Source organism: Rutidosis leptorrhynchoides, chromosome 9, assembly GCF_046630445.1.
Source record: "Rutidosis leptorrhynchoides isolate AG116_Rl617_1_P2 chromosome 9, CSIRO_AGI_Rlap_v1, whole genome shotgun sequence".
Lineage (NCBI taxonomy): Eukaryota > Viridiplantae > Streptophyta > Magnoliopsida > Asterales > Asteraceae > Rutidosis > Rutidosis leptorrhynchoides.
In genome coordinates, this window is record NC_092341.1 from 24521071 (window position 1) to 24593159 (window position 72089).

The 72089-nt window shown below is 32.4% G+C and overlaps 2 protein-coding genes and 3 non-coding genes across 5 annotated transcripts; 1 reads left to right on the top strand and 4 right to left on the bottom strand.

Annotated features, from left to right (window-relative positions):
• The first annotated feature begins 12214 nt into the window (after window positions 1–12214).
• LOC139869762 (small nucleolar RNA R71) lies at window positions 12215–12321 on the top strand. The gene has a single exon (XR_011766343.1). It is a non-coding gene; the product is annotated as a small nucleolar RNA R71 (small nucleolar RNA).
• A 15087-nt stretch (window positions 12322–27408) lies between these two features.
• Window positions 27409–27600, bottom strand: LOC139869630 (U2 spliceosomal RNA). Its single transcript, XR_011766233.1, has one exon. It is a non-coding gene; the product is annotated as a U2 spliceosomal RNA (small nuclear RNA).
• A 1774-nt stretch (window positions 27601–29374) lies between these two features.
• Window positions 29375–29566, bottom strand: LOC139869628 (U2 spliceosomal RNA). The gene has a single exon (XR_011766231.1). It is a non-coding gene; the product is annotated as a U2 spliceosomal RNA (small nuclear RNA).
• A 1469-nt stretch (window positions 29567–31035) lies between these two features.
• On the bottom strand, window positions 31036–39125 carry LOC139865942 (topless-related protein 1-like). Its single transcript, XM_071854066.1, has 25 exons — window positions 38991–39125; window positions 38261–38356; window positions 37980–38159; window positions 37695–37808; window positions 37442–37600; window positions 37182–37359; window positions 36959–37082; window positions 36764–36870; window positions 36495–36663; window positions 36297–36406; window positions 36144–36213; window positions 35555–35628; window positions 35215–35310; window positions 34909–35132; window positions 34557–34791; window positions 34299–34463; window positions 34125–34214; window positions 33894–34040; window positions 33339–33449; window positions 33076–33255; window positions 32839–32967; window positions 32603–32698; window positions 32329–32517; window positions 32085–32242; window positions 31036–31530 (listed from the first exon to the last, which is right to left on the bottom strand). The coding sequence occupies exons 2-25, from the start codon at window positions 38338–38340 to the stop codon at window positions 31308–31310; spliced, it is 3408 nt and encodes a 1135-aa protein (XP_071710167.1). The 5' UTR covers window positions 38341–38356; window positions 38991–39125; the 3' UTR covers window positions 31036–31307.
• Window positions 39126–41495: 2370 nt separating this feature from the next.
• LOC139867848 (uncharacterized) lies at window positions 41496–42139 on the bottom strand. Its single transcript, XM_071856196.1, has 2 exons — window positions 41822–42139; window positions 41496–41759 (listed from the first exon to the last, which is right to left on the bottom strand). The coding sequence occupies exons 1-2, from the start codon at window positions 42137–42139 to the stop codon at window positions 41496–41498; spliced, it is 582 nt and encodes a 193-aa protein (XP_071712297.1).
• Between the last annotated feature and the right edge of the window lie 29950 nt (window positions 42140–72089).

The window sequence follows — 72089 nt, forward strand, 5'->3', positions numbered from 1 at the left end:
ATCGAAAGTTGACAGGCATGCATCACATTTCATAATATATCAGACTATCAATGACTTAATAATAATCTTGATGAATTCAACGACTCGAATGTAACGTCTTTTGAAATATGTCATGAATGACTCCAAGTAATATCTATAAAATGAGCAATTGTACAGCGGAAGACTTCTTTCATACCTGAGAATAAACATGCTTTAAAGTGTCAACCAAAAGGTTGGTGAGTTCATTAGTTTATCATAATAATCATTTCAATATTTTAATAGACCACAAGATTTCATATTTCCATTTCTCATAAACATACGTCCCATGCATAGAGACAAAATATCATTCATATGGATTGAACACCTGGTAACCGACATTCACAATATGCATGTTAGAATATCCCCATCATTCCGGGATCCTCCTTCGGACATGATATAAATTTCGAAGTACTAAAGCATCCGGTACTTTGGATGGGGCTTGTTGGGCCCGATAGATCTATCTTTAGAGTTCGCGTCAATTAGGGTGTCTGTTCCCTAATTCTTAGATTACCAGACTTAATAAAAAGGGGCATATTCGATTTCGATCATTCAACCATATAATGTAGTTTGATTACTTGTGTCTACTTCGTAAAAACATTTATAAAAATTGCTCATGTATTCTCAGTCCCAAAAATATATATATTGCAAAAGCATTTAAAAAGGGATTAATGAAACTCACCTAATGTATTTTGTAGTAAAAATACATATGACGATATTGAACGATGAAGGGTTGGCCTCGGATTCACGAACCTATATCATTTATATATTTATTAAAACATATACTCGTAATCGAACAATCTCATATGTTATAACTTTATATATTATATTATTTATTTAGTTTGTAAATATATTTGAAAATGATTATTATTTATATAATTTTATATAACTATTATTCATCATTAATAATAATAAAATTGTATATTAAGGTTTTTATATGATAAAATATATATTTATATTTTAAATTTGATATCTTTTACATATAGCTTAATTTATATCTTTTTAATATTAAAACTATAATGTTATATATCTTTATAAGAAATCTATTTGTAGTAGTTCTGAAAATGATAGATATGATAGTAATAATATTGGTAGTAATAATAGTGATAATAATGATAACGTTAACTTTTGAAAATGATATTTTGTAATAAGAATAATAACTTTACTACTAATGATAATTTACTAAAAATAATATTTTTTACTAATAAAGATAACCATAGTAATAATAATAATAAAGATAACTTTAACAATAAAACTTATGCTAATGATAACAATAATAATACAGATAATTACCAAATGATACAAATACTAATAATAATGATAATAATAATAGTCATAATCCTAATAATAATCATAATACATATACTAATTGTAAAAATGATAAAGTTAATGATAACAATATTAATAATACTAATAGTACTTAATGATAATATCATAACTAATATTCATAATAAAAATGATAGGTATAATACTTAATATTACTAATAATACAAACATTCCTACTTAATAATAATAACAAATAATAATAACAACAACAATAATAGTAATCATAATAATAATTAATAACAAATAATATTATTATTAATAACAACTAATAATAATAGAAATAATAATATTAATAGTATTAGGAAACTACCTCAAGTGAAATTTGTTCCAAAAAAAACATGACGGCCCCTGGGTTCGAACCCGTGACCACACGCTAACCCGACACCTTGCTAAACCGTTCAGCTGTGCTTGCTTTTCTGTTTTTAATCCCCCTCCATTTTCTTAAAACCCGTATCAAACTATTACCCTTCTTCAACTTCCCGAATAGAAAAAAATGGCAAAGAACCAACAAGACATCTTAACCACTGAATTTTCGTTTTCAGACTTCTTAATTAAACCAGAGGTGACTTGTGTGATTAACATAATAAAAGAACAACAAACAAAAATAATAATATGAAAAACAGTACCTGCGGCAGTCGCTGCATAAAAGAAAAAAAAAATTTGGTTTTCGATATTAAAAAAAATTCTAGCTAGTACCTGTAACATAAATTGTGTTTTAAATACTTCATAGAAACTTTATCAATCATTAATCGATCCAAAGACTTTAAAACAAATTCGAATTTGGCTCAAGAACATTTGTTGACTTTTAGAATCAAGAACTTTGACTCCAAAATTCGAGAGTGTTATGAGGAATTGGACTTTGATAATTTACAGGAAGTTTTAAGAAGGGATTCCTAACAACTCTACATTTACACATTTTCAAATTTGATATAAAATCGAGGTTTTAATTATTTGAGTCAAGAACAGGGAATATGGCGGTTTTAAAAAAAAAAAATAAGTTTGACAGGTTCATTGATGTTGGGCTGGGGTAATTGATATATAGGATGGTAGATATGCAGGATTTAATCAATTAAAATTTGAGAAATGTTTGCTGTAAAAATCTGAGTGTGTCAACACAATATTTCACTCAGGAAGATAAAGAGCAAATAAATAAATAAAAAATAAAAACAGAAAGCAGTATTCGTACACTTTAATAGTTGGCTGATTTGTTTTAAGAAGGTGACCCATAACAGAAATCAACATAAACCAAAAACAATTACAGTATTGATAGGTAAGTTTAACAACTCTTTGTACGATTTATGGGATTATATAATTAATAAATATATATTATTAATAATAATAATAATAAATAATAATAATGCTGATATATATATCATTAATATATATATAAATAATAATAATAATAACTATAAATATGTACTATTAATAATAATAGTTATATATTATTTATTATAACAAATAATAATACATAATGATAATAATAATAAAGATATATCATTATTTTATATATCTGCATATAATGCATATATATATATATATATATATATATATATATATATATATATATATATATATATATATATATATATATATATATATATATATATATATATATATATATATATATATATATGGATATATCTTTTTAACAATTTATATATGTTTATATATAAGATTCATAAATTAACGATTATCAATATATTACCACTATTAATAATACTAATAATAATATTATTAATAAAGACTAATAATAATATTATTAATAAAGACTAATAATAATAAATGGCAATTAATAATATGACAATATTAATACTAACAATAATAATAATTTTAATTACTAGTAATGATAATAATAATATAAATGATAATAATATTAATATAACAATTATATATTCAAACTTGTAATTAAATTTAGTATAATAATATTACATATTATTAATTATGTAATATTTACATTACAATATAACAATAGTGATTACCTATTATTTATATTACCACATACATATAAAATTAATTATGTACATAATTCATATATATACTTACATATATTTACTCTAATAACATCTTATTTATTTGGTACAATATACTATCTATTTAATTCAAGTGATTAATTGTATTATACTAGTTCAGATTATTATACATACTTTGGTTTATTTATATACATATACATATACATATACATATACATATACATATACATATACATATACATATACACCTTTATATACATTTAGTTGTTTACAATAATTTTTCGTGAATCGTCGGGAATAGTTAAAGGGTAATTGCATTAATGTAAACTGTTCCAAAATTTTTGAGACTCAGCTTTACAGACTTTGCTTATCGTATCGAAATCAAATAAAGCTTAAGTTTAAATTTAGTCGGAAATTCCCGGGTCATCACAGTACCTACCAGTTAAAGAAATTTCGTCCCGAAATTTGAGTGAGGTGGTCATGGTTAACAATAAAAATGTTTTCATGACAAATATGAGTTGATAAAATGGAGTTTTATCATTTTTGACTAATATAGATAAAACGATTCGATTAGGTGAAGCGTACGAATGAAGCTGTCACAACAAATTGAGATAAAGGTTTAACTTTTGACGTAGTCACGGTGGAATTTAGAAAATAAGGTGCGTCCTAACTTTTAACATGGTCACGTTTGAATTCCGGAATTCAAGAGATTTAAAGGAAATCTTCGAAATCTAAAAGATTTGATTTTTCGGCGAATAAGGAAATTAAGATCTCTAAAATTAAATACGGTGATCCGCCTCGATTACTCTGTCTGATATTTCCCTTATAAATTAAGCTCTTCTGTTCCCTTATTATCACCATTTCTATATAATCCACAAATTCAAAAGATTATACAAATGCTTAATCCAATTCTGATCCTTGTCCTTATCCTCACTATCGCAACAATCATTCTCCTTTTCCAATTACCATCGGAGGAATCTGTTTTCTTCTACTTCACCCTCGGGGTTATAATGTTTTTAATTTTCCCGTGTCTTTATGTTGCGTTAAACATTGATATACACGGTTTGTAATTTATGTGTTGTTATCGGGCTTTATATTCTCCCTTATATTTCAAAGCTCTATGCTTTTGTTTTCTCTTCCCGACCTCAAGTCAAGCGAATAATAGTCCAGAATTTGTAGATATAGAGTTTCGAATGATTATAATGTTCTAAGCAGGAAGGAACGTGATAGCACGGTTTGATTTGTCAAATTTCCAGAATCACTGAGAATAGAACTATCAAGAATATATTTTCTTGATATGTCCGAAGGTGAAGTAGAATGATCGAGTCATGTAACATGGCACATGATGACGTTATGATCTGTGAATCATCACGTTCCATTAGAAACTCAGCATGACTTACTGTAATATAATCACGTTGATCAAGTGTCATTATATTATACTAACTCATGCATCAGTTCTCAACATTACTTCAATAACATTCATATTTTTAAGCTCGAAAGTTTACAGAATATAGAAACTAATAGTTTCTATATGATGTAACACTGATAGCATGAAGAGATTAATGATTTCAGATAAGAACAGTTATGAAAATATCTTCAGAAATATGGAGGATATTTATAATGAAAGATACGATGATATCTTTGAATATCTAAGATCAGAGAATGATGGAGACTATTGTCTGCAATGGTTTAGAGTAACGAGCAAGATATTCGCTAAAGACTTCAGCAGTCATTGAATCATTTAGATTCTTTGAAGTCAAACTTATTCTTTGTGATTTGTCCATGGCTTTCTTCATAGTTTCGCATAACCTGCTTTTCGGTACTAAATTTTCTCTTGAATGTTTCCAATATAATGATACACAGGAAGTACGAAGAGGTATATAATTTCGGACGAGAATATTTTTGAAAATATCCTCAGAAATATCGAAGATATTGATGACGATATTTTGGAATTTCTAAGTTCGATGGTTGATGAAGAAGATTTTCCGCAAGATTTTAACATGAGTACGAAGCAAGATATTCATTGAAGGTTTCATCGGGTCCAGAATTACCTGGATTATTTGAATATATGGTATGGTCCTTGTATTTGTCCTTGGTCTCCTTCGTGGTTAGCTCAATCCGTTTTCTAGTTCCAACTTTTCTGAGCTTTTCCAACATACTATTCTTTATCATCAAACTTCCAATGATTAAGGTCGTTTACGGTTGTCTATGGTTTCTGCTGCTTCATTCAGCTTTTTCAACATTTAGAGTATAGGTTTGTGACCGAGTGCTTTTCAGAATTTCAGAATGAGAGATCATAATTCTTAGAGATAAATGTCATACATATAACTGTTGATGTAGATATGCTGTGAGTTTTCAAAGTACTGGTTGCTGATTCCTGGTAATTGTTATGGCAGTTCTCGTTACAAGATGCGGATGAGTATATGATAGGGTTTTAATGAATAAATATAATGATTTGTCAGAGAGATTTAAGCCAAGAAGCAATGAGGTTGCTAGTACGTTTATTGCTAATGTAGTGAGATATAAACGGTTTTCTGGTATTGATGACGAAAGGCAACTTTTATATCAGGGTTATAATAAGCTAAACCGAGTGAAAAGTCGAAGTTGGCTTGTTGGAGCTGTGACAAAATTTACTACCTTGAAAAGGGATTGTGAAGTTATTTTGGGTAATAATAATGCTAAAGGATCTAACACAGATACATGTTAAACGTTTACACAGGTTCCGAGTATTTTCAGGTCATAGCTATATGCATCACTCTTTCCTTCCGTAAATGATGTGCGATTGGTTCATCCTCTCGATTGAAATGTTTTCAAGAATCATGAAAGGTTTGAACGCAGATTGAAATCGTCAAGATACAAATGAGGTTTAAAATGAGATCAAGTGGCAAACTTGAAGAATTGTTTAGTTTCTTATGTTATAATTAATATTTTAATTCATTTTAATTGTCCAGTGTTGGTAGTCCACAGTTGATAATCCACATTAACAGTCCAATAATTCATATATAGTTTAATATATATTATTCGAATTAATTAATACGTATCGTGACCCGTATACGTCTCAGACTCGATCACAACTCAAAGTATATATATTATTATAGAATCAACCTCAACCCTGTATAGCTAACTCTCGCATTACTGCATATAGAGTGTCTATGGTTATTCCAAATAATATATATAGATGGGTCGATATGATATGTCAAAACGTTGTGTACGTGTCCCGATATTTAAAGTGCATAAAATAAATAACATAAATTAATTGACGATAAATAAAATTGCGAGAATATAAATTGCGATAAATAAACTGCGATAAATAAATTGCGATAATTAAATTGCTATAAATAAATTGCGATAAAATAAAATGTAATACGGAATTAACAGTTAGCTAGGAACAGTTAGCTAGGATTTTGTTAGCGTGGATTCTTAACAAAATTTCTCATAGTTAATTAGTCTGTTTCTAACAAATTTTATTTTATCAAATGTTTTCTTCATTATGCCACTTGTTGGATTCTGATAGGTCAAAATCTAAATTTAAAATTGAATGAAAATGGTTATTCTGCGGTGAACGGATATGGATACCGGTGGATGTAAGTAGGATAGTGAATAACTGTTGAATCAGATTCGAAGAATATACACTGTAACTTATTAATGTGAAACTTAAATATTCCTCGGGTATTACCTACCCGTTAAAATATTTTCACCATTAACAGTTTGTACAAAAGAATTTTTAATTACAATCTTTATGAAAACATATATACATATATATTTTCTTCAGATGTAATCATGGATTTAATGAGTCAATATGATATTAAACTCATTTGATTTATCGTTAGAACAAGAATATATAATCTCTAAAACATTAGAGATTACATAATCGCCATGTCGAACGAAGATAAATGATGTAGAACGATTCGTAGAACAATAATTATATTCGAGATACAGAATGAGATGTCGAGGCATGGATTGTTGATGGTACTGGTGCTGTTACTGATGGTACTGTCGGTGCCGGTGATGTTGCTGAAGCTGGTACATTTTGCACCATATTCTCCAAATTGATTACTCGATCGTGAAGTTCGTTGACTTCTTGTATTATTCCGGGATAATTGTCGGTCGGAACGAGCAGATGAATAAGGTTTCAAATTGTGGATAGAATATAATCATGTCGAGCTACTCTAGAAATGAGGGTAAAGATGGTGTTTCGGATTGATTCACCGATAAGTGCTACGGGTTATTCGTCAAGAGGTGAATTTGGTTGATGGAAAAGATCGTTTTCTTCGCGTCTCCATTGATTAAGTCGACTACGAACCCATCGGATGAATTGAGGATGGCTTGATTGGTTAATTCATTCTGGTGACGCTGCTTTCGGAGCTTAGGTGAACATCCATGTCGAAATAGCTGTCGGAATAACTATCGGAATAGCTGTCGGAATCTGAGGGACTCGAGCTAGTTGAGGGATTCATTTCGTACGATTAAACGAAGGATTTTTGATGAGAAGTAGATTATAGGATGTACATTAGTACCCTGCAGTATATAATTTACATATGCATATATAATACTAAAATCCCATAAGTTACGGTGGAATCTACGGAAGCTGTTAGGCAAAGGTAACAATAACAGATACGCTAAGATATGAATTAGCGCATACGCTAAGATATGAGTTTTGTCTATACACTATTTATGCAATCAATGCAGTAAGATGTGTCTAGACTAAGAATGATAAGCAGGTAATTTCCTAAGGAGGATAAGCAGATGATTTTCGACTAGAAATGATAAGCAAAACTTTTGACATGCAGACACGGTCGAAGTCCAGACTCACTAATGCATCCTAACGACTATCAGTTAGACTCACTAATGCAAGACCTGGTTCGCTAAGACCTCTGCTCTGATACCAACTGTCAAGACCCGTCCTAATCCATCTGGATAAAGTCCATATCAATTACAAACGTTTCACAAAAGTTGGTTACATCGCGAGGTACTTGACCTCTATATGATACATTTTACAAACATTGCATTCATTTTTGAAAGACAAACATCGAAAGTTGACATGCATGCATCACATTTCATAATATATCAGACTATCAATGACTTAATAATAATCTTGATGAATTCAACGACTCGAATGCAACGTCTTTTGAAATATGTCATGAATGACTCCAAGTAATATCTATAAAATGAGCAATTGTACAGCGGAAGACTTCTTTCATACCTGAGAATAAACATGCTTTAAAGTGTCAACCAAAAGGTTGGTGAGTTCATTAGTTTATCATAATAATCATTTCAATATTTTAATAGACCACAAGATTTCATATTTTCATTTCTCATAAACATACGTCCCATGCATAGAGACAAAATATCATTCATATGGATTGAACACCTGGTAACCGACATTCACAATATGCATATTAGAATATCCCCATCATTCCGGGATCCTCCTTCGGACATGATATAAATTTCGAAGTACTAAAGCATCCGGTACTTTGGATGGGGCTTGTTGGGCCCGATAGATCTATCTTTAGAGTTCGCGTCAATTAGGGTGTCTGTTCCCTAATTCTTAGATTACCAGACTTAATAAAAAGGGGCATATTCGATTTCGATCATTCAACCATATAATGTAGTTTGATTACTTGTGTCTATTTCGTAAAAACATTTATAAAAATTGCGCATGTATTCTCAGTCCCAAAAATATATATATTGCAAAAGCATTTAAAAAGGGATTAATGAAACTCACCTAATGTATTTTGTAGTAAAAATACATATGACGATATTGAACGATGAAGGGTTGGCCTCGGATTCACGAACCTATATCATTTATATATTTATTAAAACATATACTCGTAATCGAACAATTTCATATGTTATAACTTTATATATTATTTATTTAGTTTGTAAATATATTTGAAAATGATTATTATTTATATAATTTTATATAACTATTATTCATCATTAATAATAATAAAATTGTATATTAAGGTTTTTATATGATAAAATATATATTTATATTTTAAATTTGATATCTTTTACATATAGCTTAATTTATATCTTTTTAATATTAAAACTATAATTTTATATATCTTTATAAGAAATCTATTTGTAGTAGTTCTGAAAATGATAGATATGATAGTAATAATATTGGTAGTAATAATAGTGATAATAATGATAACGTTAACTTTTGAAAATGATATTTTGTAATAAGGATAATAACTTTACTACTAATGATAATTTACTAAAAATAATATTTTTTACTAATAAAGATAACCATAGTAATAATAATAATAAAGATAACTTTAACAATAAAACTTATGCTAATGATAACAATAATAATACAGATAATTACCAAATGATACAAATACTAATAATAATGATAATAATAATAGTCATAATCCTAATAATAATAATCATAATACATATACTAATTGTAAAAATGATAAAGTTAATGATAACAATATTAATAATACTAATAGTACTTAATGATAATATCATAACTAATATTCATAATAAAAATGATAGGTATAATACTTAATATTATTAATAATACAAACATTCATACTTAATAATAATAATAAATAATAATAACAACCACAATAATAGTAATCATAATAATAATTAATAATAAATAATATTATTATTAATAACAACTAATAATAATAGAAATAATAATATTAATAGTATTAGGAAACTACCTCAAGTGAAATTTGTTCCAAAAAAAACATGACGGCCCCTGGGTTCGAACCCGTGACCACACGCTAACCCGACACCTTGCTAAACCGTTCAGCTGTGCTTGCTTTTCTATTTTTAATCCTCCTCCATTTTCTTAAAACCCATATCAAACTATTACCCTTCTTCAACCTCCCGAATAGAAAAAAATGGCAAAGAACCAACAAGACATCTTAACCACTGAATTTTCGTTTTCAGACTTCTAAATTAAACCAGAGGTGACTTGTGTGATTAACAGAATAAAAGAACAACAAACAAAAAAAAATGAAAAACAGTACCTGCGGCAGTCGCTGCATAAAAGAAAAAAAATTTGGTTTTCGATATTAAAAGAAATTCTAGCTAGTACCTGTAACATAAATTGTGTTTTAAATACTTCATAGAAACTTTATCAATCATTAATCGATCCAAAGACTTTAAAAAGAATTCGAATTTGGCTCAAGAACATTTGTTGACTTTTAGAATCAAGAACTTTGACTCCAAAATTCGAGAGTGTTATGAGGAATTGGACTTTGATAATTTACAGGAAGTTTTAAGAAGGGATTCCTAACAACTCTACATTTACACATTTTCGAATTTGATATAAAATCGAGGTTTTAATTATTTGAGTCAAGAACAGGGAATATGGCAGTTTAAAAATAAAAATAAAATAAGTTTGACAGGTTCATTGATGTTGGGCTGGGGTAATTGATATATAGGATGGTAGATATGCAGGATTTAATCAATTAAAATTTGAGAAATGTTTGCTGTAAAAATCTGAGTGTGTCGACACAATATTTCACTCAGGAAGATAAAGAGCAAATAAATAAAAAAAATAAAAACAGAAAGCAGTATTCGTACACTTTAATAGCTGGCTGATTTGTTTTAAGAAGGTGACCCATAACAGAAATCAACATAAACCAAAAACAATTACAGTATTGATAGGTAAGTTTAACAACTCTTTGTACGATTTATGGGTTTATATAATTAATAAATATATATTATTAATAATAATAATAAATAATAATAATGCTGATATATATATCATTAATATATATATAAATAATAATAATAATAATAACTATAAATATGTACTATTAATAATAATAGTTATATATTATTTTTTATAATAAATAATAATACATAATGATAATAATAATAAAGATATATCATTATTTTATATATCTGCATATAATGCATATATATATATATATATATATATATATATATATATATATATATATATATATATATATATATATATATATATATATATATCTTTTTAACAATTTATATATGTTTATATATAAGATTCATAAATTAACGATTATCAATATATTACCACTGTTAATAATACTAATAATAATATTATTAATAAAGACTAATAATAATAAATGGCAATTAATAATATGACAATATTAATACTAACAATAATAATAATTTTAATTACTAGTAATGATAATAATAATATAAATGATAATAATATTAATATAACAATTATATATTCAAACTTGTAATTAAATTTAGTATAATAATATTACATATTATTAATTATGTAATATTTACATTACAATATAACAATAGTGATTACCTATTATTTATATTACCACATACATATAAAATTAATTGTGTACATAATTCATATATATACTTACATATATTTACTCTAATAACATATTATTTATTTGGTACAATACACTATCTATTTAATTCAAGTGATTAATTGTATTATACTAGTTCAGATTATTATACATACTTTGGTTTATTTATATACATATACATATACATATACACATACACCTTTATATACATTTAGTTGTTTACAACAATTTTTCGTGAATCGTCGGGAATAGTTAAAGGGTAATTTCATTAATGTAAACTGTTCCAAAAATTTTGAGACTCAGCTTTATAGACTTTGCTTATCGTATCGAAATCAAATAAATTTAGTCATCTTTTCCATTCGTCTCTCGACAGCATCTATCTTTGCAGAAATGGAATCAAAGTCATGGCTAGAATCGGCTCTAGCTGCTTTAGATGATCTAACGATATCTTTTTCTTGATGCCACTCATGTGAGTGGGAAGCAGTGTTATCAATAATTTTGTAAGCTTCAGTTGCGGTTTTCTTCATAATGGAACCACCAGCTGCTATATCGATGTTTTTTCTTGTAGTGATGTCGCATCCTTGGTAGAATATTTGTACTATTTGATAAGTGTCTAAACCATGTTGCGGACATCCTCTTAATAACTTTCTAAATCTTATCCACGCCTCATATAATGTTTCATTTGGCTTTTGTGTGAACGTAACAATTTCTCCTTGAAGTCTTACGGCTTTAGATGCCGGAAAGAATTGTTTAAGAAAATTTTCAACTAAGACATCCCATGTATCAATCGCCCCTTCAGGTAACGATTCTAACCAATCCTTGGCTTCTCCCTTTAAAGTCCAGGGAAATAACATGAGATAGATCTGTTCATCCTCCACTTCTCTTATTTTGAATAAAGTACAGATCCTATTAAAGGTTTGAAGATGTTCGTTTGGATCTTCCTTCGGCGCACCACTAAATTGGCATTGATTAGTTACCATGTGTAGGATTTGTCCTTTGATTTCATAATCTGGCGCATTAATGTCTGGTTGAGTAATTGCGTGACCTTGGCCAGTGCGTTTAGCTCTCTTTCGGTCTTCCATACTTAGAGGTTCCAGATTTTCCATGATTGAATTTGTTGAATCTGAATCACTAGAGGATTCTGATTTAATGGTTTGTTCCTCGACAATCTCTGTTTGAATGATTGGTGGTTCCGGAGGAAAGATTAATGGTTCAGGATCTCTGAATTGTCCCTGAATATCCTCCGGATTCTCAATTGTGAGGTTGGGTTCAAAAAATGGATTATCGGAAATTTGAATTGGAGTACTTGGTCGACTGGATGACGATTCTAAAGAAAAATCAACTGCGACAATATTGGCTAGATGTCTTGATCGAGTTACAGGTGGTGAACGTATAAAAGGTGGTGAACGTTTTGCTCGGTGCATTCACTGAATATCCTATTAGTTATAAAAGATAAAAATTATATAAGTTATCAAATGAATAAACTTTTCTGCTTTTGTCCACGTTTCGAATAGCCAAAAGATGTAGCAGGGAGCCAGAACCCTTTAAATCGGAAGCTCACAACTCAGCCACTAACAAATCCAACTATTACTACGAAGCAGAAAATTTTGGATGTCTATCAATTTAACCGCTTAAAATAATTTTTCGTCGAAATTTAAAGAAATTTTAGAGAAGAAATAGAAAATTCTATATCCTAAAAACTAAAGCATCGAGAAATAAGAAAGAAAAAGAGCGAGTCAAAAAACGTCGAAAAATAAAAGATCGAAAAATAATAAAAAGAACGTAGCGCGCCGAAACTTAAAAATCTAAAATCTAAGAATTAAAAGTTGCGTCTAAAAGTATTAAACTTTAAAGAAAATTCTATATCCAAAACGGCAATAACTTAAAAAGTACTAAAATTTATAAAACGGCGTCGCAAAATTCTAAAGCACCTAAATCTTAGTCTAAAGAAAAAGCACTTAAGGGATTTTACGGCAAAGCCTACAAATCTAGAAATAAAAATAACTACGGCAAAATACTAAGTTACGAACTAATTACGAGCGAAAAATATACAACTTATGTACTAAATAATAAAAATATACAATTTATAAAAAGAGACAAAAAATGATAAAATTACTAATTTTTATAAAAATATTATTTTTATATTATTTATTTTATAAAAGTATCAATTTATTATATTAATAAAACTAATTTAAAACTAAATATTACAAATTAATTAAATATAAAATTAATTAATATAATATACTAACCCTAATTAGGGTTTAATATTAATAATAATTAATAATAATCCGTAATTAATGCTGTTGGCAGGTTCAGTTGGGCGTATCAGTAACCCTCATGCGGTCGCATGAGTTTTAGCCTATGGATTCATGCGGTCGCAAGAATTAGAAAATCGGGCCAGATTATTTGGGCTGCTACAGTGTAGCCCGTTTACAATTTTAATTATATATATTTTTTAATATATATAAAATATAGATATAACTTATAAGTTTTTATAACTTTAAAAAAAAAAAAACTTTTTAATTTAACTAAACTTAAAAATATAGATATATTTTTCTTTTTCTTGTTTTTGGTATTTTTGTATTTTTGATATTTAAAACGTATATTTTTACAAAAATAGATTACAACTTAATAAAAATCTTTTTTTTATATATATAGCGTTTTGCTTCCGGCGTTTAAGCAGTTCCCCGGCAGCGGCGCCAAAAATACTTGATGTGCGTAGAGGTGTATACGAAATAACTTATATTTTACTAGGAAATACTATTAAAAACGATACAATTTTACACAATTTATTTATTTATTTATAAAGTGGATATACCTAAACCTTGCTACAACACTTATAGGCAGTGTACCTAATCGTACAGTAGTGTAGTTTTTAGTAAGTCCGGTTCGTTCCACAGGGATCTAGCCAAGTTTAACGCTATATTTTTAAAACTATATTTGTATAAATATAAATATAAATATAAGTAGTATTATTATTATAAAAGGGGTTTTTTACCGTTTAATGACCGGTTTGTCGATTTTAAAACTTTAGTCACAGTTAAAACCTAATGTAAAATATTAAAAATAAATATAACTTAATTTAAAGCGTAAGGTAAATAACAATAATTAAAGTGCGATAAATTAAATGAAAATAAATAAAATTGTGATAATTAAAAAGTACGATAATTAAAAGTGCAATTAAATAAAATGACAGTAAATAAAAGTGCGATGAAATATGAAATAAAGGAATTATGCTTATTTAAACTTCCGTAATCATGATGTTCGACGTGTTGATTTTAGTTTATTACCATGGGCTAATTATCCTTTGTCCTGGATTATTCGATATGTTCATCTGGTTTTTGTCCATAACAGTCCATCAGTCATAAATATAAAGTGCGAGTATCCTCGTCAAATTATCCTTATATCCGAAGTCAAATATTCCAACTAATTGGGGACTTAAACTATAATTACACCAATTTTCCTTGTATGTAATTCACCCCTGTTTTAATAAGTCCATTAACTATTAATCCATTCCCGTGTCCGGTTAAATGAACGATTATTAGTACTTATAAATATCCCGCCCATCGTGTCCGATCGAGTGTATGTGGTTATTTATAGGTACGTCCAATTGTAAATCTTTATATTAAATTAACGAACTATCATTCAATTAAACAAATATAAAGCCCATTAATAGCCCATAGTCTAATTTCCACAAGTGTCGTTCTTTTGTCCAAACCCCAATTATGGTACAAAGCCCAATTACCCCGTCTTTAATATTTTAGCCCAACATCACGATTACTTCAATTTAAATAAGCATAATAATAACTTAGCTACGAGACATTAATTTAAAAAGGTTGAACATAACTTACAATGATTAATAATAGCGTAGCGTTACACGGACATAATTTCTACTTACACCCTTACAACATTCGCTAACATACCCTTATTATTATTAAATTAAAATTATAAATTATATATATATATATATATATATATATATACCCTTATTATTATTAAATTAAAATTAAAATTAAAATTAAAATTATAATTATAAATTATATATATATATATATACATATATATATATATATATATATATATATATATATATATATATATATATATATATATATATATATATATATATATATATATATATATATATATCGTTGAGTGATAGAGAGAAAAAGGTATATACATTCGACTGAATTCGTTGCTTTTTATAGGATATGGCCTGATACTGTTCACCATGCGATCGCATGGCATTTGTGCCTTCTGGCCATGCGATCGCATGGCCTTCTTTTACAGCTCACATGCTTTTGTTTGTTTATTTTCCGACGGTTTATATAATATAATATAATATATATATATATATATAATTTTAAGAATTATTTATATATTATATTATATTTATGTGCATAGTTGACTTGTAATTTTTAGTCCGTTGCGTCGAGCGTTGAGAGTTGACTCTGGTCCCGGTTCTGGATTTTTGAACGTCCTTTCGTACTATTTAATATCTTGTACTTTGCTTTTTGTGTCTTGTACTCTTGTAATTTTGAGACGTTTCTCATCAATAATTTAAACCACTTTGATTGTACTTTGTACTTTTTAGCTTTTTGGTCGTTTGCGTCTTCAATTCGTCAAATCTGTCTTTTGTCTTCACCTTTTATTATTTAAACGAATATCACTTGTAAATAGAACAATTGCAACTAAAAGCTTGTCTTTCTTGGAGGATAATGCTATGAAATATATGTTCGTTTTTAGCATTATCAGCAGAGCAGAGGATACGGGTAAACTTGGATCCAAATGGAAAGGACCTTACAAGGTTATTGGCATAAGCAATACAGGGGCGTATCGGCTAGCAAGTTTAGATGGAAAAGCAATAAAACGCACATGACATGCGCAAATACTGAAACGGTGCTACATATGAAAAAACTGCAGAGGGATTGATCACCCCAAAAAACTGTTTTAAGTTTTTATTATGTAAAGTTTTAATTTCCAATGTAAACATGACAACTAAGTGTTGGTCAAGTGATATGTTTAAAATAAATTGAATCATGCAATTTAAGCCAATAACTTGTGCATTTGTTAAAAAATTTTGTTGATTGCATGCCCCTTAATCTGCACAGGGACATACTCCGAGTCTCAAGTGGCATAGTTTAGTTTGGTTACTAATACTATTTTTAATGGTGACAGTAGTAAAACATTGGTTTGTTTCAAACGCTCGTACACCGCGCAAGACAGAGACTTGCACAGTCTAGACTATAAAACACAAGTTTGGTTTACTTGTTTAAATAACCCGGACATTGGCGTGGCCGGAAGACTCTTGAGTATAGACATTGGTTTGTCTATAGTACGGGTAATTTACATTGGATTGTATACGCGTACGTACTTATAAAATTTTTTATAAAAGTCTTGAGTATAAACTTATAAGCATTGGTTTGCTTACTGGTGTGTACAACATTGGATTGTTGGCGCAAGAATAAAAAGATCATGAAATGATTGAAGGGTCGCTCCCGTCATGAAGTCATGGCATTTATTCTACATAAGAGTTATTGAATGCATAATATTGTAACAAATCATTATAATCGCCGTAGTGATTTCGTAAAAACAATTATGCACTTTAACCAAAAAAGGTGTCGAATTATATTCAATCACAAGCTAACAAATTACAGTTAGAAGATATAAAGTCAACCGCTTAGCATAAAAGCAGGACACGTACCAAAATTTGACCTAATACAAGCTAATATAAAAATAAAAAAAGGGGGTGGCATTGGCTGGAACGTTTGCCCTACACTAAGGAGAGTATGCCATCCTCGCACGCAGCGATCAGATGCATACTCCGCTGTCAACAGAAAAGAAAAATATAATATAGGGATGCGAAACCTCCAAGATTGCAAGGCCCATCCCTCATTGGCAAAAAAAGCCACCCATGGATAGCTTAACAAACTCAAATTGAGTTTGTCGATAATTATCTCCTGCGCGAAGATGGTAGGATCGTTAATGAGAAATTGAAGACGGGGGGATCGAGATTTGTTGAAGTTGGGAACAAGCTTCCTCACATTTTTCCTTGGCTCCATCAACGAGCAACTCAGCAATATTGGGGGGAATCACGGGGGCACATACAGTTCCTGGCGAATAACATTCCAGAACTGGGTTCGCTCATACGCACATGCTAGACAAGGTTCGGTAAACCCTTGCGGAGAATGTCATACTCCACCTTTACAGCGTCATGTTTCGCACCCCATGACTCCCGTGCCGCAATCCAGTCACTAAAGTTTTCGTTTAAAAATATGACATGGTTCTCTGACTCTTTAAGCTTTGCAGATAACGATGTAATCTCCGAGTCCATAAACCTTTTCTCAGCAACATGCCGATCCTCCTCCTGCTGCCTTTTAAACATCAGAGTATTAATTCGCTCTTCTGCATGCACGTGCGCGGTTACTGCAACCGCGTACTGGTCAGTTAGCTTTGCATTTTCCTGCTGCAAGGCATGTATCATGGAAGTCTCTGTCGATGACGGCGGTGGTGGATGAGCGAGCTCAGCAGATTTGAGTTGCAAACGATTGAGGTCCTTGGCAAAATTGAACAACGTCGATTGCGTGTCCATGTAAAGCTCTTCGAAAGGTGAAAGTGTGAAAAACTTTTGAATCAATTGCTGAGGGGCACAAGCTTGTAGAAAAGAAAATTGTTGGGCGAATACTGGAAGAGGAACCTTCATGAGTTCATTGGCATTTGGAATCAGTAGAGACAAATCTTCTGGATTCGGGCATACACGTTTGGAATGATGAACTACACCACTTGGACCTGCAACAACAATAAATATGGCGTATAAAAAACAAAACGTTGATATTCAACTAAAAGGCCATCGGATGAAATTAATACCTTCGTCATGTAACCTTTTATGGTTATCTAGCCCTCTAGTACTGGGAGTTTGATATAGTGAAGGTAGTGTGTCTGAATGACTGACTGGTGAACTGGAATGGTTACCGAAATCGGTGGCCGGATTGGGTGCATAAGATTCCAACTTCATCTATAATGTCAGATGCAGAACAACACATGAATGATACATAAAATAAAATAAAAAAGTAACTAGGGTTGCATAGCGTAATGCAAAATATGAGAGTATGAAATATACCTTTTTAGTCAAGAATAGGTCTTCGCAGAGAAGATGAGAAGGGTTGAATGATTTAAAAGGGAAAAGATTGTGAGATACGAAAAAACCCAAAAGGCTATTTATAGAGAAAATACGGGAGTCAAAAAGTAACAAGTGTATAATAGTAGCCATACACGTGTATCAATCTTAAGCTAAAACGCTTTGCTAAGATGCCCGGTGCACGTTAGCATCAACAGGCGGTTGCATAATTACAATCATTACCTTTTCAGAAAACAGTGACAGTTGTCACCTCGGGTGCAGGAAATGCAACCGAAAAGACAGGGTGGTGACTGCACGCATACATTGCATTTAATGCTTATACAGTATCCGGTTACGCATATATACTTAAATAATCTTATGCACTGTCCGGTTATATTTGGAATCCAACTAGGATTTTTTTAGCAAAGTCATTAAGCATGCTAATTTGAATCAAAGGTGTTGTTGTGGTTCATTAGGTGTACATTTTTCTTACTAGTTCGACGTCATACACTAATTTTCATTGTATATAACATCGAACTGGGGGACTTAATGATACGCATATCCGCAGGACAATGCGGATGCGCATCCAAAGCCCTAAACCGCACACAAAACTGTCATGTCAGAGATATGGCACGGGTATAGCCGCACTCTATGCACCTATACCATCTGATGCGAGTTTCGTATACTTGCATAAGGGTCCAGTACATTCTAGAAGAATGTACGGTATAATCAATTCGGATTCTTTTCCTTAAATAACGAAAGTTAGTTGGGATAAGATTGCATTTAATTAAGGAAGAGATTCTACCGAAACCCTAATTCGTGAGCCTATAAACACATAGCTCATAAACCCTAAAAATATATATACACATTCATTCATGTACTCATACGTAAACCACAACATGCAAATCTTCATCGTACGAACAAAGTGAAAGGACCCGTTCATATACATTATAAACGATTAACAATAGTTGATTTCATCGCGAGGTACTTGACCTCTATATGATACATTTTACAAACATTGCATTCGTTTTTTAAAAAAAACAAACTTTCATTTCATCGACAGTTGACGACATGCATACCATTTCATAATATATCCAACTATAATTGACTTAGTAATAATATTGATGAACTCGACGACTCAAATGCAACGTCTTTTGAAATATGTCATGCACAGCGGAATATTTTTTTAATACCTGAGAATAAACATGCTTTCAAGTGTCAACCAAAAAGGTTGGTGAGTTCATTAGTTTATCATAAATAATCATTTCATAATTTTAATAGACCACAAGATTTCATATATCCAATTCTCATAAACATACGTCCCGTACATAGAGACAAAAATCATTCATATGGATTGAACACTTGGTAACTGACCTTAACAAGATGCATATAGAATATCCCCATCATTCCGGGACTCCCTTCGGACATGATAAATTCGAAGTACTAAAGCATCCGGTACTTTGGATGGGGCTTGTTGGGCCCAATAGATCTATCTTTAGGATTCGCGTCAATTAGGGTGTCTGTTCCCTAATTCTTAGATTACCAGACTAAAAAGGGGCATATTCGGTTTAATAATTCAACCATAGAATGTAGTTTCACGTACTTGTGTCTATTTCGTAAAACATTTATAAAAGCAGCGCATGTATTCTCAGTCCCAAAAATGTAAAGAGTAAAAGGGAATCAAATGAAACTCACCATACTGTATTTTGTAGTAAAATACATATGACGACATTAAACAAATGAACAATGCAGGGTTGGCCTCGGATTCATGAACCTATATCAGGTATATATATTAACACACATAATCGAAATCGAATAGATATATATATTATTTTTAATAATATACTTGTTAATTTATTTGTTATATAGATATAGATATATTTAATTTATCTATTTTTTTAATTTAATTAGTGTTTATCTTTCATTATAACATATTAATAATAATAATTTATATTAGGGTTTATATATGATAAAATATATATGTATATATTAATTTGATATATTTTATACATAGCTTAGTTACTATCTTGTTAATAATAAATTTATAGTGATATGTGATATTAATATTCTTGCAATGTATTCTTATATAAAAATATCTATTTGTAGTAATACTAAAAATAATAACTATGAATATAAAAATTTTACTACTAATGATAATAATGATAATAATAATAATAATAATAATAATAATAATAATAATAATGATTATAATTATAATAACAATAATACATATGTTAATGTCAGTAATAATAATAATAATAATACTAATTAATGATAATAATATTAGTCATAATAACAATTTTAACAACAATAATTAACACTAGCAATAATAATAATAATAATAATAATAATAATAATAATAATAATAATAATAATAATAATAATAATAACCACCATAATTGTAACTAAAATCAAAATAATAATAATAATAATAATAATACCTACTACTTAAATTAGTAATTATGATAATTACAATATCAATAATAATTAATAATAATAATAATAATGGTGATAATTTAAGAAAAAATGAAATCTACCTTTAATAACCCTTTTAAAAAAAAACTGCTCCAAGTTGGGATCGAACCCGAGACCTCTTGATAACACACAAATACCCTAGACCATTACTCTGTACCAGCTTATCTGAATCTCTATGCACAGAAATATGTATAACCCGTATTTAGTTCTGTTTCTCTTCCTCTCCTTCTTACTCAAATCAACTGGCCAGAGACCTCAATAATCCTAATTGTGAAATACGTTTTTGGGTTTGGGTGTCTTAATATAAACAGATATGATCTGGTTGTGTGTTTTGAATAAACAAAAAAAAAATTATCGAAATAACAGTAACAGCAGAAGCTTACGAAGACTCAATGAACTCCAATCGTGATTTTAAAATTGAGACCGATTTAACTCACGATTCCTACATGACTTTGGTTCTAAATCATTCAAAGAAAGTTTCTGAATCGTTAATTTTAACAGAAACATTAAAACAAAAGCGAATTTTGTGAAGAACATATGGTTTGACTTTTTACAATTAAGATTTGACTCCAAAATTAAATCTCGATATAAAGAATTGAGATATGATCTTTTGCAGAAAGTTTACATAACTGAATCCTAACAAAACGGCATTAATACATTTTGAAGATTTACTCGAATTCGATTTTTGACAAAAATTATTGAAGAACAAGGCAGTTATCTGACTTCTTTATCAATTTACATTTAATTCAACAAATTAAAGCTAACAAAATCGATAATTGAGAGCGAGTATGTAAGGTTAATTGAATGTGATAACCTCTTAGCATAATCCTTTGTTTTGTAGTAATTTGATGGTCGACAGGAGGAACCTTCGTACAGCAAATAAATAAATAAAAAATATGTTGAACACGACTTTTATGTAGTGACCCGAACTTTTCCATGTTTATATATATTAATTGAGATTGATATTTACATGATTAAATGTTTCCAACATGTTAAGCAATCAAACTTGTTAAGACTTGATTAATTGAAATATGTTTCATATAGACAATTGACCACCCAAGTTGATCGGTGATTCACGAACGTTAAAACTTGTAAAAACTATATGATGACATATATATGGATATATATATATAGTTAACATGATACTATGATAAGAAAACATATCATAAAGTATATTAACAATGAACTACATATGTAAAAACAAGACTACTAACTTAATGATTTTTGAACGAGACATATATGTAACGATTATCGTTGTAAAGACATTTAATGTATATATATCATATTAAGAGATATTCATACATGATAATATCATGATAATATAATAATTTAAAATCTCATTTGATATTATAAACATTGGGTTAACAACATTTAACAAGATCGTTAACCTAAAGGTTTCAAAACAACACTTACATGTAACGACTAACGATGACTTAACGACTCAGTTAAAATGTATATACATGTAGTGTTTTAATATGTATTTATACACTTTTGAAAGACTTCAATACACTTATCAAAATACTTCTACTTAACAAAAATGCTTACAATTACATCCTCGTTCAGTTTCATCAACAATTCTACTCGTATGCACCCGTATTCGTACTCGTACAATACACAGCTTTTAGATGTATGTACTATTGGTATATACACTCCAATGATCAGCTCTTAGCAGCCCATGTGAGTCACCTAACACATGTGGGAACCATCATTTGGCAACTAGCATGAAATATCTCATAAAATTACAAAAATATGAGTAATCATTCATGACTTATTTACATGAAAACAAAATTACATATCCTTTATATCTAATCCATACACCAACGACCAAAAACACCTACAAACACTTTCATTCTTCAATTTTCTTCATCTAATTGATCTCTCTCAAGTTCTATCTTCAAGTTCTAAGTGTTCTTCATAAATTCCAAAAGTTCTAGTTTCATAAAATCAAGAATACTTTCAAGTTTGCTAGCTCACTTCCAACCTTGTAAGGTGATCATCCAACCTCAAGAAATCTTTGTTTCTTACAGTAGGTTATCATTCTAATACAAGGTAATAATCATATTCAAACTTTGGTTCAATTTCTATAACTATAACAATCTTATTTCAAGTGATGATCTTACTTGAACTTGTTTTCGTGTCATGATTCTGCTTCAAGAACTTCGAGCCATCCAAGGATCCATTGAAGCTAGATCCATTTTTCTCTTTTCCAGTAGGTTTATCCAAGGAAATTAAGGTAGTAATGATGTTCATAACATCATTCGATTCATACATATAAAGCTATCTTATTCGAAGGTTTAAACTTGTAATCATTAGAACATAGTTTAGTTAATTCTAAACTTGTTCGCAAACAAAAGTTAATCCTTCTAACTTGACTTTTAAAATCAACTAAACACATGTTCTATATCTATATGATATGCTAACTTAATGATTTAAAACCTGGAAACACGAAAAACACCGTAAAACCGGATTTACGCCGTCGTAGTAACACCGCGGGCTGTTTTGGGTTAGTTAATTAAAAACTATGATAAACTTTGATTTAAAAGTTTTTATTCTGAGAAAATGATTTTTATTATGAACATGAAACTATATCCAAAAATTATGGTTAAACTCAAAGTGGAAGTATGTTTTCTAAAATGGTCATCTAGACGTCGTTCTTTCGACTGAAATGACTACCTTTACAAAAACGACTTGTAACTTATTTTTCCGACTATAAACCTATACTTTTTCTGTTTAGATTCATAAAATAGAGTTCAATATGAAACCATAGCAATTTGATTCACTCAAAACGGATTTAAAATGAAGAAGTTATGGGTAAAACAAGATTGGATAATTTTTCTCATTTTAGCTACGTGAAAATTGGTAACAAATCTATTCCAACCATAACTTAATCAACTTGTATTGTATATTATGTAATCTTGAGATACCATAGACACGTATACAATGTTTCGACCTATCATGTCGACACATCTATATATATTTCGGAACAACCATAGACACTCTATATGTGAATGTTGGAGTTAGCTATACAGGGTTGAGGTTGATTCCAAAATATATATAGTTTGAGTTGTGATCAATACTGAGATACGTATACACTGGGTCGTGGATTGATTCAAGATAATATTTATCGATTTATTTCTGTACATCTAACTGTGGACAACTAGTTATAGGTTACTAACGAGGACAGCTGACTTAATAAACTTAAAACATCAAAATATATTAAAAGTGTTGTAAATATATTTTGAACATACTTTAATATATATGTATATATTGTTATAGGTTCGTGAATCAACAGTGGCCAAGTCTTACTTCCCGACGAAGTAAAAATCTGTGAAAGTGAGTTATAGTCCCACTTTTAAAATCTAATATTTTTGGGATGAGAATACATGCAGGTTTTATAAATGATTTACAAAATAGACACAAGTACGTGAAACTACATTCTATGGTTGAATTATCGAAATCGAATATGCCCCTTTTTATTAAGTCTGGTAATCTAAGAATTTGGGAACAGACACCCTAATTGACGCGAATCCTAAAGATAGATCTATTGGGCCTAACAAACCCCATCCAAAGTACCGGATGCTTTAGTACTTCGAAATTTATATCATATCCGAAGGGTGTCCCGGAATGATGGGGATATTCTTATATATGCATCTTGTTATTGTCGGTTACCAGGTGTTCACCATATGAATGATTTTTATCTCTATGTATGGGATGTGTATTGAAATATGAAATCTTGTGGTCTATTGTTACGATTTGATATATATAGGTTAAACCTATAACTCACCAACATTTTTGTTGACGTTTAAAGCATGTTTATTCTCAGGTGAATATTAAGAGCTTCCGCTGTTGCATACTAAAATAAGGACAAGATTTGGAGTCCATGTTTGTATGATATTGTGTAAAAACTGCATTCAAGAAACTGATTTCGATGTAACATATTTGTATTGTAAACCATTATGTAATGGTCGTGTGTAAACAGGAAAGCTTTTTAAACCTTTATTTATGAAATAAAGGTTATGGTTTGTTTTAAAAATGAATGCAGTCTTTGAAAAACGTCTCATATAGAGGTCAAAACCTCGCAACGAAATCAATTAATATGGAACGTTTTTAATCAATAAGAACGGGACATTTCATTTTAAACTGCCTGGTACGAATGTCTAATAATTTAGGAGACCAAAAACAAAAACTGGAATAGAATTGATAGGAATGGGCAACTGATTTTGATTCCTTCTGTTTGGATACGTATTCACCTATATCTGTATATGTATATACAGTATTTTTATAAATATATACCTGTATATGTATTTGATATATATACGTACTGTATTATGTATATATACATCTGATTATAATCTAATAAACATATACATGTATTATTAGTAACATTAATACTACTACTAATAATATTAATAATAATAATAATAATAATAAAATTAATACTAATTATTAATAATTATATTAATAATAAAGATTAATAAAATAGAAACACTAATAATAATAAAAGTACTAATTTTATAAATGATAAGAACAATAGTTTGTATTATTTTCTAATAATAACAAAAATAATGATAATGATAATAATTTATAATAATAATAATTCTTAATAATAATATCTAATAACAATCACAATAAAATGATAACAATAATATGTTTAGTAATATTAATAATAATACTACTTATCATAATATTGTTGATAATAATAATGTTAGTAATTTTGATAATATAATAACTTATATCAAATTTCATATATATCTATATATCTGTATATTAAATATATAAAGAATCATAATAACATTAATTATACGATTTTAATATCTAATATTAATGAAACAGATAATAATAATAACAATAGAATTAATAATGATAATGATACTAATATTAATACTAATATTTGTACATATCAAATTTCATATATGTACATTATATAATAATATTAATGATACTAATATTGAATAATAATAGTGAAATCAATGGTAATAATATTAATATTACAAATATAATACTATCAATTATATAACTTATTGACTCTTTAATATTTATAATGTACAATATATATAATACTACTTATTTATAGAATTTATTTATACATATATATTTACATATTTATTTACACACAATTGTTCGTGAATCGCCAAGAGTAGTCAAAGGGTAAATGAATATAGGAACACAGTTCAAAGATTTTGAGATTTCAACATTACAGACTTTGCTTATCGTGTCGGAAACATATAAAGATCAAGTTTAAATTTGGTCGAAAATTTCCGGGTCGTCACACAAAGCTTCATACGATCTTAAAGACTTTCAGGTATGTCTCAAACTATAAAACCTTCATGTCTTTTGGGCCACTCAACCTCGTATGCTAGGTTGTTGGTGGACTCTCAAAACCGGCCACCCTGTCGGAATCAAAACGATACCGATGTGGGTTATCCACGACTAAGTGTCGGAGGTCCGAATGTTGTTAGTCCTTAAACCCTACTATGCACTCAAGTGTAAGTTCACTTTGACCTCGTGAAAATATGCTTGATCATATTGGTTGTTCGGACATGAAAATTAAAGACTATTTTATAACTCTTTAGTGATCTTGCTTTTGATGCTGAAAAAGAAACTAAGTAACAGGACACATCTTATAACACAAAACAGAGGCATGAGATAAGAAGCATACCTTTATCTTCCTTTTGGTTAAGATTATTAAGTGTATTATTATTATTTCTTATTAGTTTAATATATCAAATGTGAACCACTGGACTGGTTCAGTAGAATATCTAAACCCAAATTGGCATAACCTTTTTTTTAACATTCTAAACCCAAATTGACCCTTTCATGGGGAAAGATACAATGGCTTGCTATTTGGTTCTTTTTGAGTCGCTTTGGTGTTGCACTGCTTGCTTTTACATGATTTTTATTCAAGCGTTGATATCCATCCAAAAACTTCAAATTTTAGTTCAGTATATGGTTGTGCATCTGTAGTGCAACACCAAAGCGATATTAAAACAATTCTTATGTTATTTGAAATAATTACTTTAAGATACAAGTTTGGTATTAGTAATTGGAGGGGTCAGCGTGAGCCAGGCCAAGGCTGGAAAAGGCCCCAGCCACAAACTTCAAATTTTGGTTCAGCATATGGTTTTGCAATTGTAGTGCAACACCAAAGCAATATTAAAACAATTGTTATGTTATTTGAAATAATTACTTTATGATACAAGTTTGGTACTAGTAATTGGAGGGGTGAGCCAAACCAAGGCGTGCAACGCCAAGGCGACTTGCAAAGACTCCAATAGCAAGCTATTGTGATGGGCCTTTCTCCATGAAAAATAAGATTAATATCAAGTGAGCCGATGGCTCACATATCAGATATTAAACTGATAAGAACAGATACTACACTCGATCTTAGCCAAAAGGCCGAAAAAGGTATGATTATGCTTAACCCGGGCCTCTGTTTTTATAGGCAGTATCTTCTAACTTTGTTTCTTTTGTTGGGCGATGTGGGATGCATCTCAAATGCTGACCTCACGCTTTTTTATAATAACAAAAATAATGATAATGATAATAATTTATAATAATAATAATTCTTAATAATAATATCTAATAACAATCACAATAAAATGATAACAATAATATGTTTAGTAATATTAATAATAATACTACTTATCATAATATTGTTGATAATAATAATGTTAGTAATTTTGATAATATAATAACTTATATCAAATTTCATATATATCTATATATCTGTATATTAAATATATAAAGAATCATAATAACATTAATTATACGATTTTAATATCTAATATTAATGAAACAGATAATAATAATAACAATAGAATTAATAATGATAATGATACTAATATTAATACTAATATTTGTACATATCAAATTTCATATATGTACATTATATAATAATATTAATGATACTAATATTGAATAATAATAGTGAAATCAATGGTAATAATATTAATATTACAAATATAATACTATCAATTATATAACTTATTGACTCTTTAATATTTATAATGTACAATATATATAATACTACTTATTTATAGAATTTATTTATACATATATATTTACATATTTATTTACACACAATTGTTCGTGAATCGCCAAGAGTAGTCAAAGGGTAAATGAATATAGGAACACAGTTCAAAGATTTTGAGATTTCAACATTACAGACTTTGCTTATCGTGTCGGAAACATATAAAGATCAAGTTTAAATTTGGTCGAAAATTTCCGGGTCGTCACACAAAGCTTCATACGATCTTAAAGACTTTCAGGTATGTCTCAAACTATAAAACCTTCATGTCTTTTGGGCCACTCAACCTCGTATGCTAGGTTGTTGGTGGACTCTCAAAACCGGCCACCCTGTCGGAATCAAAACGATACCGATGTGGGTTATCCACGACTAAGTGTCGGAGGTCCGAATGTTGTTAGTCCTTAAACCCTACTATGCACTCAAGTGTAAGTTCACTTTGACCTCGTGAAAATATGCTTGATCATATTGGTTGTTCGGACATGAAAATTAAAGACTATTTTATAACTCTTTAGTGATCTTGCTTTTGATGCTGAAAAAGAAACTAAGTAACAGGACACATCTTATAACACAAAACAGAGGCATGAGATAAGAAGCATACCTTTATCTTCCTTTTGGTTAAGATTATTAAGTGTATTATTATTATTTCTTATTAGTTTAATATATCAAATGTGAACCACTGGACTGGTTCAGTAGAATATCTAAACCCAAATTGGCATAACCTTTTTTTTAACATTCTAAACCCAAATTGACCCTTTCATGGGGAAAGATACAATGGCTTGCTATTTGGTTCTTTTTGAGTCGCTTTGGTGTTGCACTGCTTGCTTTTACATGATTTTTATTCAAGCGTTGATATCCATCCAAAAACTTCAAATTTTAGTTCAGTATATGGTTGTGCATCTGTAGTGCAACACCAAAGCGATATTAAAACAATTCTTATGTTATTTGAAATAATTACTTTAAGATACAAGTTTGGTATTAGTAATTGGAGGGGTCAGCGTGAGCCAGGCCAAGGCTGGAAAAGGCCCCAGCCACAAACTTCAAATTTTGGTTCAGCATATGGTTTTGCAATTGTAGTGCAACACCAAAGCAATATTAAAACAATTGTTATGTTATTTGAAATAATTACTTTATGATACAAGTTTGGTACTAGTAATTGGAGGGGTGAGCCAAACCAAGGCGTGCAACGCCAAGGCGACTTGCAAAGACTCCAATAGCAAGCTATTGTGATGGGTCTTTCTCCATGAAAAATAAGATTAATATCAAGTGAGCCGATGGCTCACATATCAGATATTAAACTGATAAGAACAGATACTACACTCGATCTTAGCCAAAAGGCTGAAAAAGGTATGATTATGCTTAACCCGGGCCTCTGTTTTTATAGGCAGTATCTTCTAACTTTGTTTCTTTTGTTGGGCGATGTGGGATGCATCTCAAATGCTGACCTCACGCTTTTTGCATTGTTCATCTATCAACCATATGGTGTTTAGGTGTTGTTTCAAGAACTTGATCTTCAACTTCATTTCATCAAAGCTCTAAATGATTTGTAAGTTGTAACAATGAAATTGTAAGTGGAAGTCACATGATACAACCAAGAAGTTACAATCTTGTACACCAATTATGTTTGATTTACATCTATACTTTAATCTTGATCTGTGTGAGAAGTCTGGGTTGTTACTTTGTTACATCAACATTTATAAGTTTGGGGTAGAGATTTCAAAACGAGTTGGTTATGGCTCTAAAATTAGTGTAATCGAAGTGTGAGAGCGTGTTTGACTTACCTACAAGCATTCAAAACAAAATTCTTCACCTCTTCGAGATTAAGGTCAAGCTCCCTTGAGTTTCATACATTTCGAAACATGTTTGTGAACTAATGATTTGGCGGGGGGGGGGGGGGGGGGGGGGGGGGGGGGGGCGAACGCATGTCTATGCTAATACAAATTGTGGCTCAGGTTCAATCACTTGGGCCAACCTTAAATTCCCAAACAGTTGCTATAAAGGGATCCAATGAATACATATTTCTTTCGGTTAGTGGTAGTAATAAACTCAAGATTATCATAGAGTTTGAATATCTCCCTGACAATATGCCATGGAAACGGGGCTTAAAAGCTCAAACTCTGCAAGATTAGTACGGAGTATTATCTTCAGAGTATGCTTTGCGATTAACTGATTAACCTATATCCGTTTACTAATTTACAATTTGATGTTTTTCTTCTTAATGAATCCAACACAACATCATCTGTAACTTATAGAATAGGACAATCAATTATAAGATTGTTTATGCAGTTAACGTTGTGCTCTAAAGAAAAGATTGTTTATAGCAATAATATTTCGTGCGCCCTTCGTCAAAATTTTTAAGTGAACTACTTTTCTTATAAGCAAATGGCCCAAAAAGGTAAAGTAAGTTATCAAATTTGTCAATAAAGTTAACATGATATTTCCGGGTGCTCCAAAAAAGTGTGTTTTCTAATTTGGAACCAGAAAAGAATAACAAATTCAAAAAGTGTTAAATCAAGGTAATATTGTCCACATGGCAGCCTTGTCATCGCCACCTAGTCCACGTCATCATCATCTTCAGTCAACTTTTGCGACCAAAAATGGGTCTCGACCAGATTCAACCTGTTTGGACCCGACTCGTTCGACATGTTTGAAAATTGAGACCCATTTTGACCCAAACCCGTTTGTGTCTCGATCCAACCCGACTATTGGCATTTATACTTCTATATGATTAATGAAACACCACTTCTAATTTTATAAACAGTAATATGTAAATGTAAAGTGTAAACAAAGACTGAAATTGTCACAACTAATTCTGTATGGCTGAATAGGAAATACACCAATTTTTGGCTTCATCCTAGAACTAGTTTAAGAAATAGATCAGACATTGGCATTTATACTTCACATCATCTTACATAAATAAAAGTTAGATCAAAAGTCAATCAACCAACTAAATTACAATTTTTTACCCTGCACTAACTACAACAATAATAAAAGACAAAAACAAATCAGAATATTCCACACTTGAAACAACAGCAGTAAATGCAGCAACATACCTACTAACTTGGACCTGCACAGTGAAAAAGTCAACCGGGTCACCTCTGGATCGGTTGTTCCGAACTTGAACCAGCGGCTGGCGGTGTATTCGCTGGTAAAGTGCTTGTTGAACCATTTTCAGCTGGCGGTGGGACCCCCCATTTACCATCTGATTCTAGAGGCTCCAACACATGAACGATTCCATCTGAAAGCCCTAACGCGAATTGATTCGGTTCTTGTGGATGTGCAGCGATCACCATCGGGTGGACATTATTCACATTACTACAAGAAATATACGAGTTTTTGTCATGATCAAAAACAAATTTTAATTTCGAAAGAACCAGATATTAAAGAAACATTTGTACTTGTTTTTCAAAGATTTCACAAGGTTTCAAGAGATAATGTTTTTTTATGAAATTTGAGACGAACAAAAGGAAAAAGTTTCCACAAACAAACGAGTCCTAAGTTATGGTTTTAATCAAAGTTGTAAAAGTCGTGAGTCAGTCGGGACCTTAGAGGGACGAGTCTGGCATTGACCAACGTTGACTTTTAGTAATAATTAAATCATACATATGTATATTACATATAGAATATAGATATAGCAAACATAAATATTTCAAACAGATATACAGTACACAGTCTAATTTCAAAATACTAAAATTTTGACCTAACTTTGACCAACTTTGAGTTTGACCGATTTTGACCCAAGTTTTTAGCGTTGACTGACATTTTAGGCGTTTTTAGGCGAAACGGGACGGGCTAGTCCCAAACCGACGCGTCAGCCGACTCAACCGACTTTTACAACAATGGTTCTAATGAGGCTAAGTGGATTTTACCTTGGAAGATATGCAGAAGGATTAATGCGACATCGAAGTCGTAAGTGGGATGCAGTGAACACACAAATGGTTGCATCCAAGAAACTTGCGTATATCAGCTGACTATCACATGAAAAAGTTGCATGTGATATTGGTGCTGACGATTCACGTTGAATCCACTGAAAAAAAGGGAACAATTATTGTATAATTACCAAAACGTTACAATTATCATAAAAAAAAGAACCTTGGAGAATCAAAGTATTACCTGCTTAACGCATTCAAGTTTTGTTGTTTCGTAAATAGCAAGTTGAGTCTCGTGAACAACAAGAAAATGTGTCTGATCGTGATGAAACTGCACACGAGTGTCCGATTGCGGCGACGGTGTTCTCCCTGGCGGAAGTTGGACGTATCTTGACTTTTGCTTTTCCCACCCATCAGAACTCCATACACAAATCTAAGTAATTAAAATAAAAATAAAAACAGTTAATAGAAAGAGTTGATTTTTCACAAAAATATAAAAAGCTTGAATCTTTACTAACCTGAGCATCGGCACCAGATGAGACCAAGACGTTTAGAACATGTGAAAATGCGAGACCCGTTATTCTTTTAGAGTGGCCTCTAAGCTTGCTTTTAACCTTTACAAGAAAAAAAAGATATTATTGCTATATGAACTGTATATTTGAGGGTCTAAAATTACAATAAACATGCTAAAGGAAGTTAATACAACAATTAACACAATAATAATTAACACAATAAAAATAAATGCTTTTCATACCTCATCAACACGAACGTTGTAGATTTGAATAGTTGAGTCATCCATTCCAATTGCTATAATATTGTTGTCTTGCGGATGGAACGCAAGAAACGTTGCCGCAGGTGGCGGAGGCATGAATGTTGTCATTGTCTGCAGTTCACGTCATTTTAACCAATTAGCCAAATCAGTAAAAAAAATGTTGACTTTGGGGTCAAAAAGTCAACAAAATCGTGTAACATACACAAAAGAGAATATCACCTTGAATGTCATCATATTGAACAAAGAGATTTTTCCTCCCGATGCGGACATAACATAAGAGTCGTTTTTAGACAAAGCAAAACAGGCAACGGATTCTTCGGGGTTAGTCTCTGCGGTGTCGTTAGTCATCAAAATCCCGCTTGAAGGTTGCCATAACTGCGGTGAAACACCAGCTGTCGCCTGCATAAAAAATTAGGCGTTTTAGATTGATTCACAACCACATTTCAGTTGCAAAGCTTTTTCTTGATCAGTAAGTTTACTACCTTGCCACTTGAGTTACGGTCGTTACGTTGCCATTTCCACAACAAATGAATAGCATTCGATGCTAACGCCAAAATAGCACTTCCTGAATTTGTATATATCAATCTTGATATCTGTGTTATCAAAAAATCACCGGTTAAGTATCATTACGACCTCCGATCCAAAATAAGTGTCCACCTTACAATATATATTTGTCTCCAAAATAACTGTCCAATTGCAAAAAATAACTATAACTATTATATATCATTAAACTCCCAAATTTACAATCATTTATTACTCTGAGTCACTTATATTAACAATAAATTTAAAGGCAAAACTGACATTTATCATACCCATCTAAATCCAACAAAAATTCCTACAGGACATTATTTTTGAGAAGGAGGGAGTACTATTTTAGGAACCGTACGGTACATGTTACAAATTTACCCTTAAATAGTTAAGTGGCCCCACATTTTATTATAATTATAAAATCTTATAACATAAGCCCTTAAACATTGAATCTAATGGTACAAACCCTCAAGTATAAATCGACGGAAACAACGATAGTATCGGTATACCTTTGTTACTCTCATGTTCTCCGGGAGTTTCAACGAGCGACACTGAGAAGCTTCACTTATCTCAGTGAGTTTCCAAATCTTCGATTTGTCGTTAGTTTCTTCCCCAATTCTCGGTTTCACATCTGCCATACTTCTAGCCTCTCCATTCTAGCATTTACAATTCACCATGCTATATAATCACAAAAACAATTCTACAAACATTTAGTCAAAAAGTCAAACACAAGAACTAACCGCTGCAGATATCGAACCACCGGACCCAACCCGTTCTGCTAGAGCAGCAACACTACTATTGGCTGCACCTGACATTGCGTTTATGGTAGGCTGCATTTGAAAATAACATCAATATCACATGAAACGAAACAGTTTAATTTGTACATAGTTGAAATTAATCTAAACAATGGCTACCTTTGCAGCTTCGGGTGTTCTAGAAATGGCGCCATCGAATGAAATATTTTCAAAAGTCCGGAGTAACCGAAGACCATCGGAATTTGCCAAAATTTTGATACCGTTGTCATTAGCAGAAACGGCCAATAGAGCGCCGTTTTTGCTAAATCTAATACGTGGGCTTGCCTTTTTAGATTATAAACAAGAACAATATTAGATTTATCGTTGTTTTCATCCTAAAAAATATATATTCCAATATATATGAAATGAAGGTATTACCGGAAGACCTCCATCAGCATCAACACTTGTTAAAAGCTGAACATTGTCCATATCCCAATATTTAATCGAAAAATCATCACCGGCTGCCAAAAATCGGTTTTTGGTTGTATCGAACTGCACAACACCTAAAGATCGTTTTCGGAAACCCAAATACGTTCTTTTCACAGCCCCTTCACTTTCGTTCCATTCTACAATGTGTGACTCCCCATCTTTACTAGTCCCACATGAAAAAAGCCTAAAAAAAATAAAAACAAAACTTTAAACCACAACTTATATAAAAGAGTATTAATTAATTTAATAATATTAATAATTAATAGTTAATAATATAACACAAGTCCAGGTGGCATCAAACCTCGTTCCATCGGCACTGTACGCCATTGTCGTGCACCAACGTCCCGGAGCTTCGTAATCAACTCGGGAGCCCATGTTATCATATAACCACGCTTTAATCTTACCATCAAGAGCCGTTGAAAATATGAACTGAATGTTTTCTTTATAGTGAGGGCATACAGAATATACTGGAGCTTCGTGACCTTCGAAAGTGTACTTTTTGACACCCGTTGTCGCATCCCATACCTTTCAATAGAAAAAACCCGAATTAGCAAATTAAAGACCACCAAGCGTACATTGGAAAAAAAAGTGTAACGCAAAAACATACCTTGATGGTTTTGTCGTCACCACATGTTATCACGCAGAGCTGCTTGTTGGGATGAGAGAACGCGAGATCGTTTACTCCACCAACATGAGCATCAATCTACATTTATAAAAAATAATAAATTGTCATTTACTCATTTTACACATGTATGCAAGGTTGCAAAATTCGCTACTCGGGAGTACTCAGATGTTGACCAAGTTTGACTTTGACCGATTTTGACCGAGTTTTTTGGGCACGCTTGATTGATTTTCCGAGTAATCCTAAATTTTGGCGCAGTTTGACCGAGTACTCCCCGAGTTTCAAAAACCGAGTCATTCCGCATGCAGAAAAAAAGTAAATATACCTCGACATTTTGTCTAACGTCATCACCTCCATGATACGAATAGATTTGTACAATGTGCCTCGAGTATGCAACTCCTATTCATTATAACAAGAAACCAAAAGATTGATTATTATCATGTTTGTGTAGGGACATATACAATGTTGTACACAAGGTTGGAGAATTCGGATCTAGGAGAGATCTCGTTTAGACTTTTTTAGGGAGATCTCGGCATCTCGGAATAATCTCGGGGAGATCTCGGACGTTGACTTACGTTGACTTTATAGTTTTTTTAATAAAAATAAAAATATACATAAAAACATAGATATATGTATATTTATATACGTTTTTTACGAGATTTTAGAAAAATATCCAAGAAATGAGCGAGAAAATCTTTAGAAATTACGAATTTTACAAGAAAAAATCTTACAGATTAGCAAAAAGAAATCGTGGCTTTGACTAAGTTTGACCTCGTTGACCAAGAAATCTCGGGAGATGAACATCTCGTCTCGGTTGCCTTCTAAAAACGAGATCTCGGGGGAGATGATCTCTGGGAGATCTCAGGAGATTTACAACACTGGTTGTACATAACATTAAGTACAGTAAAACTTACCGAACAATGAACCATCTGGACTCCAAATTACACGGTTGACAGAGACTCCGGGATCTTTCACTAAAGCAGCCTGCATTTTCATGTTAAAGATTCAAAAATTATGAAATTATAATAGTTGACTTTTATGTTGACTTATTATGAATCTTTATGTACCTGGAGAGGCACTGAACATGCGCTAAGATTCCAAACTTTGAAATTCTTAAGAACTAATCTTTCCCGCGAACCAATTTCCCATAATCCTATATCTCCCACATTCGTTCCGACTGATGCAATAATGTTTAAGTCAACCAAAGTCAATATCCAAACTTCGGTACACGACAGAAAGATGTAATATTTAAACCGCACGATTACCTAAAAGTAAAGTTTGTTGAATAGGATGAAAGTCCATGCTCATAGGAGATGAACCCTGGTTTAGAGTACGTGCAACGGTCTTCGGTAAGTCGTCGGGCGCATTAAACGCTTGACTATGGCCCACATGCCCCGGGAATGAAACGGGTAACACGTTAACCGGCAGGTTTACCTGTGTAATTCAAGAAAGTAATTAATACTTCACTAGGTAAAAAAGTTAGTTATAAAATGTAAAAATTAGATTAATATAAAACATGATGCCATAATAGTACCTCATCGGTTATACCCATGGGCCTCGTTCGTTTACTCATATGATCGACCTCTGCAGACGGGTAATCCAAAGAAGGATTTGTTGGAGTCCTCGGATGCTTTAAAGCAGCTACAAACGTCAATCGAACAAAAAGTGTTAACGAGCCAATGAGACATTGGTTTAGATAAAATTAACATTAATGTTAACGTTATGTTACCTGAAATAGAGGGACTACCGAGACCAATCGCACTACCAGAGACCGTTGGATGAGATACAGCTGGCGGATTCGACATCCAACCCGCTAGGGGAGTCGGTACCGGAGCTGGCGTCGGTTGGAACGGCTAAATACATAAAAACCAATTAATTACCTAATTAAATAATTTAATATAAAAAAGAAACCAAAATACGAATGGGTGAAAATGTAAACGAAAATTACGGACCCCGTGTGCACCGAGTGGTGGAAAGCCACCAGCTTTAGGTAATGAACCAAGCAGAGGATTGTTAGCCGGTGATGGGGCACGTGCACCGTTCGGTTGTCCACACGAATGGTCTACGAATAAAGTTTTGATATCGGGATTTGGCCTTGGGTTTTTGCAAAGTTGGTGTTGCCAGTTTAAGCTGCACAACGCATATCGTAAGCATACACATACAAACATGCAACAAATGATGCATATCAAATATCAATTGCTTGTCAGTTTACCTCTGGTTTATGAGAGTCCGTAATCTCGAATTCTTTAGGTTAGGAAATTGCAACTTGTCGCGAAACAAAGGATTTGCTTCGATAAGCTTCTTAAGCTCAACCAACATTATAGCTCGAGCCGACTTAGTATCTCCATATTTAGACAATTGCTCATTCTCCCTAAAATTGCAAATGAAAATAGATACAAACATATCTATAACTACTCCCAAAAGTGTATCTCAAATTACAAAAAGTTTATATATGTATATAGTACCTAAAATTCTCCAAAGTCAATAGTTGAGTTATCTCCTTAAAAAGGTCTTCATTAAATGAGGCAAACACTTTAAGATCTTTTACAAGTATCTCAACCCCCTTGGACCTGTCATGCCTATCAAACAAATTTCAACAAATTATTATTATTATTATTATTATTATTATTATTATTATTATTATTATTATTATTATTATTATTATTATTATTATTATTATTATTATTATTATTATTATTCAAGCAATAATAAGACTAATTTTAGTTAAACAAATTGGAATTAAGGCTTACTTATCCAATGCTTCAAGATACTTTTGCTTCCTAATTTCGAAAAATATCTTCATTGAATACCTATTATCATCCACTTTAGTAAAACCAGAGAGGTATTTTTCAACCTCATCCCAATTACCATTGTGCACCTCATCCTCAAAATACTTCATGTTAAAGAAGAACCCTGATTCTTGTTCAAGCCTATGACAAACCCTTAAAAGTTAATATCTTTTTTTCAAATAAAAGATTTCACACAAAAATAAAAATTGTTATCAAATGGAAATGTAAGGTAAAAGACTCACTTGTGAACAGTCTCTTTGAATTTTTCTTCATCAAGAAACTGTAAAATTAAGAACACTAATTCTCTACTTAGAGAAGACATTGCAACTCCTTTAGCCCTAAATCAGGATAATCATATTTTTAAGGTTATTAAAAAGCAGATCTGTATAAAACCCCTGAAGAAATAATAATATTTTAAATTTTAATAAAATTAAAAAGGTCAGCTTCAGCTACCACTAATTTCATCCAAATATGTTTTATCATTATTATTCAAAAAATAAATAATAAATAAATTCCAATATTAGTAAACTACGTACTTATTTCTTTCTTAGACACGATATTCAAGACTATAAAAATAGTACTGTACTGTATTTATTTTTTTATTATTATAATTTTAAGCAAGGTTTTCCCAAACCCCCAACCAAAAACCAGATCTTCAAAGTTCATAGTCTAAATAAAAAAACAATTTTTTTTCAAGATTATATAAGCATGCACCGACATATATCAATAGCTAAAGTTTTAATCTTTTTTATTTAACAAGTTAATAAAAGAATAAAAATATTCATAAACATTTAAATTCGTGTGACGAATCAGATAAAGAAGCAGCTTTAAGTCTTTAACCCACAGGGTATCTAAGATGCAAAGATAAAGAAAAAGGCTTCACAATTTAGAGAGAGAAAATATACTAAAAACATAAATAAATAAATAATAAATTACTAACAAATAAAAAAAACATATGTAAGGAAAACTCACCTTTGCAAGATTAATGGATGATGAAATAAAACACGGATGAAGAAACAAGTAGGTGAAGAAGATGAAACCAGTGATTTCTCTCTCTATATCTATCTATAGATATATAGAAATATAGATATAATCTATATTCTATATTCTATATATATATATATATATATCTATATCTATATATCTGTATGTATCTCTCTTTCTGGGTACTTTTCTTTTTCTCTCTCTACCACCTCTATTTTTGCGGAGAAAATTAAAATTAAAATTAAAATAAATTAAAATATGACATTACTTGCAGAAATGGTGGTTCTTATATAGAATAGAAATTGGAAAAGATAGAGCATATGATAAGCAAATCAACGTATCAAAGGTACAGCATCTTATCACTCATATAAGCAAAAGAGAGTCTGATAACTTGATTTGACTTATGATAACTATGGTTTATGTAGGTCCCACGAAAGCCGGCTTGGCTAATCGGCTTGATCGACATTGCCCTTCGGCTTAGCTTTGTGAAGGTAATGATAACGTACTTCACTACTTAAAGTAATGAGATATTTATAGCCGTTGATTTGATGTGGGACCCGGTAAGTCAGTGAGTAAAGATGATCGTGCGGTGTGGGATTTTTGAAAGGGAAATGTATTGAGTGGGTCCGATTTGTTTGTTTTTAAATGTGAAAGTTGTACAGATATATTGGTAGTGTGAGTTTATGACTATGACCGAGAATTTGATGAGATTTGAGAATATGAGATGAGAAATTGGGAAGCGAATAAAAGGTAACCGATATGAGTTTAATTAAGTAGCCCGCTCGTGATTTGTATTAGTAAAAGGTGCGTATTTAAATATACTCCAAGTGTCTAGAAGTATGTGTCCCTTGCTAAAGTTTTGTTATGTCACATGTACATGAAAAAGAACTTATTTTACATTTTTTATCATATCCTCTCCGGCTTATATTAGTGGTCCAGTATTTTTATATTTTGAAATTTTTTAAATTAATAATTTACTTTTATAAAAAAAAATATAAAATTAAGTTTATTATGCTCTTAATGTATGTTGATATGATTAAAGGAGAAAGAAAAATTAAGGGTAAAACTGAAAAGTAAACAGAGAGTACAATACTTTTATAAAATTTTCTTAAACTGTATGTTTTTGTCTGTGAACTATTAATATGGGACATGGAATATAAATTAAGAACTATTATTATATTTTTATTTTTCTTATTTATATAGGAGTATTTTTAAATACAAATCAAATAATAGAAACGAGATAATCAGAAGCAGAGTCAATAATTTTAATCACTGATGAGTGATGACACAAAATAAAAAAAAAAATTAAAAAAAAAAACACAATATCACGTTTACCATGTTATAGAATAACACTTGAAATATATGAAGAATAAAAATAGTAGATCTACGGCACATACTGCAATAATAATGAAACCTACTACGTATTATTTAAGATTGTAACTATCAAGTGGGTTTGTTTGTAAGGTTAAAGGTCAAATTTTGACCAACATATTATATGAACACTCTTGAATGGATAGAGAGTATTAGTTCAGTTTATTATGTCAAACGTAGGAAACTTAATAAGTTAAACTATCAAAGTTTAAATGACAGATGATAATGTATTATATCAAAGTTTATTATGTCATTATTAAACATAGTTTTTTTTTCCCCTCAAAAATAACGAATACTAATGATACGCATATCCGCAAGACTATGCAGATTACGCATCCAAAGCCCTAAACCGCACGCAAAACTATCATGTCAGAGATATGGCACGGGTATAGCCGCATTCTATGCGCCTATACTATCTGATGCGAGTTTCGTATACTTGCATAAGGGTCTAGTATATTCTAGAAAGATGTATGGTATAATCAATTCGGATTCTTTTCCTTAAATAACGAAAGTTAGTTGGGAAGAGATCACATTTAATTAGGGAAGAGATTCTATCAAAACCCTAATTCGTGAGCCTATAAATACATAGCTCATAAACCCTAAAAACATTAGTCGTTTACTCATACGTAACAACAGCATACATATCTTCATCGTACGAACAAAGCTTCATACGATCTTAAAGACTTTCAGGTATGTCTTGAACTATAAAACCTTCATGTCTTTGGGCCACTCAACCTCGTATGCTAGGTTGTTGGTGGACTCTCAAATCGGCCACCCTGTCGGAATCAAAACGATACCGGTGTGGGTTATCCACGACTAAGTGTCGGAGGTCCGAATGTTGTTAGTCCTTAAACCCCACTATGCACTCAACCATAGGTTCACCTTGACCACGTGAAAATATGCTTGATCATTTGGCGCCATCCGTGGAACTCGAACCCACGACCACGTGGTTAAGAGCCTTGCTTACCGGCGCGTGAAGCTGACACTGACATTTGCGTATCACTTCTGCAGCATCTCTGTACATTGACGGACAATAGTACCCGAGCCGCATTATTTTGAACGCAACTGTTTTGTGTCCCGAGTGCAAAGCGCACTTTCCTCGTGCACTTCCCGTATGATCGATTATGCTTGAATTGGATTAAGACACCGCAAATGAGGTCCCAGAAAAGACTTTCTGCATGGAATTCCTTTGTCTAACAAATACATTGGTGCTTTCATCTTAATCTTTATTGCTTCTATTGAATCTATCGGCAATGTTCCTTTGTTCAGAAATTCTACTATCGGTGTTATCCAACTCTGCTCCTCTTCTTCAACTGCGGCAGATACACCGTCTGTCTCGATGGATTTTACTTTCACTTCCTCAACCCAAATTTCTTTCTTAAATGACTGAATGTTAAGGCGGCTAACTTACTGAGCGTATCTGCCTTTTTATTTAATGTTCTTGAAACCTGAGTTATCTTAAATAAATCGAAGTCCACCGCGAGCTCTTGCACAAGTTTCAAGTACTTTTGCATCGATTCATCATGTGCTTCAAATATCCCGTTGAATTGGTTTGCAACTAACTGCGAATCGACATATACAGACAACTCTTTTACCTCCATATATTTTGCTACCCGCATTCCGGATAACAATGCTTCATACTCAGCTTCATTGTTTGTTACAGGGAAGCTAAAGTGCAGCGCGAATGTGTATTCTTCTCCTTCTGGACGTTTTAGGACTATTCCTGCCCCTGCGCCTTCTGGACCACAAGCCCCATCTGTGTGCATTTCTCACAGCTGCTCGGGCGGAGGTGGTATTTCTTTTGATTCATGCGAGACTTCGATATCTCCGGTTGTTTCAGCCAGATAATCTGCTAGGACTTGCCCTTTTACCACACTTCTTGGTGAGAAGCTTATCTCATGCTCACCCAATTCAATAGCTCATTTGGCCATGCGACCAGAATTTTCTGGTTTATATAGCACCTGCTCAACAAGTGTCAGCGAATGTAAACTTGCTAGAATTTATCAAACAATTTTAAGTTTTTTGACAATACGTTGTTTTTTTGTCATACCTGCTTTATTGGCTGGTCTGTTAGGACCATTATTGGATGCGCTTGGAAATATCTCCTTAAGCATCTAGCTGTATGCACGAGCGCATAAACCAGTTTTTCAATTGCAGGGTAGTTTAATTCGCTTTCTGTTAAAGCTTTGCTAACAAAATATACAGGCATTTATACCTGTCCGCACAACATAATATATATATATATATATATATATATATATATATATATATATATATATATATATATATATATATATATATATATATATATATATATATATATATATATATATATATATATATATATATGATAAATGACTATTGAATAAGAAACAACTAGATTTTGATTTGAAGCACGTACCTGTCCCCTGTTTGCTATCAATACTGAACTTATTGCTTCTTTTGATGCTGCTAAGTATAGTATCAATGTTTCTCCCGCAATCTGCGCAGTCATTGTCGGCAACTCTTTTAACAATTTTTTCATTTCCTGAAATGCCACTTCTGCTTCCTCTGTCCATTTGAAATCCGTTTTCTTTAAGCAATTTTTTAAATATCCCGAAAAAGAGGAACGATCGCTCTGCGGATTTTGATAAGAACCTTGTTAATGCCGCCAATTTACCCGTTAAAGTTTGCACTTCTTTTTTATTTCTGGGTGACGGCATATTTTCGATTGCCTCTATTTTCTTTGGATTTGCGTGTATTCCGCGCTCAGTTATTATATGACCAAGAAACTTTCCTTCCTCTTCTCCAAAACTGCACTTCGACGGGTTGAGCTTCATATTTATCTTTCTCAACGATGCAAACGTTTCTAATATATCTTTCAACGAACCTTGTTCTGTTGTGCATTTTATCACCAAATCATCAACATACGCTTCTAAATTTCTGCCAATCTGATCTTTGAAAGCCTTGTCTATTACGCGCTGGTATGTTGCTCCCGCATTCTTTAGACCAAATGGCATCTTGGTATAGCAGTATATTCCCTGGCTTATGTGAAAAGCAGTTTTATCCTCATCATCTGCTGCCATCTGTAGCTGATGGTATCCTTTGTACGCATCCAGAAAACATTTATATCGGAAGCCTGCCAGTGACTCGACTTTCCAGTCTATTTCGGGTAGAGGATAATTGTCTTTGGGGCAGGCTTTATTAATGTCCTTGAAGTCGACACACATACTCCACGACCCATCAGGCTTTTTTACCAGTACCGGGTTTGCTACCCACGTTTGGTATCTTACCTCTCGTAATATATTTGCTTTGATCAACTTGTCAACCTCCGCTTTCAACCATTCGCTTCTTTCTGGTGCCATACCGCGTTTCTTTTGTCGTACTGGCGTCAGACTTGGATTTGCATTAAGTTTATGCTCAGCAATTTCTCTTGGTACGCCAGTCATGTCTGCTTCTTTCCATGCAAAGACATCCGTATTAGAAGCTACTATATTACGAAGCTTAAACTTTGTCTCCTCAGATAATCCTTCGCCGATTTTTTTTTTTTTGCTCTGGATATCGCGGGTTTGCGATAATCATGCAGCTTCGAAGCTGTTCTGCCTCGCTTGGCTATTTTTCTGCTTATTCTACGACTGCAACATTTGCATCGTGTTTTTCTGACCTTATCGTTGCAATTCCTAATGGTGTTGGGAACTTGATAAGGCCATGCTGTGACGACCCGGAAATTTCTGACCAAATTTAAACCTAATCTTTATATGGTTTAGACACGATAAGCAAAGTCTGTAATATTGAGTCTCAAAATATTTGAACTGCTTTCATGAATTCATTTGACTTTCGACTAATTCTCACGATTCACGAACCTTTAATTATAAATTATAATGCATATATATATATATATATATATATATATATATATATATATATATATACATATATATATATATATATGTATACATATATATATATATATGTATATATATATATATATGTATATATATATATATATATGTATATATATATATATATATATGTATATATATATATATATATACTTACATATGCAAATAATTATATATTATAAATTAAATATATTAATGAATTATACATGTAATTTAATTATTATGAAAGATAACTTAAGATAATTAAAATATGTTATTTAAAACTGATTATTTAATTATAGAATGTATATTGAATGTAAATGATTTCGAGCATGAATTGTCAACGTTAACAAAGTATTAAATGTATACTTTGAGTTTATTTGTCTCAATATATTTATTTATGTAATAAGAGATGATAATTAAAACATAATTATTATTACATGTATATAGTAATATATATAAAATGTATAAATACTATATGTCGAAATTATAATAATTATTTCTATTATGAAATAACATAATATTTTAAATAAATAAATATATAATATTTATATATATAAAACACTACTAATATTTTCATATTTACATATATAGTGTAATCAATATGCAAATACATATTATATAATATTATATATTAAAATGTAGAAATAATAAATATTCAATACATGCTATATAATTATTAAATAGTACGTAGTTAATAATAATTAAAAGTTAAAAATATAGTAGTTGTATTAATATTATTACTACTTCCATTATTATTAAGTAATATTAATATCAATGATAGTAGTATTAATATTATTGTTATTACTACTACTATTATTATTATTATTATTATTATTATTATTATTATTATTATTATTATTATTATTATTATTATTATTATTATTATTAACAATAATATTATTAAGAATACAATTAATAATTATTAATTAATTAAAAAAATATTAAGGACAGATACCAATCTGTTTCCCATCTCCATCAGTTCATATTTTTCCTTCCCATCTATTTAACTCGTGATTACCTGTCTGTGATCAGTTACACGTCCGAATCAATTAGCATACAAACAAATCATTGTTATTAGCTTTATATACTCGATTGTATTATAATTATAAGGTTCTATCTTCTTTCTTTCTATTATTTTCTGTCAACCGAACCCCACTAACACCCATTTTTCTTTGTTTACTGTAAACTATGTCATCAATTGTTGTTTTCCTTTTGATCAAGGAATCATTTGACTTTCTTTACTTCTTTTCTTTTTAATACCGAACCCACTACAATCATTTGGGATATTTATATATACATATACTATGGCTTATAGACTTATAAATACACACACTCAACTTTCAACTTCTTCTTCCTCTAAGAACACCCTAGTCACCATCTTCTTGAATGTGAACCCAATTCAACACCACCCAGCAAACCCTTACGATCACCATATACAACCCACTTGTTGTTGCTACTCGATATAATTTTTTTTTCTTCTGTTAAACCAAAGACGAAACCACCATATTCGAAGACCACCTTGATACTTTATGTTTTACTTCTATCCTTTGAACAAGATTACTACTGCTGTGTGGCTGCTGTTGTTACAATCTTTTGAATAAAACCCAACACCATTGGACCACCTTAAATCACCACCTATCTCTCTCCTGTTTACGTTCGAAAACAGTCACCAACCAACATCAAAATCCTTGTCGCTACTGCTGTTTGAAACTGTCTGTTTGAGGGTCTAAAACCCAAAGAAAAACCGTCACCCAATCACTGCTATTCGGTCACTTGTAAACTTTTATCGATGCTGCAATCCTCATCTGATTACAGTAAAGTGAGTATGATTAGTTGCTTACCTTACGGGTAAAAAGGAGAGTGGAGGGAGGATAGAATAAGGACGTTTTTTTTTCTTTTTTGGATCCTAAGTATAATTGAATGAGATTGTTATTACAAGTTACAGTAGGACCGATACATCCACTAGCTCGATTTAAAAAAAAATCTATAAATTTAAAGATGTTGGGCCATCGCATGTTTCCTTCTCTGTTGGACCACCGCATATATTTTTTTTTTGAAACGAAACATTTAAGAGTGATGATGATTAAGTGGCTTTCTTGTTGGCCAACAAATACTAAAAAGGACAAGCCCCACTTGATTTAATAATAGTATTATCTGATGTTAAAGAAGAATAGAATTTGACGAATTATATAGATAATGATAAGTTTATAATGTAGTGGAGCATTAAGATGAAAAGTTAAAGGTGATGAATAAAGATGAAGTAATAATTCTGTGAGGTTTTGTGTTTTTACTATGTTGTAACGATAATCAAGATGGTATTATGGTAAATCTGTGATATACGATGATATTAAAGTTACATGATGGTAATAATATACTTGATGATTGTAGAGATATACGGTTAGATTAATGATGACGTTTAGTTGAATTGTAAACGGTTTATATGCAGAAAGAATTGTTCCTTCGCCAGAACTTAAGTTTATAGGATTTCCGATTCATTTTTCCTTATCTGTGTTGGGCTTGTGTTTTGGTTTTTCTATTTGGGCCGAGGTGATAAATGGTAACGTTACATGATGATATAGATAATAATTATTCACGATGTAAGATAGTGATGATGATTATGATAGTAATCGAATTAATATGAATGATGATGATGGTTAATAGATGATGGTTATGATGATGATGTTGGAAATGTTATGGAGATGATTAAGGTTATAATGATATACGTATGATGATGGTAAGGTTTGATAATGGTTGATGATGTTCCAATCTATTAGATTTTAAGAAGAAGACTGATACATAATAGTTAAAAGAAATAAATTCGTGATTTAAGTCAGAAATGAATAAATAGCTCAATGGTTGGTTGTGAAGTCGATTAACAAGAGGTTGCGGGTTTGAGCCCGGGCAATGGCGTTCGTGAATCTGAGGTCAACCCTACAATTGTTCAATGTCGTCATATGTATTTTTACTACAAAATACAGTATTGTGAGTTTCATTTGCTCCCTTTTTAATTGCTTTTGCAATATATATTTTTGGGCTGAGAATACATGCGCTGCTTTTATGTTTGACGAAATAGACACAAGTACTTAAAATATATTCTACGTTGAGTTGTACCACCTTGCATATCTTCCCTAATAGCTTGGTAACTAATATTTACATGTTGGAAGAACATGTAAGCGCGAATCCTATTGATAGATCTATCGGGTTTGACCACCCCAACCGGGCTAGTCGCTCTAGTATCGTAAACGGTTGCATAGTACTTCATTTTTACTACACTTGGTACAGTGTAGGGAGATTTCATAATAAAGGGAATATGCCACATTAATTGTTAAGTATGGTTACCGAAGCGCTCAACAACTTATAGAATACTTTTATACACTTGCGAGTGTACATATATTTATGAAACTGAAATCTTGTGGTCTATCAAAATTACTGAATTTTATAATTGTATATGATAAACCTATGAACTCACCAACCTTTTGGTTGACACTATAAGCATGTTTATTCTCAGGTATGAAAGAAACCTTTCACTGTGTACTTGCTCATTTTAGAGATATAACTTGGAGTCGTTCATGGCATATTTAGGTCAGAACCTCGCAATGGGACCAGATATTGATGACTTCGTCCAGGTGGATTAGGACGGGTCGTTAAAGATGGTATCAGAGCGGTGGTCTTAACGAACCAGGTCTTGCATTAGTGTGTCTAACTGATAGTTGTTAAGATGCATTAGTGAGTCTGGACTTCGACCGTGTCTGCATGTCAAAAGTTTTGCTTATCATTTCGTGTCGAAAATTACCCGCTTATCATTCTTTGTCTAGACACGTTTTACTACATTGACTGCATAAATAGTGTATAGACAAAATTCATATCTTAGCGTATATGATAATTCATATCTTAGCGTATCTGTTACTGTAAACTTTGCCTGACATATTCCGTAAACTCCTCCGTAAACTCCTCCGTAATCTACGAAATCTTTTGCTATATATATATATATATAGATATTCTATGTAATTAGAATACCACTCGATAGCTGGAAAATTATTTCATATCGAAAAATCCTTTATTCAATCGTACGAAATGGAACTCGTCACTAGTTCAATTTCTTCGGAACCCGATAGCTATTCTGACATGGATGTTCACCTAAGCTCCAGAAGCAGTGCCACCAGAATGAATCAACCAATCAGCCATCCCCAATTCATCTGATAGGTTCGTAGTCGACTTAATCAATGGAGACAAGAAGAAGGCGATCCTTTCCACCCACCAACCTGCAATCTTGGAGAAGAACCTAAAGTACGTACCTGCGAACCAGTTCGAAACACCATTTTTATTCTCATCTCCAGGGTAGCTCGTCACGATTATCTTCTATCTAAAATTCTAAACCTTATTCATCCGCTCGTTCTGACCGACAAATCATCCAGGAATAATAGAAAAAGTTAACAAACTTCGCGCTTGAGTAATCAATTTGGAGAATATGGTGCAAAATTTACCAGCTTCAGCAACATCACCGGCACCAACAGTACCATCAATAAGAGCACCAGTACCATCAACAATCCATGCCTCAACATCTCATTCTGTACCTCGAGTATAATCATCGTACTACGTATCGTTCTACATCAATTATCTTCGTTCTACATGGCGATTATGTAATCTCTAAAGTTTTAGAGATTATTCATTCTAATCCCAACCGAAAACCAAATGAGTTTAATATCATATTAACTCATTAAATCCATGATTTCATCTGAAGAAAATATATATGTAAGTATATTTTCATAAAGATTGTAATTAAAAATTCATTCGTACAAACTGTTAATGGTGAAAATATTTTAACGGGTAGGTAATACCCGAGGAATATTTAGATTTCACATTAATAAGTTACATTGTACATTATTCGAATCTGATTCAATGGTCATTTACTATCCTACTCACATCCACAGATATACGAATCCGTTCACCACAGAATAACCATTTTCATTCAATTTCATATTTGGATTTTGACTTATCAGAATCCAACAAGTGGCATAATGAAGAAACCATTGAACAAAATAAAATTTGTTAGAAACAAACAAATTAACTATGAGAAAAATTTCGTTAAGAATCCACGCTAACTGTTTCTAGCTAACTGTTCCTAGCTAACTGATTACATTTTATTTATCGTAATTTATTTATCGCAATTTATATTCTCGCAATTTTATTTATCGTCATTTAATTTCTGTTATTTATTTTACGCACTTTAAATATCGGGACACGTATACAAGGTTTTGACATACCATATCGACGCATCTATATATATTGTTTGGAATAACCATAGACACTCTATATGCGGTATTGATCGAGTTAATTATACATGGTTGAGGTTGATTCTAAAATAATATATATACTTTGAGTTGTGATCGAGTCTGAGACATGTATACAATGGGTCATGATACGTATTAATTAATTCGAATATTATATATTAAATTACATATGAATTATTGAATTACTAACTGTGGACTACTAATTGTGGACTACTAACTTTGGACAATTAAAATGAATTAAAATATTGATTATAACATATGAAACTAAACAATTCTTCAAGTTTTCCACTTGATTTCATCTTAAACATCCTTTGTATCTTGACGATCACAATCAGCGTTTAATTATCTAAAAACCTTCAATATTCTTGAAAACCCTCGGTTTGATAACCGATAATCCAGATCCGTTAAATTTTGAAAATGCTGACGAAGCAGCATGTTGTAGATGGTCTAAATGGCCAAAAGTTTGATAATAAAGAATGGAATGTTGAGAACGCTCGATAGAAAATTTGGTACTGAAAAACGGATTGAGCTAACCATGAAGGAGACCAAGGACAAATGCAAGGACCAAGCCCTATATTTAAAGAATCCAGGTAATTCTGGATCCGATGAAACCTTCAACGAATATCTTGCTCCGTACTCATGTTAAAATCTTGCGAAAAATTTTTCTTCATTAACCTTCGAACTTAGAAATTCCAAAATATCATCATAAATATCCTCGATATTTCAGAGGATATTTTCATAAGTATTCTTGTCGAAAATTATATACCTCTTCGTGCTTTCTGTATTACTTTATATTGAAAACTTATGTAAAATTTAAATATAATTACGAATGAATTCTGGAGAAGTGTTAAGAATTTGAGCATGAGTTAGTATAATATAATGATACTTGGCCAACGTGATTATATTACAGTAAGTCATGCTGAAAGTTCTAATGAAACATGATGATTCACAGACTATACTGTCATCATGTGCCATGTTACATAACTCTTTCATTCTGTTTGACTTCTGAACATATCAAGAAAATATATTCTTGATAGTCTATCCTCAGTGATTCTGATATTTTGACAAATCAAATCGTGCTATTACATTCTTTCTTGTTTAGAACATTAAGTTCATTCGAAACTCCATACTTACGAATTCTGGACCATTACTTGCTTTACTAGAGGTCTAGAAGAAAATAAAAAGGCAAAGAACTCCAAAATATAACAGAAAATATAAAGCCCAATAACAACACGGAGGTTACAAACTGTGGATATTAATACGAATAGCAATATAAAGACACGGTAGAATTAAGAATAGTATCACCTCAAGGTAATAATAGAAGTAAACAGATTCTTCTTGTGGAAGATTAAAAAGAAGGATGACAGAAATGATAATTAGGAAAATATCAAGGATTAGAACTGGATGAAGCATTTTCACAATCTTTTAGAAGTAAGGATTAAGAAAGAAAGTATAGGAGTGATGAAAATATAAAGGAAAAGAAGGGATTAGATTTATAGTGAAATATCTGATATAGAAATCGAGGCAGATTTTCGTATTTAATTAGAGAGATCTTAATTTTCTTAAATCCCGAAGAATCAGATATTATAGATTTCCAAGATTTCCAAGATTTTCTTTTAAATTCCTTGATTTCCGAAAATTAACCGTGACTACGTCACCAGACAATACGAATCTGCATTTATTCATTTCACTCTTTTGTGATAGCTTCATTCGTATCCTTCGAATAATCGAATTGTTTTATTCATATTACTCAATGATGATAAAACTCTATTTATCAACTCATATTCACCATGAAAACATTTTTATTGTTAGCCATGACCACCTCACTCAAATTTCGGGACGAAATTTCTTTAACGGGTAGGTACTGTGACGACCCGGAAATTTCTAACCAAATTTAAACCTAATCTTTATATGGTTTCGACACGATAAGCAAAGTCTGTAATATTGAGTCTCAAAATATTTGAACTGTTTTCATGAATTCATTTGACTTTCGACTAATTCTCACGATTCACGAACCTTTAATTATAAATTATAATGCATATATATATATATATATATATATATATATATATATATATATATATATATATATATATATATATATATATATATATATATATATATATATATATATATAGTTACATATGTAAATAATTATATATTATAAATTAAATATATTAATGAATTATACATGTAATTTAATTATTATGAAAGATAACTTAAGATAATTAAAATGTGTTATTTAAAACTGATTATTTAATTATTGAATGTAAATGATTTCGAGCGTGAATTGTCAACGTTAACAAAGTATTAAATGTATACTTTGAGTTTATTTGTCTCAATATATGTATTTATGTAATAAGAGATGATAATTAAAACATAATTATTATTACATATATATAGTAATATATATAAAATGTATAAATACTATATGTTGAAATTATAATAATTATTTCTATTATGAAATAACATAATATTTTAAATAAATATATATATAATACTTATATATATAAAACACTACTAATATTTTCATATTTACATATATAGTGTAATCAATATGCAAATACATATTATATAATATTATATATTAAAATGTATAAATAATAAATATTCAATACAGGTTATATAATTATTAAATAGTACGTAGTTAATAATAATTACAAGTTAAAAATATAGTAGTTGTATTAATATTATTACTACTTCCATTATAATTAAGTAATATTAATATCAATGATAGTAGTATTAATATTATTGTTATTACTACTATCATTATTATTATTATTATTATTATTATTATTATTATTATTATTATTATTATTATTATTATTATTATTATTATTATTATTATTATTATTATTATTATTATTATTATTATTATAAATATTAAACATAATATTATTAAGAATACAATTAATAATTATTAATTAATTAAAAAAATATAAGGACAAATACCAATCTGTTTCCCATCTCCATCAGTTCATATTTTTTCTTCCCATCTATTTAACTCGTGATTACCTGTCTGTGATCAGTTACGCGTCCGAATCAATTAGCATACAAACAAATCATTGTTATTAGCTTTATATACTCGATTGTATTATAATTATAAGGTTCTATCTTCTTTCTTTCTATTATTTTCTGTCAACCGAACCCCACTAACACCCATTTTTCATTGTTTACTGTAAACTATGTCATCAATTGTTGTTTTCCTTTTGATCAAGGAATCATTTGACTTTCTTTACTTCTTTTCTTTTTAATACCGAACCCACTACAATCATTTGGGATATTTATATATACATATACTATGGCTAATAGACTTATAAACACACACACTCAACTTTCAACTTCTTCTTCCTCTAAGAACACCCTAGTCACCATCTTCTTGAATGTGAACCCAATTCAACACCACCCAACAAACCCTTACGATCACCATAAACAACCCACTTGTTGTTGCTACTTGATATCATTTTTTTTCTTCTGTTAAACCAAAGACGAAACCACCATATTCGAAGACCACCTTGATACTTTCTGTTTTACTTCTATCCTTTGAACAAGATTACTACTGCTGTGTGGCTACTATTGTTACAATCTTTTGAATAAAACCCAACACCATTGGACCACCTTAAATCACCACCTATCTCTCTCATCCTCCCTCTCCTGTTTACGTTCGAAAACAGTCACCAACCAACATCAAAATCCTTATCGCTACTGCTGTTTGAAACTGTCTGTTTGAGGGTTCTAAAACCCAAAGAAAAACCGTCACCCAATCACTGCTATTCGGTCACTTGTAAACTTTTATCGATGCTGCAATCCTCATCTGATTACAATAAATTGAGTATGATTAGTTGCTTACCTTACGGGTAAAAAGGAGAGTGGAGGGAGGATAGAATAAGGACGTTTTTTTTTCTTTCTTGGATCCTAAGTATAATTGAATGAGATTGTTATTACAAGTTACAGTAGGACCGATACATCCACTAGCTCGATTTAAAAAAAAAATCTATAAATTTAAAGATGTTGGGCCATCACATGTTTCCTTCTCTGTTGGACCACCGCATTTTTTTATTTTTTTTGAAACGAAACATTTAAGAGTGATGATGATTAAGTGGCTTTCTTGTTGGCCAACAAATACTAAAAAGGACAAGCCCCACTTGATTTAATAAAAGTATTATATGATGTTAAAGAAGAATAGAATTTGACGGATTATATAGATAATGACAAGTTTATAATGTAGTGGAGCATTAAGATGAAAAGTTAAAGGTGATGAATAAAGATGAAGTAATAATTCTGTGAGGTTTTGTGTTTTTACTATGCTGTAACGATAATCAGGATGGTATTATGGTAAATCTGTGATATACGATGATATTGAAGTTACATGATGGTAATAATATACTTGATGATGGTAGAGATATACGGTTAGATTAATGATGACGTTTAGTTGAATTGTAAACGGTTTATATGCAGAAAGAATTGTTCCTTCGCCAGAACTTAAGTTTATAGGATGTTCGATTCATTTTTCCTTATCTGTGTTGGGCTTGTGTTTTGGTTTTTCTATTTGGGCCGAGGTGATAATTGGTAACGTTACATGATGATATAGATAATAATGATTCACGATGTAAGATAGTGATGATGATTATGATAGTAATTGAATTAATATAAATGATGATGATGGTTAATTGATGATGATATAGATGTTGGTTATGATGATGATGTTGGAAATGTTATGGAGATGATTAAGGTTATAATGATATATGTATGATGATGGTAAGGTTTGATAATGGTTGATGATGTTCCAATCTATTAGATTTTAAGAAGAAGACTGATACATAATAGTTAAAATAAATAAATTCGTGATTTAAGTCAGAAATGAATAAACAGCTCAATGGTTGGTTGTGAAGTCGACTAACAAGAGGTTGTGGGTTTGATCCCGGGCAATGGCATTCGTGAATCTGAGGTCAACCCTACAATTGTTCAATGTCGTCATATGTATTTTTACTACAAAATACAGTATTGTGAGTTTCATTTGCTCCCTTTTTAATTGCTTTTGCAATATATATTTTTGGGCTGAGAATACATGCGCTGCTTTTATATTTGACGAAATAGACACAAGTACTTAAAATATATTTCTACGTTGAGTTGTACCACCTTGTATATCTTCCCTAATAGCTTGGTAACTAATATTTACATGTTGGAAGAACCTGTAAGCGCGAATCCTATTGATAGATCTATCGGGTTTGACCACCCCAACCGGGCTAGTCGCTCTAGTATCGTAAACGGTTGCATAGTACTTCGTTTTTACTACACTTGGTACAATGTAGGAAGATTTCATAATAAAGGGAATATGCCACATTAATTGTTAAGTATAGTTACCGAAGCGCTCAACAACTTATAGAATACTTTTATACACTTGCGAGTGTACATATATTTATGAAACTAAAATCTTGTGGTCTATCAAAATTACTGAATTTTATAATTGTATATGATAAACCTATGAACTCACCAACCTTTTAGTTGACACTATAAGCATGTTTATTCTCAGGTATGAAACAAACCTTCCGCTGTGCACTTGCTTATTTTAGAGATATTACTTGAAGTCATTCATGGCATATTTAGGTCAGAACCTCGCAATGGGACCAGATGTTGATGACTTCGTTCAGGTGGATTAGGACGGGTCGTTAAACATGCACTGTGGAAGGGATAACTCCGAGCTTTTGCAAAGTTGTGCATCCCAAGAGCGCATTATACTTTGAGTAAGACCTTACTACAGCAAATTCTAGTGTTGTACTTCTTACCAACTCCTTATTATCATCATCTACCAGCTCTAGCTCTAATTCAATGATCCCAATTGACCATGCAGACTCCCCAAAAAATCATGATAATGCGGTACTAGGAGCTATTAGCTTGGCTCGCACCGCTCCTGGCAGTAAGCGAAAACAATGTTCGTACATTATATCAACACCGCAGCCGGTAATGTAATCACTTTATGATGTACCCGCAGCTTTTAACGCGTCCTTTAATTGTGATGGGCGCATCTGAGGGTTCATGTGCTATGACCGGGAACATGATGGGAGTGTTTTCCCACTCTTCAGATAATTCTAACTTGCGTCTTTGATTTGCTCGTCCGCTGGTTACCATATTAATGGTTTTATCCATTTCCCTTCCATCATTCTTCTTTTGCCACATATATTCTTTTTCTCCTTTCAGCTTCTCGCTTGATGCTTTTCCACTTTTCTTCAAGTGTTGTAATCTTCTCTTTTTAGGTTCGGCAACCACCTTTTCGATTAGATGCCGACATTCATTTGTTTCGTGACCGTAATCGACATGAAAGTCACAAAACTTGCTTTTGTCCCTATTCCCATACTTTGACATAGGGACCGGGGAATCGAAGTCTTTGCACACTGCCTCTGTAGCCAGAATTTCTTTTAGCATTTTTGTGAGGTCTTTTACTAATGCTACGTTGTCGGTGTGATTACTTTTGTACCTCTGACTTCCTCCCCCTTTGTTGTTGTTAAATTTGCGGTATTTATCGTTATTGTAATTACCGCTTCGGGACGGCCCATTGTTATTATACCGTTTTCCATGCTCTGACGCTCTTCCTTGCATCCGATAATAATCTTCATCAATGTCCATGTACGAAGAGTTGCTTCCGCGGTTTTGTTTTATATCTTCTTGCCCACGCATATACTCATGCATTTCTTTTATAGCCTCCGCGAAAGTTTCTGGTACTCTTCAGCGCAGCCGCTGCCACAAAGAGATGTCTATCGGTGTCTATGCAGTGTATAAAACCGGACACCTTTTGACTCTCCGGGAGGTCTTGTTCGCCACTTTCTTGGTGTACCCCTATCGATGACTTCCCCCAAACTTTCTTTTTGCTTTTGTTTAATGTCGTGACATTCAACATGTGTTCTTTTGCGAGCGCGCAGGTTGTGGAAATTTAATAAGAATCTTGAGCGCAGATCCGCAAAGCCTGTGATGCTCTGCGCTGGCAAATTGTTGAACCATTCCCTTGCTACCCCTTGCAGTACTATTGGTAGCATATGACATGCTACTGCGTCACCCCAGCTGTGTGTTCTTGCAGTTCCTTCAAATTTTTACCAAAAATCATCTGGATCTGACAGTCCATTGTAACTTCCTAACGTTAAGGGTACCACTGGTGCTACTATAAAAGGATGATTTGCAATATGTGGTACAAACTTTTCAGTTGTAGGAGCTAGCTCAAGACTTTTCCTGGCTTTTTGTCCTTGCATTACCGCGAACCAGTTGTTCATGAATTCTTAAACCCTTCCTGGTTCATTAAAAGCTAGTGCCAAATGCGGTGGCGTGACCTGCTGCAACTGGGATATAAAACTATTTGGCTGGGTCAAGACATGTTGCGGCCCGCTATATTGGTTGGTTGCAACATTAGGAATAGATTAAGAAGGCGCATATGTCATTGACCCTTGTTGCAGTGTCAGCATGATATATGAACCATCTTGATTTCTCATACCCATCTGCCTGATTCTTTCCTGAGCGCTTTCTGTGGTAACCCTTTCAATAGGAGTTTTGGGTTCCACCGAAGTGATGATGGGCATGGTGCCCACATAGGTAGTTTTAACTTTGAAACCTGGTGGAATGATCTCGCTTGAAGAACCGAAGCTCAGATTTTTTGGAGGCAGATCCTCGAATGGTTTGAAGCTAGTTCCTGTTTCTAATATGCTTCCATCCGGAGAATGCCACCAACTCTTAGATAATTCTGTAAGGACCGTTTTTGATGCAACTGGTCCTGTTTCGATGCTTGATTTTGATGGAGGCTTGGACGTGCCTTTGATTGGTGCAGGTGGCGTCGATGGTGTATTCGTAACAGTCGACGTAGGTGTTTGAAACCCTGAACTTACGGGAGAATCCGATCGCCCCTGATTTTTGGCACTCTTACTCCCTCCACCCATTCTTGCTGACAATCTGAAAACCTGAAAGTGACCGATTAATTAAAAAAAGTTTTACGGAAAAAGATACGTATAATAAATCGTATACAACATAAATTCCAATCTTATTTGTTTCGTATAATAAATCAGATGCATACCCTGCTTTAAACATAAAATAAAAATATAATATAGGGATGCGAAACCTCCAAGACTGCAAGGCCCATCCCTCACTAGCAAAAAACGCCACCCAAACATGGATAAATAATATCCATCCTAGATAGCATAACAAACTCAGTCGAGTTTGTCATTGATTATCTCCTGCGCGGAGATGGTAGGATCATTGATGAGAAAGCGCAGCAGATTTAAGTTGCAAACGATTCAGATCCTTGGCAAAGTTAAACAGCGTCGATTGCGTGTCCATGTAAAGTTCTTCGGAAGGTGAAAGCGAGGAAAATTTCTGCATTAGCTGATGAGGGGCACATTATTGTAAAAGAGAGAACTGTTGTGCAAAAACTGGAAGAGGAACCTTCATGAACTCATTTGCGTTCGGAATCAGTAAAGATGAATCATCAGGATTCGGGCATATACTCTTGGAGTGATTGGATACACCACTTGGACCTGCAAATACGATAAGCATGGCGTATAAAAACTTAAAGTCAATATTCAATAAAAAGTCAGACTGTCGAAAGTAATACCTTCATCTTGTGACCTTTTGTGGTTACCCAGGATTCTGGCATCAGGAGTTTGATATAGTGAAGGTATTGTGTCTGAGTGACTGATCGGCGAACGAGAATGGTTACCGGAGTCGGTGGTAGGAATGGGTGCGTAAGATTCCATCTTCATCTACAATGTCAGAATCAGAACAACACATGAATGATACATAAAAAATGTAACTAGGGTTATATAGCGTAATGCAAAGTATGAGAGTATGAAATATACCTTTTTTTGATCAAGAACAGGTCTTCGCAGAGAAGATGAAAACGGTTGAATGATTTAAAAGGGAAAAGATTGTGAGATACGAAAAAGCCAATACCCTATTTATAGAAAAAATATGGGAGTCAAAAAGTAACAAGGGTATAATAGTAGCCGTACACGTGTATCAATTTTAAGCTAAACACTTTGTTAAGATGTCCGGTGCACGTTAGCATCAACAGGCGGTTGCATAATTACAATCATTACCTTTTCAGAAAACAGTGACAGTTGTCACCTCGGGTGCAGGAAATGCAGCCAAAAAGACAGGTTAGTGGCTGCACGCATACACTGCATTTAATGATAATACAGTATCCGGTTACGCATATATACTTAAATAATCTTATGCACTGTCCGGTTATATTTGGAATCTAACTAGGATTTTTTAGCAAAATCATTAAGCATGCTAATTTGGATCAAGGGTATGGTTCATTATGAGTACATTTTCTTGCTAGTTCGACGTCATACACTAATTTTCATTGTATATAACATCGAACTGGGGGGACTTAATGATACGCATATCCGCAAGACTATGCGGATTACGCATCTAAAGCCGTAAACTGCACGTAAAACTGTCATGTCAGAGATATGGCACGGGTATAGCCGCATTCTATGCGCCTTGATGTGTGCAGCGGAGGGGTAATAAATACTATTATTTTTTAATACGAAATACGGTACTAATTGAAAGGACCCGTTCATATACATTATAAACGATTCTCAATAGTTGATTACATCGCGAGGTATTTGACCTTTGTATGATACATTTTTCATACATTGCATTCGTTTTTAAAAGTTAAACTCTCTTTACATCAAAAATTGACAGACATGCATACCATTTCATAATATCCACTATCCAACTATAACTTGACTTAATAATAATCTTTGATGAACTCAATGACTCGAATGCAACGTTCTTCGAAATATGCCATGAAAGACTCCAAGTAATATCTTTAAAATGAGCAAATGCACAGCGGAAGATTTCTTTAACACCTGAGAATAAACATGCTTTAAAGTATCAACCAAAAGGTTGGTGAGTTCATTAGTTTATCATAAATATTCATTTTCATCATTTTAATAGACCACAAGAATTTTATTTCCAGTTCTCATAAATATACGTCCCATGCATAGAGACAAAAATCATTCATATGGTGAACACCTGGTAACCGAATTAACAAGATGCATATTGTAACATCCCGCTTTTTTCCGTTTACTTTTCCGTTTAACTATTTAAATTCCGTTATATGTTTATAACGTCTCCTGTTGTTACGCGTTTTAAAAATATCTCGTTTAGGTAATTCACGCACCCGCAACCAAACTCGAGGGACTAGTTTCGCCAAAATGCCAAAGAGGTAACTAGCATTTGACTAGTCAACCCACCTCCTCTTTCTTTTCCATTTCATTTTCCTATTTCTTTCAATACTTTCCAATTTTCTCTCATTTCTCCATTTCAAGAATCATCATCTAAATCCAAGCTAGCGGGTGTCTTGCAAAACAAATTATATATTTGGAATCCTTGCAACTTCCTCTTCGATTCCATACCGATTTCATTACATTTGGGTAACTTTCTAAAATCACTAGATTTTGTGTTCTTGATGTTTTTAACTTATAAAATTGTTAGTTAGTGTCTATGGCTCAAGTCTAACATGAATATATGATTTATATGTTCGATTTTGTTATTTGAAGTAACTAGCATGAACATAAACTTTGGTGTGTTTGATTTGGTGATTTGGTGATTTGGTTGTTTGAATGATGTTAAATGTTATAAATGCATGTATTAAATGTGTTCCTAACATCACTAGCTTCAATTTGATGTGTAGGTTATTTTAGAAAACTTCATAAACATGATTAGTGATTTTGATGTTGTTGGTTAGGGTTTGATAGAATTGAATGTGAACATTTAATGCATTGAAAGCCATGAATTATTGTTAGTAAGTAGTTAGTTGTATTGTATGCTTGATTATCTACAAAACGGTGTGTTTTATGTATGCATTAAATGCCTGAATCATAAATGTGCACTTGTAAAATTTGAAGCATTAAATGTGTGCATTGATTGATCATTTGATTTGAAAAGTTGATTATTGCAAATAATGTTTTCGATTGGTGAAATATGTTTAGTTGGGTTCCTTGTCAAATTAGCTTTCTAACGATATAAGGTGCGAGTTCTAAGTGTTAACGGTTTGTAAAATATGCTTGAAAGAGTTTTGATTTGGGACTTGAACAATTGAGACTGACCAGGTACCAGCACACGAACAATGTCGCGGCGCGGCAATCCTGGATCGCGGCGCGACCTAAGCCGTGCCCAGGTTCTGACCTCCTTGGTCAAAATAAGAAAAATGTTTGGCACGCTATGGACCTCCGATTCATATGAGACTTGTTCTAACATGCTTATATATGAATAAAAACCTCAGAAAAATAGTTCGGGACCCGACCCGAACGTGTTGACTTTTTCATTGACTTTGACAGACCAAAGTTCGACTTTTTGTCAAACTTAACCAAATGATTATGCAACCTTCCTAGCTTGTTTCTATACTTGTATCTTGCATGAAACTTGACAAATTGATTTACATGCTACATAATCGAGTCGTAATGAGCCATAGGACTAATTGAGCATCTTTGACCTATCGTGTTTACCGTTATTGATACGACCTATTTGTTTAGGTCAAGACTAGCATTATCCTTTGCACACGTTACTTTGTGAAGTACTTTTCATACGTGCACTCAAGGTGAGATCATAGTCATATCTTTCAAACAACTTTTGTGCTTTAAACTATGGGATGAGAAACATATGCGTATCATACTTTTACACATTGAACACAAGTACGAAAACGAACATTCCACGTACGGGTTTGAACAAAAATCCTCAATTCAATTATCATTAGTTACACTTGCAGGGTGTAAACGTGAACTTATATTATGTGATCACATGGGCTTGACGAGCCTCATTCGGACGGTTCGCTACCGTTAGCGGATGAAATATATTTTCGGGTCTAGTGTATGTCTAACACTACGCAAAGGGTGCAAAACAGTTAAGTTTGATAATTGGGTGCCCGCGAAACAAATGACAACTTTGGAATGCAAATAATTTTGATAATCATATTATATTAAATCTTGTGGTTCAAATGCAACGTTTACTAAAACACCTATGATTTCACCAACGTTTTCGTTGACAGTTTTCTATATGTTTTCTCAGGTCCTTGAACGCAACTTGATACATGCTTCCGCACTCTTTTTGATAATTGCTTGGATGTCGAGTATACATGCAGAGTTTGAGCATCTTTTGACTACTTTAAATTGTGTCGCATAGGTTTCATTTGTACGTTAAACATTGTAATGTAACTAGTCTTTTGAACTACATTTGTAAACTTGAAACATCCTTTTACTTATGAAATGAATGCGACATATTTTGGTCAAACGTCATGTTAAAGACTTATGACCACGCAACGGGACCTAAGTAGTCGGCACCGTCAAACATGTTTTGGTCGGGTCGCTACAGATGGTATCAGAGCGTTGGTTGTAGGGATTTAGAGTTCATTGGTGTCGGCCCCGAGTCATAGGGTACATTGGTGAGTCTAGACTACAACCGGCATATAGACTTAAAGTAGGAATTACTTGACTACTTGTGCATTATACTCGAACTAGTCTATCATATCTAATTCTTATTCAATCTTAATCTCACGTTACTTGATTTAATTGACGCGCCACCTTGACTATATGAATTAGTGTCGAATGCACATATGAATTAGGGTAATATAATTTCAGGGATTATATTACGGTGACTCATATGAACATTTCGACATTATGACATAAAGAATTTAAGGCGAGTCAAGGAAAATTTCTCTCTATCCTTATTCCATATCATGGTTAGTATTATTAAGAATACTTACCAATGGTATTCTTATGTTTTGAAGGAACAATGCCTCTCGTCGTGTGCCACGCCATGAGACACCCGAACAAGCTCTAAAACGAATGGTAGCCACCGCCGTAGAGGCGGCCATGGCCGATCACTCCACCAACAACAATAACAATAACAACAACAACAATCAAGGGGCCAGTAACTCAAGCGAAGGGTGCTCCTACAAAGCCTTCATGGGGTGCAAACCTCACACTTTTGATGGAACCGGGGGACCGGTTGTACTCACTCGATGGTTCGAACAAACGGAAGCCGTTTTTAGCATAAGCGGTTGTCGGGACCAAGATAAAGTCAAATATTCCACCCACACCTTTGCCGGTATCGCCCTCACATGGTGGAACATGTATGTATAATCAGTGGGTACCGATGAAGCTCACGCCCTCTCTTGGGCCGATTTAAGGGAAAGGATAATCGTCGAATTTTTCCCTCGTGAAGAAACCCGAAAGCTCGAACAAGAGCTAAGAACTTTAAAGGCGGTCGGAAACGATCTCAAGGCCTACAATCAACGATACGCCGAGCTATCCTTGATGTGTCCCAACCTCGTGAACCCCGAATCTCAAAGGGTTGAACTCTATATGGATGGTCTTCCAAAGAGCATCAAACAAGGAGTGATGTCATCCAAACCCGCTAACCTACAACAAGCCTTGAACATGGCCCGCCAATTGATCGAAACGGTTGACGAAATCGTAGTTCCGGCACCTAAGGCCGAGGATAAATCGGGTGGCAACAAAAGAAAATGGGAAGCCCCTCAATCAAGCAACAACTACAACAACAACTTTACCAGAAAGTCTTTCACCTCCGACGCCAAGAAAAGTTATGGCGGAAATAAACCCTTTTGCAACAAATACCACAAACACCACTATGGTGAATGTAGCAATCTATTTTGCCACTGGTGCCAAAGGGGTGGTCATGTGGCCAACGATTGTAGAAGTGCCGCTCCCGTCGCTCAAAAGGTGCCCAATGCACCAAAACCGGGTACTTGTTATGAATGTGGCCAAACGGGTCATTTTAGAAATGCATGTCCGAAGAAGAAAGCCAACACCAACACACGCGAACGAGCTTTCAACATCAACATCGAGGAAGCCCGAGATGACAATGAATTAGTCACGGGTACATTTCTCCTCAACAGCACTTATGTTACTTGTTTATTCGATTCGGGTGACGATAAGAGTTTTGTATCCAAGACTTTGACTCATTCTTTTAACACTCCACCACTTCCACTAGATACCACTTATACCATTGAAGTGGCCAACGGAAAACTATTGAGTGCCGACACATATTACCGGGGGTGTACGTTAAACATTTTGGGTAATGAGTTTGAAATTGACTTGATACCCATGGAACTAGGAAGCTTCGATATAATAATCGGTATGAATTGGCTAGCCAAAACGAAATCTCACATCCTTTGTGATCTTAACGCAATCCGAATTCCTATCGAGAATGGTAAACCTCTGATCATCTATGGCGATAAGAGTTGCACCGGACTCAACCTCGTTTCATGCATTAAAGTTAGAAAACTACTTCGTAAGGGTTGTTTTGCGATCCTTGCTCACGTTAAGAAAGTCGAGTCCGATGAGAAGCACATCGATGATGTGCCAATTGTTAGTGACTATTCCGATGTATTTCCCGACGAATTGCCGGGTCTTCCACCTCATCGACCAGTTGAATTCCAAATCGATCTTATTCCGGGAGCTGCACCCGTAGCACGTGCACCATATAGACTCGCTCCATCCGAAATGCAAGAATTGCAAAGTCAAATCCAAGAACTACTTGATCGTGGTTTTATCCATCCTAGCCATTCACCTTGGGGCGCTTCGATTTTGTTTGTTAAAAAGAAAGACGGATCCCTACGAATGTGCATTGATTATCGTGAACTAAACAAATTGACAGTTAAGAACCGATATCCTCTTCCTCGCATCGATGACCTCTTTGATCAACTACAAGGGTCTTGTGTATATTCGAAAATCGATCTCCGCTCGGGTTATCATCAATTAAGGGTTAAGGGGGAAGATGTCTCCAAAACCGCTTTCCGAACTCGTTATGGTAGTTATGAATTCCTTGTCATGCCATTTGGTCTCACTAACGCACCGGCGGTGTTCATGGATCTTATGAACCGCGTGTGCAAACCGTATCTTGACAAATTCGTTATCGTGTTCATCGATGATATTTTGGGTTATTCTAAAAGCAAAGAAGAACACGAGGAACATCTCCGACTTGTGCTTGAACTTTTAAGACAAGAACGACTCTATGCCAAATTCTCCAAGTGTGAATTTTGGTTAAAGGAAGTTCAATTTCTTGGTCATGTTGTAAGTGACCAAGGTATTAAAGTCGATCCAACAAAAATCGAAGCCATTAGTAAATGGGAGACTCCTACTACTCCTACTCACATTCGTCAATTCTTGGGTCTCGCCGGATACTATCGTAGATTCATCAAAGATTTCTCTTTGGTCGCTCATCCTCTAACCGCGATAACTCATAAGGGAAAAAAATTCGTTTGGGCAACCGAGCAAGAATCTGCATTTCAAATCTTGAAAACGAAGCTAACCACCGCTCCTATCTTGTCACTTCTCGAAGGCAACGATGATTTTGTTGTGTATTGCGACACCTCGAAACATGGTTTTGGGTGTGTGTTGATGCAACGAACGAAAGTCATTTCTTATGCTTCTGGACAACTCAAAATTCATGAACGAAACTACACGACACATGATCTCGAACTCGGAGCCGTTGTCTTTGCACTTAAAATGTGAAGACACTATCTTTATGGAACCAAGAGTACTATCTTTACCGATCACAAAAGTCTCCAACACATCTTCGATCAAAAGCAACTAAACATGAGACAACGAAGGTGGATTGAAACCTTAAACGATTACGATTGCGAGCTTCGTTACCATCCCGGAAAGGAAAATGTAGTAGCCGATGCCTTAAGTCGAAAAGAAAGAGCGGTGCCTCTTCGTGTCCGAGCCTTAAACATCACCATCCACACAAACCTTAATAGCCAAATTCGGGTAGCCCAAGATGAAGCTCTCAAGGATGAAAACGTTTCACGCGAGCTCTTGAATATTCTTGTCTCTCGATTCAAAACTAAGGAAACCGGACTCCGATATTTCGCCGGAAGGATTTGGGTGCCTAGTTATGGGGACCTACGAAGTCTTATTTTAGATGAAGCCCATAAGTCACGATACTAGATTCACCCCGGTGCCAATAAGATGTACCACGACCTTAAACAACAATATTGGTGGCCGAACATCAAAAGGGAAGTAGCTACTTATGTTTCCAAGTGTTTGACATGTTCCAAAGTGAAAGCCGAACACCGAAGACCATCCGGACTACTTCAACAACCCGAGATCCCGCAATGGAAGTGGGAAAGGATAACGATGAATTTTATCACCAAACTACCAAAAACAACGGGCGGTTATGATACCATTTGGGTTATTGTTGACCGTCTCACCAAATCCGCGCACTTTCTCGCCATGAAGGAGACCGACAAAATGGAGAAACTTGCACAACTTTACATCAAGGAGATCGTAGCCCGACACGGTGTACCTTTATCGATTATCTCCGACCGAGATGGCCGTTTTGTTTCTAGATTTTGGTGTACCTTGCAAGAAGCGTTGGGAACGCGTTTAGACATGAGCACCGCATATCACCCTTAAACCGATGGACAAAGCGAACGCACAATTCAAACCTTGGAGGACATGTTACGAGCTTGTGTTTTTGATTTTGGAAAAGCTTGGGACAAGCACTTACCTCTCGCCGAATTCTCCAACAACAATAGTTTTCACGCGAGTATAAAAGCCGCCCCATTCGAAGCGTTATATGGCCGAAAATGCCGTTCTCCTCTTTGTTGGGCCGAAGTAGGCGACGTACAAATCACCGAACCTGAACTCATTCACGAAACCACCGAGAAGATCGTTCAAATCCGAGATAGGCTTCGGACGGCCCGGAGTCGTCAAAAATGCTATACCGACTAAAGACGCAACGACCTTGAATTTCAAGTCGGTGACCGCGTCATGTTAAAAGTCGCACCTTGAAAAGGTGTCATTCATTTTGGAAAACGTGGGAAATTAAATCCTCGGTATATTGGTCCTTTCGAAATCTTGGAGCGTATTGGAACCGTTGCTTATCGTTTAGATCTTCCTCCCCAATTAAGCTCTGTTCATCCTACCTTCCATGTATTTAACTTGAAAAAGTGTCTTGCCGAACCCAATATCGACATCCCTCTTGAGGAACTTACTATTGATGACAAACTTCATTTTGTGGAGGAACCGGTTGAAATTGTGGACACCTCCGTCAAGAAATTGAAACAAAGTCGAATCCCAATTGTCAAGGTTCGTTGGAATGCCAAAAGAGGACCCGAGTTTACTCGGGAAAGGCAAAATCAAATGCAAAAGAAATACCCTCACTTATTCCCGATTCCGGAAATGCAAAATTCCGAGGAAGAAACAACGACTACTACGCCTACTTAAATTTCGCGACGAAATTTCTTATAAGGAGTAGGTAATGTAACATCCCACCTTTTTCCGTTTACTTTTCCGTTTAACTATTTAAATTCCGTTATATATTTATAACGTCTCCTGTTGTTACGCGTTTTAAAAATATCTCGTTTAGGTAATTCACGCACCCGCAACCGAACTCGAGGGACTAGTTTCGCCAAAATGCCAAAGAGGTGACTAGCATTTGACTAGTCAACCCACCTCCTCTTTCTTTTCCATTTCATTTTCCTTTTTTTTTCAATACTTTCCAATTTTCTCTCATTTCTCCATTTCAAGAATCATCATCTAAATACAAGCTAGCGGGTGTCTTGCAAAACAAATTACATATTTGGAATCCTTGCAACTTCCTCTTCGATTCCATACTGATTTCATTACATTTGGGTAACTTTCTAAAATCACTAGATTTTGTGTTCTTGATGTTTTTAACTTATAAAGTTGTTAGTTAGTGTCTATGGCTCAAGTCTAACATGAATATATGATTTATATGTTCGATTTTGTTAGTTGAAGTAACTAACATGAACATAAACTTTGGTGTGTTTGATTTGGTGATTTGGTTATTTGAATGATGTTAAATGTTATAAATGCATGTATTAAATGTGTTCCTAACATCACTAGCTTCAATTTGATGTGTAGGTTGTTTTAGAAAACTTCATAAACATGATTAGTGATTTTGATGTTGTTGGTTAGGGTTTGATAGAATTGAATGTGAACATTTAATGTATTGAAAGCCATGAATTATTGTTAGTAAGTAGTTAGTTGTATTGTATGCTTGATTATCTACAAAACGGCATGTTTTATATATGCATTAAATGCCCGAATCATAAATGTGCACTTGTAAAATTTGAAGCATTAAATGTGTGCATTGATTGATCATTTGATTTGAAAAGTCGATTATTGCAAATAATGTTTTCGATTGGTGAATTATGTTTAATTGGGTTCCTTGTCAAATTAGCTTTCTAACGATATAAGGTGTGAGTTCTAAGTGTTAGCGGTTTGTAAAATATGCTTGAAAGAGTTTTGATTTGGGACTTGAACAATTGAGACTGACCAGGTACTAGCACACGACCAATGTCACGGCGCGGCAATCCTGGGTCGCGGTGCGACCTAAGCCGTGCCCAGGTTCTGACCTCCTTGGTTAAAATAAGAAAAATGTTTGGCACGCTATGGACCTCCGATTCACATGAGACTTGTTCTAACATGCTTATATATGAATAAAAACCTCAGAAAAATAGTTCGGGACCCGACCCAAAAGTGTTGACTTTTTCATTGACTTTGACCGACCAAAGTTTTACTTTTTGTCAAACTTAACCAAATGATTATGCAACCTTCCTAGCTTGTTTCTATACTTGTATCTTGCATGAAACTTGACAAATTGATTCACATGCTACATAATCGAGTCGTAACAAGCCATAGGACTAATTGAGCATCTTTGACCTATCGTGTTTACCGTTATTGATACGGCCTATTTGTTTAGGTCAAGACTAGCATTATCCTTTGCACACGTTACTTTGTGAAGTACTTTTCATACGTGCACTCAAGGTGAGATCATAGTCCCATCTTTCAAACAACTTTTGTGCTTTAAACTATGGGATGAGAAACATATACGTATCATACTTTTACACATTGAACACAAGTACGAAAACGAACATTCCACGTACGGGTTTGAACGAAAATCCTCAATTCAATTATCATTAGTTACACTTGCAGGGTGTAAACGTGAACTTATATTATGTGATCACATGGGCTTGACGAGCCTCATTCGGCTACCGTTAGCGGATGAAATATATTTTTGGGTCTAGTGTATGTTCTAACACTACGCAAAGGGTACAAAACAGTTAATTTTGATAATTGGGTGCCCGCGAAACAAATAACAACTTTGGAATGCAAATGATTTTGATAATCATATTATATTAAATCTTCTGGTTCAAATGCAACGTTTACTAAAACACCTATGATTTCACCAACGTTTTCGTTGACAGTTTTCTATATGTTTTCTCAGGTCCTTGAACGCTACTTGATACATGCTTCCGCACTCTTTTTGATACTTGCTTGGATGTCGAGTATACATGCATAGTTGGAGCGTCTTTTGACTACTTTAAATTGTGTCGCATAGGTTTCATTTGTACGTTAAACGTTGTAATGTAACTAGTCTTTTGAACTACATTTGTAAACTTGAAACATCCTTTTACTTATGAAATGAATGCGACATATTTTGGTCAAACGTCATGTTAAAGACTTATGACCACGCAACGGGACCTAAGTAATCGGCGTCGTCAAACATGATTTGGTCGGGTCGCTACACATATAAGAATATCCCCTATCATTCCGGGAAATCCTTCGGACATGATAAAACAACATCAAAGTACTAAAGCATCCGGTACTTTGGATGGGGTTCGTTAGGCCCAATAGATCTATCTTTAGGATTCGCGTCAATTAGGCGTGCACTAATTCTCAAAATTAGTGATGTTCCCTAATTCTTAGGCTATCAAGCTAAAAGGGGCATATTCGGCTTCGATCATTCAACCATATAATGCAGTTTCGATTACTTGTGTCTATTTCGTAAAACATTTATAAAAATTGCGCATGTATTCTCAGCCCAAAAATATAAAGGGTAAAAAGGCAAATGAAACTCACCAGACTGTATTTCGTAGTAAAAATACATATAACTTCATTGAACAAGTGCAAGGTTGGGCTCGGATTCACGAACCTAAATTAATTATATTTATATATATATATATGTTGGTCAAAATTTGTCTAACAATTTAAGTCAGGTCATAGTGTACCACCATCCTAATGCTCGAGACTAATATGCAATAGTAAAAAAAAAAGTCAATTTGACCCAAAATGATTTCCAAAATCCATACATGATTAACATATAACTTAAATATCGTCGTTTTGTATTTTTAAATATTTTTAAAAGATTTTAATAGAGTAAATAATATAATTCATTTATTATTAAAATTTATATAATAAAAATATACTTTTATATATCTTAAGTAATAAAATTTATAAAGTTCATTTAATATAATATGATAGGTAGTATTAACGTAATTATATTACACGTAGTAAAATATCTTTATATTACATATTTATTTGATAAAATAACATTGATAATAATAATAAGCAAAACTTGTATTATTTTGAAATAATAATTTTTATTATTCTATTAATAAAAATATCAATATTTATATTTACTAAAAGTGATATTATGAATAAACGATAATTCTAATTATGATACTTTTTAATATTATCTTTAAAATAATAATTCTATTTAAAATGATAATAATAATGATATTTTATAATAACAATGACATTTCTATTAAAATGATAATTTTTGTTAAAATGATAGTTTTAATACTAACGATACTTTTAATAATAATAGTAATGATAAAATAATAAGAACGATAATTTTATCTAAATCAATATCTTATAATATTTTAATTTCATCATGATACTCTTACTTATTATTTCCTAATCGTTTCGTTTAATAGTTTTTAATCGTCTTTTATATCGTGTTCATAATAATGATAATAATAGTAATCAAAATATTTAGGTGTTACAAATATTTGTTTTAATTACACTAATATTAATAATGATAGTTACTATAACATTATTAACGATAATACTAATAATTATCTTAATGATAATATAATAATAATAATAATAACAATAACAATAACCATTTTTAAATAATGATATATATATTAATAATGATAATAATAATAATAATAATAATAATAATAATAATAATAATAATAATAATAATAATAATAATAATTGGATAATAATAATAATAATAATACTAATTATAACTTTAACGATAATAACGATAGTAATAATAAAAAATAACAATTTTTAATGATAAATCCCTTTTATTGATAAAGATAATAATAATGATAATAATAAGATAAAACTAGAACGACGATAAAAACGACGATAGTAATAATAATCATTTTAACAACAATACAAAATTCAGTTGACTATAATTTCTAATCTGTTCATCGAAACCATTCGAGTTCTAAATGAAAAGTTCTTAATTTTTCGCTAGTTTTCCAACGACATGCATATCTTATACCTTATCTCAACCGCATATATAACTAGTTCAGGATTCAACATAACATAACTAAAGGCAATATCAAAAGTACAAGCATGCATAATCCTATATACTCGACCACTAGTCAGGGATACACTATTAGTATCTAAAAGTTAAGTTATGAGTGCTCACGTATCAATATTGAGATTCAATATTGTAGGAAAGGTACGTAGACGCAACGAAGATGATTAACACTAATTTGACCTCACGAGAATACCCATGAACCATACACATCACCTCCATAGCTATAACCCATAATTTCCTTAGCCCTATCCTACTCGAAAAACTTATTTTGATACTACGCGAGCAGCACTCCGTCGTAGTATTTTATGTATAAATACATATAATATCATTCCTAATAATACTAATAATAATAGTAAAAAGATTAATATCAATAATCTTAATATTAATAATAATAATAATAATAATAATAATAATAATAATAATAATAATGTAAATATTAATATGTAAGTGTATGTGTGCGTGTGTTATGAAATGGATCAGAGACAGAATTCGATGAGCTTTATACATAGTTCGTCCAACCACACCCCATGCGATCGCATGGGATTTGTGGGTTTAACTCATGCGGTCGCATGACAAAACTTTCCAGCTGGTATCCATTTCATTTAAGCACCAACGGTTTTTATATATTTATTTAATATATATTTATTTAATTTATATAATTACTTATATATTATATTATATTTACGTTTATGGTAAAAATGTAATTTTTACTAAAATGACTCGTACGTTGTCACTCGACTTATGTACCACTTTCGCTCTTTCGAGCGCACTTTCGTAAGTTTAGAAAACTAGCCTTTTACGTTACGTGACGTGTACCCTTAATAATAATTTGACTTATTTATCAATAAATTACATTATGAAAAATGTGACTTATATAAGTGAGCGTTGTGGTTATTTGCTTCTATAAATCAATGGCTCGTTGTTTGTCAAAATATTTTATTTTAAATCAGGACGTTTTATGACTAAGTTAAAAATATATATTTTTATTTAAAATTGTAAATTTGTATGATATATATATATATATATATATATATATATATATATATATATATATATATATATATATATATATATATATATATATATATATATTTGAAATATTTGTCTAATGATATAATATTTAGTCTTTCAAAACCAATTACATTTCAAAGTTCATATAATATAACTCGTTTTAAATA

What these genes read in the sequence shown, in the direction of transcription:
- LOC139865942 (XM_071854066.1), bottom strand. Translation starts at nt 38,340, where the DNA reads ATGTCTTCTCTAAGTAGAGAATTAGTGTTCTTAATTTTACAGTTTCTT. An exon ending in ACAACGTTCGTGTTGATGAG is followed by an intron (nt 32,699 to 32,838) that starts GTATGAAAAGCA and finishes TTTCTTGTAAAG; the next exon opens with GTTAAAAGCAAGCTTAGAGG. An exon ending in CCTTCTGCATATCTTCCAAG is followed by an intron (nt 31,531 to 32,084) that starts GTAAAATCCACT and finishes TATTTCTTGTAG; the next exon opens with TAATGTGAATAATGTCCACC.
- LOC139867848 (XM_071856196.1), bottom strand. Translation starts at nt 42,139, where the DNA reads ATGCACACAGATGGGGCTTGTGGTCCAGAAGGCGCAGGGGCAGGAATA. An exon ending in ATTTATTTAAGATAACTCAG is followed by an intron (nt 41,760 to 41,821) that starts GTTTCAAGAACA and finishes CTTAACATTCAG; the next exon opens with TCATTTAAGAAAGAAATTTG.